The sequence below is a fragment of the Arachis hypogaea genome, chromosome 19 (genome assembly GCF_003086295.3).
Source record: "Arachis hypogaea cultivar Tifrunner chromosome 19, arahy.Tifrunner.gnm2.J5K5, whole genome shotgun sequence".
Lineage (NCBI taxonomy): Eukaryota > Viridiplantae > Streptophyta > Magnoliopsida > Fabales > Fabaceae > Arachis > Arachis hypogaea.
Genome location: NC_092054.1, coordinates 32,539,741 through 32,611,829, shown reverse-complemented (window position 1 = coordinate 32,611,829; position 72,089 = coordinate 32,539,741). Strand labels below are relative to the sequence as shown.

The 72,089-nt window shown below is 37.1% G+C and overlaps 5 protein-coding genes across 9 annotated transcripts; 2 read left to right on the top strand and 3 right to left on the bottom strand.

Annotated features, from left to right (window-relative positions):
* Positions 1-12,933: 12,933 nt before the first annotated feature.
* On the bottom strand, positions 12,934-21,763 carry LOC112775679 (protein SEMI-ROLLED LEAF 2). 2 transcript variants are annotated; one of them, XM_025819483.3, is made up of 20 exons: positions 21,600-21,763; positions 20,228-20,366; positions 19,909-19,983; positions 19,668-19,789; positions 19,335-19,449; positions 18,969-19,097; positions 18,786-18,833; positions 17,780-17,982; positions 17,469-17,665; positions 17,000-17,298; positions 16,747-16,893; positions 16,050-16,457; positions 15,808-15,957; positions 15,329-15,413; positions 15,104-15,228; positions 14,409-14,600; positions 14,187-14,321; positions 13,863-14,000; positions 13,475-13,684; positions 12,934-13,291 (listed from the first exon to the last, which is right to left on the bottom strand). In XM_025819483.3, exons 2-20 carry the CDS (start codon positions 20,360-20,362, stop codon positions 13,172-13,174), a joined length of 3,033 nt encoding a protein of 1,010 aa, XP_025675268.1. In that variant the 5' UTR covers positions 20,363-20,366; positions 21,600-21,763; the 3' UTR covers positions 12,934-13,171. The 2 variants fall into 2 exon arrangements, with proteins under 2 accessions (XP_025675268.1, XP_025675267.1); XM_025819482.3 differs by having other exon boundaries at positions 20,967-21,755.
* A 3,996-nt stretch (positions 21,764-25,759) lies between these two features.
* Positions 25,760-26,155, top strand: LOC114925943 (uncharacterized). Its single transcript, XM_029295732.1, has one exon. It carries the CDS (start codon positions 25,760-25,762, stop codon positions 26,153-26,155), a length of 396 nt encoding a protein of 131 aa, XP_029151565.1.
* A 1,509-nt stretch (positions 26,156-27,664) lies between these two features.
* On the bottom strand, positions 27,665-30,384 carry LOC140182233 (serine/threonine-protein phosphatase 7 long form homolog). The gene is made up of 4 exons (XM_072228373.1): positions 30,307-30,384; positions 28,379-29,094; positions 28,214-28,304; positions 27,665-28,126 (listed from the first exon to the last, which is right to left on the bottom strand). Exons 1-4 carry the CDS (start codon positions 30,382-30,384, stop codon positions 27,665-27,667), a joined length of 1,347 nt encoding a protein of 448 aa, XP_072084474.1.
* A 10,144-nt stretch (positions 30,385-40,528) lies between these two features.
* LOC140181998 (uncharacterized) lies at positions 40,529-47,052 on the bottom strand. Of its 4 annotated transcripts, none has more exons than XM_072227931.1 (8): positions 46,713-47,029; positions 43,541-44,317; positions 43,226-43,458; positions 42,737-42,862; positions 42,370-42,555; positions 42,016-42,153; positions 41,797-41,930; positions 40,529-40,807 (listed from the first exon to the last, which is right to left on the bottom strand). In XM_072227931.1, the coding sequence occupies exons 2-8, from the start codon at positions 44,232-44,234 to the stop codon at positions 40,786-40,788; spliced, it is 1,533 nt and encodes a 510-aa protein (XP_072084032.1). In that variant the 5' UTR covers positions 44,235-44,317; positions 46,713-47,029; the 3' UTR covers positions 40,529-40,785. The 4 variants fall into 4 exon arrangements, with proteins under 4 accessions (XP_072084032.1, XP_072084033.1, XP_072084030.1 ...); XM_072227932.1 differs by having other exon boundaries at positions 43,541-44,313; positions 46,713-47,003; XM_072227929.1 differs by lacking the exon at positions 40,529-40,807 and having other exon boundaries at positions 41,287-41,930; positions 46,713-47,052.
* Positions 47,053-57,742: 10,690 nt separating this feature from the next.
* LOC112778217 (uncharacterized) lies at positions 57,743-58,667 on the top strand. Its single transcript, XM_025822564.1, has 2 exons — positions 57,743-57,847; positions 57,969-58,667. Exons 1-2 carry the CDS (start codon positions 57,743-57,745, stop codon positions 58,665-58,667), a joined length of 804 nt encoding a protein of 267 aa, XP_025678349.1.
* The last annotated feature ends 13,422 nt before the right edge of the window (positions 58,668-72,089 follow it).

Genomic DNA, 72,089 nt, shown 5'->3' with positions numbered 1-72,089 from the left:
TTCTTAGCTTTTTACTGCCTTGAGGTGGGGTATTTAATGTTTTCCCACTTCTTAATTGAACTGCTTGGCATTCTTCTATTATTTGTCTTGACAGCTGCTGCTTTGTTTGCTTCAATTGTTCTTCCATATTTATATTAGCCATCCTTGTCTCTTGTAGTTTATCCTTGAATTCGGCTAACTGCTTTGTTAGAAAGTCCAATTGCTGATTGAATTCAGCATCTTATTTTACAAGGCTGAGTTCAGCAGTTACTGTTTTAACCTCTTCTTTCATGGAAGGGTCACTGCTTAGGTACAGATGCTGATTCCTGGCAACTGTATCAATGAGCTCTTGAGCCTCTTCAATTGTCTTTCTCATGTGGATAGATCCACCAGCTGAGTAATCTAGAGACATCTGAGCTCCATCTGCAAGCCCATAATAGAAGATGTCTAACTGAACCCACTCTGAAAACATTTCAGAGGGGCATTTTCGTAGCATCTCTCTATATCTCTCCCAGGCATCATAAAGAGATTCATTATCTCCTTGTTTGAAGCCTTGGATGTCCAGCCTTAGCTGTGTCATCCGTTTTGGGGGAAAGTATTGATTCAAGAATTTTTCTGTCAGCTGTTTCCATGTCCTTATGCTGGCCTTAGGTTGGTTATTTAACCACCTCTTAGCTTGATCTTTTACAGCAAACGGAAACAGTAATAGTCTGTAGACATCCTGATCTATTTTCTTATCATGTACTATGTCAGCAATTTGTAAAAATTGTGCCAGAAACTCTGTAGGTTCTTCCTGTGGAAGACCGGAATACTGGCAGCTTTGCTGCACCATGATAATGAGCTGAGGATTCAACTCAAAGCTACTGACTCCAATGGAGGGTATGCAGATACTACTCCCATATGAAGCAATAGAGGGGTTAGCATATGACCCCAGAGTCCTCCTAGACTGTTCATTTCCACTTATATCCATGATGGAGAAAGGGAGATGATGTCAAATAAAAAATTTATTTTTATTTATTTATTTATTTACTTATTTAGAAAATAAATAAAAAAAATAAAGAGAAAAAAAAGTAGGTGAATATTTTCAAAAAAATTGAGGAGAGAGAAAGTGGTTAGGAAGTTTTGAAAAAGGTATGATTTGGAAAAGATTTTAAATTTTGAAAAAAAAATCTGAATTTTTAGAAAATAATTTTCGAAAATTTGTTTTATAAATAGAGAGAACATATATTTTTGAATTTAGTAAGGAAAGAGAAAAATAATAAAATAGCACAAGATTTAAAATTTTTTTGATCTAATGCTCCTAGTTTTCGAAAATTTTGGAGAGAAAACACCAAGGAACACCAAACTTAAAATTTTTAGAAAACCAACTAAAATTTTCGAAAATCAAAGGGAAATCAACAAGAAAACACCAAACTTAAAGTTTGGCACAAAATTTAATAGAGAAAATATTATTTTTGAAAAAGATTTTAAAAAGAATGTACCAATCTGCCACGGACTTAGACCAACGCTCTAGCTAATTGGGCAGTAAATGTAACACTTGTTTTGAAGAAGGATATTTTTAACCAAGAACAATAATAAGAGACTCTAAACCAAAAAGAAAAATTTTCCTAATCTAAGCAACAAAATAAACCGTCAGTTGTTCAAACTCAAACAATCCCCGGCAACGGCGCCAGAAACTTGGTGCACGAATTGTGAATCACACTTTTCACAACTCGTACCACTAACCAGCAAGTGCACTGGGTCGTCCAAGTAATACCTTACGTGAGTAAGGGTCGAATCCCACAGAGATTGTTGGTTTAAAGCAATCTATGGTTATCTTGCAATTCTTAGTCAGGAAGTCAATTGTATTTATCAGTTGAATTGCGAATAAACAAGAGAGCATGGATTAAAGGTTACTTGTTATGCAGTAATGGAGAATATGTTGGAGTTTTGGAGATGTTTTGTCTTCTGAATCTCTGCTTTCCTCTGTCCTCTGATTCACGCACGCACGTCCTTCTATGGCAAGCTGTGTGTTGGGGCATCACCGTTGTCAATGGTTACATCCCCTTCTCTTGTGAAAATGGTCCAAATGCTCTGTCACAGCACGGCTAATCATCTGAGGTTCCCGATCATGATGGAATAGGATTCACCCTCCTTTTGCGTCTGTCACTACGCCCATCACTCGCGAGTTTGAAGCTCGTCACAGTCATTCAATCCCTGAATCCTACTCGGAATACCACAGACAAGGTTTAGACTTTCCGGATTCTCATGAATGCCGCCATCAGTCTAGCTTATACCACGAAGATTCTGATTAAGAAATCTAAGAGATATTCATTCAATCTAATGTAGAACGGAGGTGATTGTCAGACACACATTCATGGATTGAGGAAGGTGATGAGTGTCACTAATCATCACCTTCTCCATAGTTAGGCGCGAATGGATATCTTAGATAGGAACACGCATGTTTGAATGGAAAACAGAAATACTTGCATTAATTCATCGAGACACAGCAGAGCTCCTCACCCCCAACAATGGAGTTTAGAGACTCATGTCGTTTGAACCTCTGTAGCTAAAGTTATAGCCGTTTGAGTGCGAAGAGGTCAAGCTGGACAGCTTAGCAATTTCTCCAACTTCTTGCATTCCTTCCACTTTTGCATGCTTTCTTCCCATCCTCCAAGCCATTCCTGCCCTATAATCTCTGAAAGCACTTGACACACATATCAAGGCATTTAATGGTAATAAGAGATGATTAATAATAAGCAATTATAAGATCAAAGAAGCATGTTTTCAATCAAAACACATAATTAGGAAGGAAATATAAAACCATGCAAATAGTATGAATAAGTGGGTAAAGAGTTGATGAAATCCACTCAATTGAGCACAAGATAAACCATAAAATAGTGGTTTATCAGTCGCCAAGAAACAAACAATAACCAGAAGTGAAACGACGATCAGTGAGATCACTAGCCCAATCAGCATCTGAGTACGCCTAAAGGGATAAAGATGAATGGGTAGAAAAATAAAATCCATGAAATAGGGTGCCTTTGATGTAGCGAAGAATGCGAAGAACTACCGCATAGTGAGTAGTACGAGGAGCTGACATGAACTGGCTAAGAACATAAACTGGATAGGCGATGTCTGGTCAGGTCACAGTTAAGTAGACGAGTCCTCTAACTAACTGTCGATAAAGAGTAGGATTATCCAAAGCAGTGCCATCATAGGGGTAAATCGAACATTAGGCTCAAGGAGAGTTGACTCAATGTGACTATCTGTAATCCCGGCGCGAGCAAGAAGATCTGAAGCATACTTAGCCTGAGAGAGATAGATGTCGTCATCTGTGGATATGACATCTAAACCAAAAAAATAACTGAGAGAACCAAGATCTTTCATCTAAAAAATATGGTGAAGGGGGGCTTTGAGATTAGAGATACAATCAATATCTTCTCCAGAAATGATCATGTCATCAACATACAAAATTAGAAGAACAACTCCACGTTCACTTTTACGAGTAAAGAGAGCATTCTCATGAGAGCTGCAAGTGAAACTGAGATTGCACATAGTGGTGCTAAACTTGTCAAACCATTCATGAGGGGCTTGCTTAAGACCATAAAGTGCCTTGTGAAGGAGACAGACTTTGCCAAAAGGACAAGGATAACTCGGAGGTGGTTTCATATAGACCTTTTTTTTCAAATCCTCATTAAGGAAAGAATTCTTCACATCCATCTGACTGAGAGACCATTTTTTTACTGCAGTAATGGCAAGGAGAGCTTGAACAGATGTGAGACGAGAAACAGGAGAAAAAGTTTTTTCATAATCAATACTATACTCTTGCATACAACCTTGAGCAACCAATCGTCCCTTATAACGGTCAATAGAACCATCAGAGCGGGTCTCGATCTTGTATACCCATCTACTATCCACAACTTCCTCATCAAAAGGAGGATCAACCAAGTTCCAAGTATGTGCTTTTTCAACTGTCTGAATTTCTTCCTGTATTGCTTGCTGCCAACTTGGATTTGTGGAGGCTTCTCTGAATGACTTAGGTTTATGGTGATGAAGAATAGTAGAAAAACAGTGATAATTAAGAAGATGAGGTGGTGGATTTCTTACCCTAGAAATATGAGTGAAAGGAGGAGGCATGACAGTAGGAGCAGGATCATCGTTTGGTCTAGAATCATCGGGAGATGGAGAAGGCAGAAGACTAGGAGACTTGGTGCACGAATTGTGAATCACACTTTTCACAGCTCGTACCACTAACCAGCAAGTGCACTGGGTCGTCCAAGTAATACCTTACATGAGTAAGGGTCGAATCCTACGGAGATTGTTGGTTTGAAGCAATCTATGGTTATCTTGCAATTCTTAGACAGGAAGTCAATTGTATTTATCAGTTGAATTGCAAATAAACAAGAGAGCATGGGTTAAAGGTTACTTGTTATGCAGTAATGGAGAATATGTTGGAGTTTTGGAGATGCTTTGTCTTCTGAATCTCTGCTTTCCTCTGTCCTCTGATTCACGCACGCACGTCCTTCTATGGCAAGCTGTGTGTTGGGACATCACCGTTGTCAATGGTTACATCCCCTCCTCTTGTGAAAATGGTCCAAATGCTCTGTCACAGCACGGCTAATCATCTGAGGTTCCCGATCATGCTGGAATAGGATTCACCCTCCTTTTGCGTCTGTCACTACGCCCAGCACTCGCGAGTTTGAAGCTCGTCACAGTCATTCAATCCCTGAATCCTACTCGAAATACCACAGACAAGGTTTAGACTTTCCGGATTCTCATGAATGCCGCCATCATTCTAGCTTATACCACGGAGATTCTGATTAAGGAATCTAAGAGATATTCATTCAATCTGATGTAGAACGGAGGTGATTGTCAGACACACGTTCATGGATTGAGGAAGGTGATGAGTGTCACTGATCATCACATTCTCCATAGTTAGGCGCGAATGGATATCTTAGATAGGAACACGCATGTTTGAATGGAAAACAGAAATACTTGCATTAATTCATCGAGACACAGCAGAGCTCCTCACCCCCAACAATGGAGTTTAGAGACTCATGACGTCAAAGAGTACAAATTTCAGATCTAAAATGTCATGAGATACAAAATAAGTCTCTAAAAGTTGTTTAAATACTAAACTAGTAGCCTAGGTTTACAAAAAGTGAGTAGACTATAACAGATGGTGCTGAGATCCACTTCTGGGGCCCACTTGGTATGTGCTGGGGCTGAGATTTAAACATTTCACGTGTATAAGGCTGTTTTGGGCGTTCAACACCAGGTTTGGATCCATTTCTGGCGTTGAACTCCAACTTTTAATCCTTTTCTGGCGCTGGACGCCAGAATTGGGTAGAGAACTGGCGTTGAATGCCAGTTTACGTCATCTATCCTTAAGCAAAGTATGGACTATTATATATTGCTGGAAAGCCCTGGATGTCTACTTTCCAACTCAATTGGAAGCGCGCCATTTCGAGTTCTGTAGCTCCAGAAAATCCACTGAGTGCAGGGAGGTCAGAATCCAACAGCATCAGCAGTCCTTTTTCAACCTGAATCAGATTTTTGCTCAACTCCCTTAATTTCAGCCAGAAAAATACCTGAAATTACAGAAAAACACACAACTCATAGTAAAGTCCAGAAATATGAAGTTTTCCTAAAAACTAATGGAAATAAACTAAAAACTAACTAGAATATCCTAAAAACTATATGAAATTAACCCCAAAAAGCGTATAAAATATCCGCTCATCAAGACTATAGAGGTTGACTTGAGATAGAACCTGTAGAACCATCACTAGGAAAAAGATCAACATTGGGGTTAGTGAAAAATGGTGACTGAGTAGGAGGAATGGACTCAAATGAGGAGAACCTAGAAAACATGTGATGCTCCGAGAATATAACATGACGAGATATACAAATACATTTAGAGAGAGGATCCCAACAATGATAACCCTTGTGTTCAGTGCCATAACCAAGGAAACAACACATGCGAGCCCGAGGTTCAAGTTTACTATGTTCATGAGGCTGAAGAAGAACAAAGCAAACACAACCAAAAACTCGAAGAGAACTGTAATCTAGAGAAGCATGATAAAGACGCTCAAAAGGAGTAATGTTACCAAGGATAGAAGAAGGAAGTCTATTGATAACATGAACATCAGTAAGAACAGCTTCACCCCAAGTACGCTCAGGACACGAAAAGGAAATAAGCAATGCACGAACAGAGCCAAGAATGTGACAGTATTTGCGTTCAGCTCGGCCATTTTGTTAAGACGTACCGGGAAAAAAAACTCAGACAAAGTACCATATTCTGCAAGAAAATTTAAAAGTTTGAAGTCACGATATTCTATAGCATTATTGCGTCGAAAAACTTTAATGACCTTGGAAAACTGAGTTTTGATCATAGTGGCAAAATTAATATAAATCGAAGGTAGCTCATGGCGATTAGTCATCAAATAAACCCAAGTAAAACGGGAATAATTATCAATGAAAATGACAAAATACCAAGCCATTCCCATAGAAGTGGTGGGAGCGGGGCCCTAAACATCGAGTGGATAAGATCAAAAGGAGAGCAAGAGATGAATTATTGGAAAAGATAAAATAGGTTATTTGGCAATTTGACAAGAAATACAATAAAAAAAAGACTCATTATTAACCTGACCCAAAATACCCTGAGACACAAGAGGACACAATTTTTCTAAGGAGCTGTGGGCAAGACGGTGATGCCACAAGTGAAGGGTAGATAGAGAAGAAGCAGCACAGAGATTTGTCTCAAGAGGAATATGAAGATTCTCAAGTTCAAACAACCTTCCAACCTTACATCTAGTCCCGATGATTTGTCCCATCCGACGACCTATATACGACAACTAGAATTTGAAAAATTGACATCAAAATTGAGATCAACAAGTTGACCAACAAAAAGAAGATTAAAGTTCAATTTTGGAATATAATAAGTATTACGGAGAGTAAGAGTTGACTGAGAAATAGAACCCTTGTGTGTCGCGTGCAAGAGGGAAACATCAGCAGTATTAACAGGAGGTGCATTTGTAGTGGGAGACAAAGACGAGAAAAGATGACGCAAAGGAGACATTTGATTAAAATAACCATAATCGAAATACCATTTAGAATTACCTGGAAGAGTCGAAAAAGTAGTAGGAGTATTACCAGAAGAGGAGAAAAGATGCTGAAGAAGAGAGGCAATATCAGATAGAGAGACAGGAGACGAGTTGAGAGGAGCAGAGGTGGTAGATTCAGTATTAGCAGCAACAGTAGAAACATGCACAATTTTGGAGAAGTTGGGACGAGAATGATACTTGAGTTGATCAGGACGTGGCGGGTGAGTAGGACAGGTAGTAATCAAATGTCCTGAGAGCTTGCAATAGTGGCAGAACAGTTGTGGACAATTATAGCTAATGTGACCCTTCTGTTGGTATTTGCGACAGTCAATAGAAGGACAGTCTGAGAAGAAGTATCTAGAACGGTTAAAATTTTTTTATTAATTACTTTAGAAAATTTTTTTATTTTAATTAACGTATTGTGGAGATGTTTATTAATTAACTTAGTAATTATTAACGTAAAAAGTTTTATTTAAATAAATTCAGTTAGTATATATTTGTAAATTTCTGTTAAATAAATCTATATAATAGTTAAATCAATTTATTATGTCAATGCTCATTGGAAGTTTATTTTTTTAATTGGATCATTTATTTTTTGTTAGAGGCCTGGCCTACTTTTTTCTCGGTAAATGAGTCACACACTTCCACCATCGGACGTCATCGTCCCATATTTGAGGGAGGATGGCTTCAGCAATATGGTGCCTCTCAAGGACTTCGTCTTTGACAACTCCCTGATCACGACATTCGTGGAGCGCTGGCATCTGGAGACCCACACGTTCCACCTGCCATGGGTGAGTGCATCATCCCCCTGCAGGACGTTGCCTACCACCTCGGGCTACGTTTGTACAGAGATCCAGTAGAGGGGTGCTTCCGTAATTTCCACAAATGGTACGGCACCGAGACTCCAGGGACATCCAGCTGCAGCTTGAAGGCAATGCACATGGTACTTTAATCGTTCCGATTCGACCACTCGGTACTCAACACTTCTGCGAATGTTGTAGTTTTTCACACCTTACATTACTGCATTTCTGCTTTTGAATTTGTGGCCAACCCAAAACTCCACCCCACCATCTAGGTTGTAATCGTCTTCTCCGGTGTTGGAAAACAGAGCTTTCACATGCATCGTGTCCAGATCCAATGCATAATAGTGACTTGGTACATTTGATAGTGACGGAATCGGGTGGGGGAGGCAAAATATAGCGCACCGCTGCCTCGGCCGGCGTCTCTGGTACAAACTCCTCCTCCTCATCATCTTTAGAAAAATCACTATCGTTGCTATCCACAACATACTCCTTGTCGGAGTTTTCATCATCTACGTCCATGTTTTTCACTGGACTAGCAACATAAATCGGTGGTGGTGCGAGAGGTGGGTCATCCTGCACAAAAGCTGAGTGGATGGATCCACCGCTACCAACATCACCAATCTCCACGAAAAGCTCCATCACTTATTCCGCCATGATTCTCTCATGGATGTCAAACATGAGGCGTACATGCTCGTTGCCATGGAGTCGAAACAGACGAAACCGAAAAACTCCGTTTTCCAACGGTGCTAGCAACCCATACCCACCCTTTCAATCTCCTTTCTCCCTAAACCACCAAGATTACTCAATATTAGACTCTTCAACTCGAACAATAAACTTACTTGCCGAGTGCGCAACAATATCGGATTATCACATTCAAATATCACCCCATTGTCACTGTTTCTTATACGACAATTAGGATGCACACAGACAATTTATCAAAGGGGAAGAAGATATGAAATGTATGTGGAGAATATCAAGGGTTACACATCCCTTTATAAATGTTGAAAATTTGTCTTACGGTATCTCGTTTACACTGTAAACATTATAATTTTTCACGTATCTTATTTAGGGTGTAAACGAGATAAGTTTACATGTATCTCACGTGTTATTCGGTTTGTCTTATCTCGTTTAAAGTGTAAACGAAATACGTATAAATTTATCTCGTTTACACTATAAACGAGATAAGACATACTATATATTTTTGTAATTATTTTACAAATTATTTATTTTCATAAATAAAATATTTTTTAATTTATAAATAAAAAATTCGATCAAATTGTACCTGTTTAAAACTTAAAAATCGAATTGAACTTATCTCAAGGTAAAATTATTTTAAACAAAAAAATGGTGAAATTTGACCAAATTATATTTTGGATGCCCAAAATTTTAAGGATTATTACTATATTTTAAATTCTTTAAACATAAATCATGCAACAACTATATGAATATTTAAGTCAATAATTTGAATATTGGAGTATTATGAAAATTCATAATAGTCTAACAAAGGACGGATTTTAGTAATATATTATTATGGTGTCATTTTCATTAATCACTTGTAGAATGTAACCCCCAATAACTAATCATACACTTAATTGGCACGTGCGTGGCAGCCCACAAAAGACATAGTAGGAAGCTTGGAGTTGGAATTATGATAAACATGAAAGTAATCCCGGATCATGAACAGTAAACCCCCTAATAATGGAGATATTTGTACTTTATAAATTGTGGTCAATTATTAGGTCTAGGGTTGGCATCCCTTATGTACGCCTCATAGGGTCATAGGTGGCCTCCAGGCTCCACCACTAATAAAGGTCCTTTTTCTTAAAAAGATCGTAGTTGTTAATAATATTTGCCATTGTTCAAATAGCAATGCTTCTTTGAATTATATTAAACTAACCAGCTCGATTGGGTTAACCAAAAATTAATACAAATACGATCGCTTCATAATAAAAATTAGTTTTCAATGAATCCGTTAAAAAAAAAAACGATCAACAAATCAGTAAATTAGTTGAACCAGCCTAATTTTTAACAATTAATCAATTTAAAATTATAAAAAAAAATTTTAAAATTATATATATAATTAATATATAAAATATTATTTTATTATATCAAATTTGGATCAACTCTCGTTGAGTTTTGAATTTAGACTTTTAAACTATTAAACCTCTAACTTTATTGATTCGATATTGGATTGGGTTTTTAAAATCTTAGATAAAATACTGAGAAAGAGAAATGACTAATGAGAGTATTTTATAAACTGAAACAAGATTATTAATTCATTCATGCTACACGATGTCAGAACTTTAAGTAAACTTTAATTATGGCCAGCCAGAGAAAAAAATTTGGATGGGTGTGGGACAAGAAAAAAAATGCAAGTCAAACATTAGATGAAACAAGAAGAGTTATGGAGAAGATGAATTGGGATAAAAATTAAAATAAAATAAAAATGGTGCCTCTTTTATAATCAATTTTGTTAAGTAACTAATAAGAAATGTAGCTAATTTCAATCAACTCTTATTTGAACGGTATTTTAAGATTCATGGAAAAAAAACATTCACAATATATTAAAAAAAATTAAATTATATTAAAAAAATCTAAATTACATAAAAAAATTCAAATTATATCAAAAAAAAATTAAATCATATTAAATTTATTCTCAATACTGTAGATGTTTTTTTTTGTAATTATATATTTTTTTGTAAAAAAAATATTCACATCCTAAACTCCAATAAATTTCTTACTAAAGGCCGAAAAATATTCACAATATACCAAAAAGTCTAAATTATGTCAAAAATACATCCAAATTATATAAAAAAAAAATCCACTTTACATGAAGAAAATATCCACAATATACTAAAATAACATCCAAATTATACCGAAAAACATCCAAATTACTTGAAAAACATTCAAATCACATCGAAAAAAAATCTAAATCACAAAAAACCAATGGTGGTGGAGGACGCAACGACGGCGACGCGAGGGCAAGGGTACGAGCGTACGTTCGTGAGCGGCGGTGGGGGTGGCGGCTACTGGTTTTGTGACGGAGGAGGGGCCGACGAAGCGGCAATGCGACGATGAAGCGACGGCGCTGTAGTGTGTTGACTTGCGTCGCGAGGCGTGCAGCATGAGTGGAGGTTGCGACGGTATGCAACAGCAACGGAGTCGCGCGAACTCTTGTCGATGTTGCGGCAGGGCGGTGGAGACGCCACGATGAAACCGCGGTAGTGTAGGACATTGAAAAAAAAAATGTAATATTGATTATTGGGAGAGAGAAATTAGAGTTTGTAGTTTTGTATGGTGAGTAGGAATAAAATTGAAATTAGGGTAATTTGTGTATGAATTTTAAAAGAAAAAAAATTAAAATTATAAAAAAAAAAAATTGGCTTAGTTAGCTTATAACATAGTTGGCCCTCTACTTTCTCTTTTCCAATTGTTACAATAGCAAATACCCTTATTTTAATTTATATGTTCTTCATTTTGCTCATTAGTATATTCTCTTTGTATGACATGGTGCTTAATTAGGGTTAATGTTTTCTCGTCATTCTACTTTTTTTTTTCCTTTCCATCCTTTCTACAAATAAAGATCTCATTTTACTTTCTTAAAAACTTTTAACCAAAATTATATATAAACAACTCTTATCTATAATACTTTATCTATATGAAAAACTCATTAAACACCTTTCAGAATGTGGGGAAAAAAATAGCTAGTAGAAATGGTAACTTTTTTCGACGACACGACTATTTTGAGAAATTTAAATTTCATTCCGTGAGTATCTAATACCCATTAATGGGAATGGATCCTCTCCATTTTTCCTAATAATTGAAGGAGTAAAGTGTGATCTCTCACCATTAGTTTTATAAGTGAGACCAAAAATAAATATGAAAGAGAATAATAGAAGGTTAAAAATCACACTTTACTCTCTCAATTTTTTTTAACAATTAAAAAGATCCATTCCCTCATTAATATGCAATTACTAAAATATCACGCATATATAATTTGAAAACCCCTGATTTTTCTATACTCTCTCTTTTTCTCTCTTTCCCTTTCTCCCTCTCAAACAGAGTCTCACACACGTTCACTCAATCACTTTCAAGTTTCAAGTCTTACCGCCACCCTCACTCAGCTAGTACCTGTATTACATAACACAAGTGTAGACCCAGCCCATAAATTTTTACATGTCTTAGTCTTGTTCTTGGACTCAGTCTTTGCTCCCCATCCAAAATTTATTATTAATTTATCAATTATATCCTTAATTCATTGAATTACTGAATTAATACACTATTCTTTCTTTTTTTTTTTTTTTATTAAAGATATGAAGACTCAAACCCGCAACCTCTTATATGAATATGGAGAGATTATGCTATTTGAACTATTACTCATTGGCAATACACTATTCTTTCTTATTAATTAAGAATTGTTTATTAATATTCAAATTACACTCAATTTCACATTTATCAGTAACTGTTTTGCCAACCTTGTTTACTTAAATAAATCAATGCAAGTCTAAACACTTGATTATATTATGTATTGATTTCTGCTAACTCAATGGTATTTATTAGAAAAGGGGAAAAAATTAATGATGCCTTTTTTTCTCTTCGGAGTATGCAATTGTTTTGTTCAGCTTAGAAAAATGTTATTTAAACAACAAAAATCATTGTCATTTAAACAACCACCGCCTTGCCCATTAAATATGACGGTAAGAGTGGTAACCCTACTCTAACAATCATCACCATAATTAAAAACAGCTGTTTAAATGACACAATCCTTGATAGCAGATATGGTCTTATGGATCCGTACATGTGCCATGATATAGTGCTACTAATTGTAATTAATAATAGAAGAAACCAACCAAGTTGGGTTGGTCTAGTGGTTAGCTCACTAGTCCGCTTAAGCAAGTGTCGGGGGTTCGAATCCCGCCTTGTGCATGCAGCAACCCATTGGCCAGCGGCAAACCCTTAAATGGAGCTCAGTACCGCGACGGATTAGTCCTTGACCTGCCGGGTTGGGGGATACCGTGGGAAACCAAAAAAAAAAAAAAAAAAATAATAGAAGAAACCCTATCCAGTTGACTTCATAACAGGACGTGTCTTAGATAAAAATAAGAAAGAGTGACATATAAAACACTCTTTCCCCACCTAAACAGTACCATTCCATAGACAATAATGCAGTTAGAATTGATAATTGAGTAACCCTTACAAGGAGCATTCACCCTTCAATTCAATTCAAGTTTAGCGTGTTAGTTAGTGCCCTATACAAAATGTTAACACACTTAATGAGAAAGAAACAAGATTTAACATAATATGTTAACAGCCAGCGGCCTTGAGGAAATTGTCAAAGGGACTAGCAGGAGGCAGCTTCATTGCCAGCCATGGCTCCCTCGGCGATGCTGCCGCTACTTGCCTATTCTCTCCGCTCTTCACTTCCTGCACCCAATATACACTTTTAACAAATTATAATACAAACTTAAACTTTAGGTTAAAAAATAGTTTATAAGTACAACAACATTTCGAAACTCCATGATTATATGCAAAAGGTAATTATTTCATATCTGCAGTGATTTTATTAAATTGACAGTAGAACACATTAGAATTAGATACAGAACAAACCTTTTCAAGTGCTGATTTCCAGTTATCACATATTGGAGGAAGATATTTATCAGCAGCTGGACTGTAATGATGATTCTCAAAAGTCAGCCAATTCGAAAGCTTCTTCCTTGCATATGTCCCGAGCTTCTCGCACTGGCTGGCCATGGCGTTGTATGGAAGGGGTGAGGTCGAGACGGTCGACCCTGCCACTTGACCAGCTACCTCTAGTGCCTGAAAAGCAGTGGATGTGCTTATTTATTGAGCTTTTATAGGAACATTGGTGAGTCACATCGAAACAAATGCATCATTAAGAAAACTAAGTCCACTTATAAATAAATGCAAAACTAAGCGAGTTTACGTGTAGAAGGAGCTTCTTTCATGATAAATACACAAACATGAGAGAGAGTACCGATTCCATAAGCTGTCCAATGCTTATAACATGAGGCACAGAAGGGGATGGAGGCATCTTCGGAACAAATCGAGAAAGGTCTGAGACAGATGCTTCGCTTATTGTGTCATCCTCAACTCCTGAGCCAGAAGGAAAATCCTACCAAGAAAGGACAACTATCACCAACAGATTCATAACTGACTCAGTAGTGTAAAGACCCTAATACCCCTGTGCATCCCACTAAATATTCTCAAATACTGATCATAATCAGAATAACAATATCCACTATCTCTAGATTCTCCAAATTCTAGTGAACTTGATGCAAACAGAGATGAGAATACGTACCCCATCAAACGACAGTGAATCCTGGGGATGAAAATTCATCTTATTATGATCAAGAATTGACTGAGGACCATAAACAAATTCCTCATCCGGCTTAAATGTCTCCGAGAGTAGCGTTGTCAGGTTATCTCTATGCAGCTTGAAAAACAGAAACCAGAGAGATAAAGTAAATACAAAGGGTTATGATTCATGGACAAATAGTGTTTCAGGATAAAATAAGAGTACCTCTGTGATATTAGCTAAATTTTGAGCCAAGTGATTCTTTATGATCTCATCACATTTGCATATTCTGCTCCGTAGATCAGATAATACTGACATGGCCACCTGATTATCTGCAGCAGTACCATATTCTCTCAAATCCACATGGACCTTAACATATACTTGATGATCATCATTGATACCCAAAAATGGATCAACCTGATTATATAGAAGCAGGAAGTTATTAAGACATTCTTGAGATAACATGCATAAAGTTCGGTGTTTTATGGCCAATATCAATTAGGTTGTGCACTTGTGTTTGGTAAGTGTCCAAGACAAAAAATACAAACAAGACAAAAAAGTTGTCTCTGTACTTTGTCCCACTTTTTAGGCTTACAACAAATTGAGTAAATTTTGTTCCAGGACAGTAACATTGTCCATTGCGGTAACTGTATCTATTTCCTCTCCCAAACAAGTTTGTGGCTCAGTTTTCTCTAATTCTATCTTGAGATAGCTACCAAACAATGTGTATGACTGTGTTTGAAGACTATTTCAAGATAGGTATAAGAGACATCCGGACACACGCCTGTTTAGAAATGGAGACAAGTGCAGAAACAGGTCGAGCCAAAATATTTTACATGGTCCAGGATAACTACAAGACGAGCCAAACAAAACTATTAAGAGAACACTAGCAAAGTATCAAAATGAGATCAGCCACTCACTTCAGACATTGCTAACGATGTGAACACATCATTCAGATCATGAATCTGGTACACTTTACAGGCAGACATCAACATGCCAGTAGATAATACAAAAACGGACCTCTGATGTGATGGCGGCAACATTCCTGCCACAACATAAGTACATAAGTTTAAATTTTTCCTTGAAGTCAAAGATCCAGTTCCATTGAAATCGGATATGCATCATAAACACTCAATAGGTCACACCATTACTGGAGTCCAGCAACATAGTCCAGAGAGACAGAGGAAGCTGGAAGAAGCGGATCAACAGGTTGTCTTTGTCTTTCAGGTTCTGCAACAATAAATTTTAAAAGACTAAGGCAAAAAATAGAAATCATGAAGGTATATATCATGCACTCAAAATTGTTGATCCAGATTCATAACAAATTGAAGGATCAAAGCTTACAAAGTATGAAATCATATATTTGGTAAGCATGCTAGTCAATATGACTGTAACTAAGTCAAATGCAACCAGACCAAAGTCAAACAAAAAATAATTCTTAAGTGTAATTGATGAGATCAGCGAAGTTACATTTTCGCTTCATAGCTAAGCCTACTGTAGAATTTTAGGGAAAATTTCATTTATTTCAGTGAACTGTGGTGTCATGCTATTTTGAAGATTCAGTTCTATCAATTCAAAATGAATTAAATTGAAATAGCAGGCAGCATGAGACATACAAACCTACCTTTGCACGTAAAACAAGTAGTGTTGATATGAATGAGTGAGATATAGCCTCAAAATTTGCAGGTAAATTATCAGGAAGATTGGCTTGAATCCAAAAGGAAGAAAGCAACTGTCCTATTTGATCCTCATTTAACTTCATAATACCTAATTCCTGAAGGAAAGTTCAATACAAAAACTGGGTAAATAACAGTTTTTCATTGTTTTCTTGACTAAAAAGGCACCAAAATCAATTCAAGTACTTACAGTGTCAGTCAAACTCGGTGATCCCATTGCCCTATCAATGATGGAGCTGAGTTTGCAGAAGTTAGGAGAATTCTTTAAGCCATACCCTGGCTTGTAGTCTTCAGCAGTAATATCTTTTTCCTTGCAACCATCATGAATGGCACTTCCATGACCTTCAGTTTTAATGCCATCTTGATCTTTGCGGAGCTTTTCAAGTAAAGCCGTAATAGAGGCAGATGTAGATGCAGTCTGAAAACTCTTTTTACTGTGTCGATCCGTATATACAGACCGGATAGAGGAATCATCATGTGTTTGGAAGGAACTTGGGAAAAGAAGCCCAGAAAATATTACGTGTGCTCCAACGCGAGCCTCCAAATCTGGATGCAACATTACTTTTAGAAGTTGCACGAGAAGAACTTCAGGAAATCCCTGGGTGGAAGCGTAAAAAGAATTGTTAGATGTATCCTCTGAAATGATGGGTATCATTCACTCTTAATTACTGAAAAGAATGAAAAACAAAACATCACCACCAACAACAAAAACCACCACCAAGCCTTATCCTATTAGGTAAGGTTAACTACATGGATCAAACGACACCATAGTGCCTTGTCAAGATCACAAAAAGTAGTTTACTAATTGCATCACTTAATATTCTAGCTTCTGTTTGCAATATTCATCCTTTACTTTAGACAATGCTGGATGGAAACGTGCTCCTCACCTGCTGCGAATTTAAACGAGACAACGCTAGGGTGACCACACGAGCAAGGACTATCACTGATCCGATTGTTGCCCTAGCAAGAGGACCAGATGGTAAACTTTCCAGGGTTATTGCCATCAAGTCAAATAGCGGTTGGGTATCAGTGACCTGTAAATGAAGAAAAGGAATGCAGTAATTTAGTAACTAAATAGCTTGCAGCAACTTAGTTATTAGAAAACCATAATGCGGGGGAAGAATGAAAACACAAACCTACCCCGTTGGCGATTTCTAGTAAGCAGTCCTCAATAGAATTTTGGAGAGAGATATTCACATTGAACTCTTGCTCGCCGACAAATTCGCTGCCGGAGGATTGAAGGCTTTTCCTTAGATGCCTGCAGAGGTCACCAACAAAACCGATCTCTTTCAACCCTGCACCTGATCTAATTTGCATAGACAACGATGTGGCAACTTGAACAATATATGTCTTAAGTTTTGGATCATTCATAACATTTTTGTGATCCAAATGATGTACCACACAAGTTAGAATTAACTGTTGATTCCCTGTAGAAAAAGCTGAACAGGAAGGAAGACAATATTATGGGAAAAGAATAAAAATATTTACAGAAGCACCTAACATAGCATTGATCATAGCTGTTTAAAATCCTAAATTTATTACATATTTGAATAAAGAATGATTTATTTATGAAATTCATAGAACCGGAATGTGTCAGAGATAATAATACCAGAGTTCTCCATGAAATAGGCCATGCTGGATAAGACTTTTGCTGCTAGCCCTTGCTGAGGAGCCCAATGCTGCCTAGAATCAAAGTAAACAAACATCCGATCCATTACACGGCGCATAGTAGATCTTTCCTTTGCTAACTCAACCATTCTTTGAATGCATATCTGAGCCCATATTTCTGGTGTTTCACTTTCTTCTCTGTAACAATGATTAAAAATAAAAAGAAAATACAGTTTTAGAAGCAGCCAATATTAAAGGCAAATTCACCACAGATACAAAACATTCTTGTAAGTTGTTGAATATCAGGAATACCTGGTCAATCGAGAAGGATCCTTTTTTTCTGGTTCTGGCTGGATGATGGAGCAGCTAGAGTGAATGCCATCACTGACAACTGAACCACCGCGACCTTCACGTCGGACAACCTCATCCACCCAATTATGATGAGGCTCTGCCCTCACTCCACCATCTTCAATTGGTGTACCGCATTTGTAGTTATCTAAAACGGCATCAATGATCTGCATTTTGCTAATGTCAATTTAAAACCAGCTATTGATTAAAGAACATGACAGAATGATGGATGGAAATCAAAAGGGAGGTGTTCACTGTAAATTTGCTCCCTCTCGTTCACAATATTTGTTAAACTTTCTTGAGTTAGTTGTCTATCATTCTCACATTTTAATATAAAATAAAATTGATCAAGTATTTTCAACTTTTGCTCTCTACGTAATGTTAAGCACAATAAACAATGAAGCATTTACACAATAAAATAGTTCAAAACCCTGACCAACAAAAAACACTAACACCCTAAGCGCGTGTTACCACTCACTCTCACTCTCGTCATCAAAATGGTTACGCAAAAACTCTGAATCTCACTCTCGTATCCTCTCACTCAGTCTTAATCTTCCGATTTCTTCATGTTCTTCCTCATCACTCTCACTCTCATTCTCTCAATTTCTCTCTTGCTAAACATAGAATCCTTCCTAGTAATGAGTTGACTCTTAATATTCTTCTCCTTTCTATTTGAGTTTCTTGGTAGCAAAACCTGCTTGTTTAGCATAATCTATATAATTTTTCTATTTTGTCAAGTGTGTTGAAAGGCATCCCAGCCTTTAGAAAGAGAATTTGAAGATTGATAATGATGAATAAGAAGAATAAAATCCCACGACAAATTCTGGTTTCAAAAACTACTAGAATAATGGCATGCAAAAAACATAAGGATATTTTGGTAAAAATCCTTGATTTTGGGTTTCTCAATTGATATGGAAACAAAGGGAGTATTTCATTACAATGTCACTTCCAACAATGATGAATAACTTACCTCATCAAGATCCACGAATATGTGTGAAAATTCAGCCATGAACCAAATCTGCCAAGGAAATCAACACGCATATACCATGAAACTTTAAAAGAAAATAGTAGGAATGGAAATAAACCAACCTCCATGCACTGAAATACAACATAAAAATAGCACACACAGAATTGGATCGAACACTCTACTTACCATCGCGGAAAGGCATTGCAAGCTTGATGCCCTCAAGCAGCGCTTTTCAAGTGCTCCGACATGCTCCCGCGATAGCATGCATACTTTCCTCACCAACTTCTCCATGTTATGAGTATAAGTTGCATCAACCTGTTCTTTCATTGTGTCAATATATAAGGAGAGATAATCTAAAAGCAATAGCCAAGGCAAAACCTATAACTACAAAAAATAACTGCTTCAGATTATCACTACTATGTACTAGTAGTATTCATTAACTTTTTCCTGTTTCTTGATAGATACATCCAAGTAAATACTAATTGAATGAAATTACACTTATGCATAAGCAAACATCGAAAGTAGCTTCGGCCTTCTCGATTGCATTTTCACCTGAGAGTATATGAAAGTTGTTAAGACTTGGCAACCAAGTGTTTGGATGGTCTCATCCTTAGAACAACCCAAGAGCTCCGACATCACATCAAGCACATTAACCGCAAAGTATGCTCTGCAATAAAAAGGACACATCATTATTATCTAACTTTTAATTTGTATTTTAGAAAAATAGACTATCAAGATGAATCGTCAATCGTGCAAAACCATATGGCAGGTATCAATATCACAACAGAAAGAGCGCTGCGTGGTAGAGACGATTAATAGTTTGATATCGAACCGTCAACAGAATGTGGAAACAAAAGCTAACTATTAATCAGATAGGAAACTTACATCTGCACCTTACAAACAGAAATCAACTTATTGAAAGTTTCTGCGACGATCTTGACAGGTTTGATTTTGATGTGCTCAGATCTGAGCTCTTTGTAGCACCTTTCCTCAAGATGTTTCGCAATCTATCAGGGGAAGAAAAAGGATATCATCATGAACTTCGAAAATAGACTGTGTAAACCAAGCATGCCCAATTTTCTTTTACCAGCATTGCCAATAAACATGCAAGACAAAGAATAAATACCTTTGGAATCCGGAAAGGATTTCTTGCTGCATATTCACATAATTTGATAATCTTCCTTTCACTTGGAAACTCATCCTATTAAGTATTTAAAAAGAAAATAAGAGTCTGATAATCTTCCTTTCACATAGATAGCTGCATAATCATTCATATCTTAAGTCCTTTTTCTTAGTATACACAATAGTCACCACTAAAATTTGTCACAATGGTAAAATAAGGGGCATCACCTAAAACTAGCAACAATGTAGCTAAAAAAAATGAGATCAATGGGGTAACTAATCAAATTTTCAATGCAAAAGAGTTTGATATATAAGAGACTAACAGGGGATTTGGGGAAGATATCAGCAAGAAGCTTTCGGTAACGCTTGACCGGTTGTCGTGATCTCGACCTCAATGCAGGACAGCAAACACACATGCTTCCACATGCTGGAAAGATCTTCCTTGAAATGATTCCCATTTACCTGCATTTCCCAAAATCCAGAGAAATATTCAACAAAATTTAGAGCATACCTAGTTAAATTATAACACAACCATAATCTGAAAAGGAAAAAGAAACACAAGCAAAACCAAGACCAAAACACACAAAAAAGGCTTAACATTAACAAAACCAAAGAACTGAAGAAGGTTGAAAGAATGTCATGATCCAAAGAACATGAACAGATTTCGAAACAACTGAACAAATAGATAAAATGGGGAGGGGGGTAAGGTTGAATGTTAACACATTGAAACTGGAGGTTATCATAATTTACAAACAGTTACAAGTATGTCATGTTCATTGTTCAGTTTCAAACTGAAAAGCACCAAAAGATAAAAAAAAATATAAAAAGAAATAAAAGAGGGAAAACCAGCTACCCAGAAAAGAATATAAAAAGCAGAAACTACATAAAACGGTAAAAGTAGAAACTTGACAAGTAAGTATCGATCAACTACATCCCAAAACAAAATGTAAATCGTAACACCAACCAAAATTTAAAGAGGAAAAAGACCAAATGTTTGGATATTAGAGAAACCAATCCAAAAAACGAAAAAGAGGTTTTAAAAAAAAAGTGAGCTCACACTACCTAAGCTTGAGGAAGAAAAAGAAGAAGATCCGGGAGTGAAAAATTGAAGCCCTTGAGCTTCATACAAAGTAAACGCAAGCAACAACAACAGCAACAGCAACCTCCATTAGCATAATGCCATAATAACAGTGGAGAGAGGGAGAGAGAGAAGAAAAATGGCGCGTGGGCTAAAGGTACTGTTTGTTTTAAGACAGCACGAAACCAATGTCGTGAGTGGTAGATCACGTGATAGTGTCAGATAACCCAAATCCAGTTACCTTTCTCTAACTCTTTATTATTATTATTATTTAAATATTTGATATTATTTTGGGTGTGAAAGGAAAAGGTAAAGCTATGGGAGTAGTGTTTCAAACTTTGGTGTCAGGATTCAGAACGTTCAAGACACAACTCAGACTTTGATCGGTTATTTTCAAAGCTCGAGACAACCTCAATCGTTGTCACCAACTTGCACGCTTATTGTTATGGAAACCGATGCTGCAAAAATCCTTTATTTTGAAGTCAATATACCGTATATAGTAGGAGCAGAAAAGACAAGCTTTATTTAAAAATTTGAAAGGAAAAAAAAAAAGGTAATGACCGAAGAAAAAGCTTTAATTTTGAACTCTGGAGTTCAGGTTTAAGAACAGCGAATACCGCATGGTGTAGGAGCTTCTCGTATGTTCATTGTTCTTCAGTTACTAGATTTATTTCTAATCTACTTTATACATGAAGAGAAAAATTGACACAAGTTTAGTGCATAACAAGTGTATTAACTTGCGTCAAGCATGAAAAGTATAAATTTCAACAATTGATTGTATAAATAAATTAACGGAAATACTGAGGATAATATAGTTTATTATCAAGTATCATTCATTATTAGGCTAAAAAAAAATTAATATAGACTAGAATGTGTGAATTTCATAGATATTGGTGTTTTTGTATTTTTTTTTTTCCCCAAAATACGGAATCATATGACGAATTAAGTTGTTGGGTTCAATTTTCCATTTCCAATCATTTTTTATTTTTTGACAAAAAAAAAGTATTGGAGACGATTTTAAACTTTTTTTTACATTTTAAAAATAAAAATGGTTGGATCCGATCTGAATAAATTCAAAAATCACTGGCTGCAATTTGACTCGCCTTGAAATTGCTGGGGTGATTTTTTTGGCTGATTTTTTTGGTTATGAAAGAGGTGAAGGTGTTGTGCCGGGTTATGGAAGATGGGGGTGCTACACCAATTTGTAGGACAGCCTTTTGCTCAGATTTAGTGTGAAGAAATCGGACCCTCCGAATTCTTTGTTTTTAAAATTTTGTATACAAATCGGAGGGTCCGTTTTGCTTGGAGGATACAAAATTCACTTAAACAAAATCGGACCGTGTGATATCTCCGTGATCAAATCGGATGGTCCGTTTTCTCCGTTGATTTGTTTTTCGAATTTGGTTCTACTAGTCGCTGGGCCCGAGTTATGCATGAGGACTATTTTTTTTAATTTACAGTAAATGAAATCGGACGGTCCGTTTTCATTATTATATAGTATTTTTGAATTAGGTTAAACAACTCGGTTGGTCTGAGTTGTGTGTGTATATATATACTTGTGAAGGTGTGCGAACCGTAGACAGCCGACCAGATCCAAGTTTCTTCATCTTGTTCGACTTCTCTTCTTCTTTCTCTGGGTCTGGTGTTTGTTTACTTGGGTTGGAAAAAAAAAGTTGATGGTGAAGTTTCTGTTTTTGTTTAAGTGAGTGAAAGAAATGGATGAAAGAGTCCTTTTGAAAGTGTATTATTTTGGTCAGATTTTGTTGCAGACGCCTGAAGGAGTAAAATTTGTTTGTGAAGATCCGTTAGATATTGTTATTCCCTTCACAATTTCGTTTGAAGAGCTTAAAGGCGTGATTTGTGAGAAGATAGATTCGGATATGTCAAGAAAAATATCATGTATTTTATACAGATATCCTGTACCAGTATTTGGTGGATTCGTTCAATTTCAGACCAAATATATAACGGATGAGGCGAGCATGCAGGAGATGTTTTCAATGTATATTGAAAGTTGTGCTCAAATCTCGTTTATCGAGTTGTACATTGAATTCGAACAATCTGAGGCCGACCGAAATATTTTACAAAAAGACTACAATAGTGACAGTGAGGAAGAGTTCGAAAGCAATTACGAAGTTGTTGGTCCAGACAGAGATGAAGAGCAAGGTGACGACACTGTGGCTCCGAATGTGACAGACGTGGCAAATGCACTTGCGAACGAAGTGCCATTTGAGGAGCCATCTTTCATGCGAGTTTTGGATTTGGAATCCATGCATGCTCCAGAGTTTTCGGGCTATATGAGTACAGGTACTCAATCTATTATTTGTAAAAAAGTTTATTTAGTCAAGTTTAAGATAAAAATATTTTGAAATAATTAGTATTTATTAACTAGTATTTATTTAGTTAATTAGAATTTATTAATAAGTATTTATTATAGTATTATGAAGTTATTTAGGCAATTGGTATTTATTTTTAGTTATTTAATTAAATTGTATTTATTTAGTTATTTAGTTAATTAGGATTTATTAATAAGTATTTATTATAGTATTTATGAAATTATTTAGGGCGATTGGTATTTATTTTTAGTTATTTAGTTAGTTTGTATTTATTTAGTTATTTAGTTAATTAGGGTTTATTAATAAGTATTTATTATGGTATTTATGAAGTTATTTAGGGTATTGGTATTCATTTTGAGTTATTCAATTAAATTGTATTTATTTAGTTATTTAGTTAATTAGGATTTATTAATAAGTATTTGTTAAAGTATTTATTATAGTATTTATGAAATTATTTAGGCAATTGGTATTTATTTTTAGTTATTTAGTTAGTTTATATTTATTTAGTTATTTAGTTAATTAGGGTTTATTAATAAGTATTTATTATGGTATTTATGAAGTTATTTAGAGTGTTGGTATTTATTTTGAGTTATTCAGTTAAATTGTATTTATTTAGTTATTTAGTTATTTATTTAGTTAATTAGGATTTATTAATAAGTATTTATTATAGTATTTATGAAATTATTTAGGCGATTGGTATTTATTTTTAGTTATTTAGTTAGTTTGTATTTATTTAGTTCATTAGAATTTATTAATAAGTATTTATTATGGTATTTATGAAGTTCTTTAGGGTTTTGGTATTTATTTTTAGTTATTTAGTTAATTTATATTAATTTAGTTATTTAGTTAATTAGGGTTAATTCATTAGTATTTGTGATAGTATTTGTTTTTAGTTATTTAGGCGATTACTATTTATTTTTAGTGATTTAGTTAATTTGTATTTATTTAGTTATTTAGTTAATTAGAGTTTATTAATGAGTATTTGTTATAGTATTTATTTTTAGTTATTTAGGCGATTAGTATTTATTTTTAGTTATTTAGATCATTTGTATTAATTAACAGTATGTATTAATGTGTTTGTGTTTTTATTTTATTGAGATTGAGATAATAGCGTAATGTAAAGCTTATTTATATCATTATTGATGTTGTCAGTACTGATTTACTTTTAATTTTGGTCATTACATAATCATTTATTAAATACTTATGGTATGGCTGCTGTCCTGGCAGAAGTTTCTTTTGTCGCAGATGGTGAATTCGCCGTGGGAATGGAATTCAGTTCTAGGGAAGCTGTTATTAAGGCGATGAAAGAGTATACCCTCCGAAGAAGTGTAGACTACCGTGTGTACGAGTCGGAGCCGTTGACATTTTTATGCGAAATGTACACAGTAAGGGTCATGGTGTGATTGGCTTATCAGAGTTAGCATGATCAGCAGAAAGTACTGTTGGGTTATTAGGAGATACAACGGCAGTCACACTTGTACCAGAGCAACCATTTCTCAGGATCATTCGAAGCTGGATTCAAATACAATTGCAGAAGCCATAAAGCCGTTGGTTGAGGCTGACCCCTTGTTAAAGGTAAAATCAGTTATTGCTGAAGTACAGTCGAAGTTCAACTACACCGTCAGTTATCGGAAAGCTTGGTTGGCTAAGCAAAAGTCAGTTGAGAAAATATTTTGAGGTTGGGAAGCATCGTACGAAGCGTTGCCCATATGGTTCGAGGCCATGTGTCATAAGGAGCCATCAGCTGTCGTACATTTTGAGACTATGCCTGCATATCAAGGGGATGACTTGGTAACTGATATCCGGGTATTGCATCGAGTCTTCTGGAGCTATTATCCCTGCATTAAAGCATTCAGATATTGTAAGTCAGTTGTCCAGGTGGACGGGACTCACTTATACAGAAAGTATAAGGGTTGCTTGTTAGTGGCCGTTTCCTAGGATGGTAACAACAATATCGTCCTGATTGCATTTGCTATTATCGAGGGAGAGATTTCTGATGCGTGACACTTTTTTCTTAGTAACCTGCGTCAACATGTTGGGACTCGGGATTGTGTCGGACTTATACCGGACCGACATTAGTCCATAAATGCAGCTGTGGAACGCAGTAACGGAGCTTGGTCACTTCCTAGAGCTTTTCACATGTTTTGCATCAGGCATATAGAGTCAAACTTTCTGAGAAAATTCAAGGCACCGTACCTTCAAAAGCTTGTCGTCAATATAGGTAACATTAAGTTCTTCAAAGTTCGTTATTAACATACCTGCGATAAATATAAACTTCGTGAACCTTGTTTTTTGTCTGGTATTTGATATTGTGCAGGATATTCGAGGACGGTTCGCAAGTAAGTGCGGTACCAGCGTTTGCGAGAGCGGGGCGAGGTGTACACTAACTGGTTAGACCGTATACCCCATAAACAGTATGCGTTGGCATTCGATGGTGATTACCGATGGGTCACATGACGACTAATCTAGTGGAATGCATCAACTCAGTCTTGAAAGGTGCACGCAATCTCTCTATCACTGCACTTGTGAAAGCAACATTCTACAGACTTAATGAGTTGTTCATACAGAAAAGAGCCGAGGCGGAGGCTCAGATCAATGCTGGCCATGTTTTTTCTGAGCATGTGACCTCCAAAATTCATGCAAATCAACTTGCATCAGGAAACATTCAGGTTAATTGTTTCGACGGGCAGAATGAGGTCTTTGAAGTACGCGAGATGCCAAGTGGAGTGGAGTATGCTGTTGACCTCCGTCGTCAACGATGTGACTGTGGTGAGTTCCAGGTGGACCGGATTCCTTGCCGGCATGTGTTTGCATGTTGTGCAAATCAACAACTAGATTGACAGGTGTATGTGCATGATGTTTTTAAGATGGACCAAGTTAGACACGTTTATCGGGCTAGGTTTAGGCCACTCGGGAATCCAACTACGTGGCCTTCTTACAATGGTCCTCGATTCGTACAGAATCCGTATTTGAGACGCGTTTCCATAGGTCGCCCCAGGATGACGCGCTTCTTGAATGAGATGGACACACGGATGTTACGTCGTCCGAGGCGATGTAGGCAATGTGGGGCTGAGGGACACAGTCATAGTAGATGCCGTCAGGGAGGTGGTCCAAGTACTGACCATAAATGCGCAGTAGATTCATATGATATTTGAAAAACATGTTACTTATGTACATGTACTTTATGATAATTGAATCATTATAACCTTATGTACATGTACCTTATGATAATTGAATCATTGTAACCTGTGTTAATGTACTTTATGATAATTGAATCATTGTAACCTATGTCCAAGTAAAGATTCACATGCAAAGCCATCATACGTATAATTGTTTAATGAAATTTAGGAAATTCAACTGAAACATACAATACTTAGTTGGTACTTAGGAAAGTTTAGTCATACATAAGTAGTTAAAGTATACTTGACGAAAGATAACTGATACATAGAGAAAACTAACTACACCACAACTACTTCCTCGCTATCCACTTTCCAAAGTTCACAAGGTTCTTGCATTTCTTCGCGGCCTTTTTGAACACAGACAGCATGTATCGACTCACGCTACGACGCGGTGGATCAATCCTGAGATTGTAGCCTTTGCCTGTCTCAACTGGAGTACTTTTGTCACCTGTATATAATACAATCAGACCAAGTAAGTATATAGTATAATCAACCTTAACTAATATACCATACATGAATATAATATCATCAATTGACCAAATAAGCGTATAATTTAATCATTCCTACCCAACAAACCATACAATACTATGATAACATCAATTGACTGAAGAAGTAAAGCAATGTTGAACCTGCGTCATTATAGGATTCTTCATCCTGGTCCATGTCCTCATCTTCTTCCTCCTCCGTGTCCTCGTCCTCATCTCCCTCGTCTTCCTCGTCATTTAGCTCATCCACTAAGTACTCATCAGTCTCATGCTCAAATGTCTTAGCATTTTCTTCAATCAAAGTCATCGAAACACGGTTTGAGTTTTGACTATTCAGAACTCCTCGACCACCGTCACTCCTACTAGAATCACCAAATACAAACCCTCCAGAAGCACCCGAGTAGGTGAGAAATGGATACCTCGCGTCAAACGAATGCCTACCCACCATAAAGTCGGCCTGATGGCCATGTTGTGCTTGGCCGGCATCTGAGGCCATGAACCCAAGCAACTGGCTAAAAGAACCTCCGTCCCTTGAGTCAAATTGTGGCGTAACCCAATGCTGCTGATGTATCGGGAACAACGTAGTAAACTGTGTCTGAGGTACATATTGGCTTGTGGAATGACGTTGTTCTTCTGACGGTGGAGGTGGAGGTGGAGGTGGAGATGGCGGTGGAGGCAGCGGTGACTATGGCTCCTGCTCTTCATTTACATCATCCATAACCTGGTCACCCTCAACATCCTCTTGGACCACAAGATCCGACAAGTTCAAGTGATCGCCATACTTTGAACGGTACCAGTACATATAAGTATCTAATGGCTGCTGCGGAGCCATGGGTTCCTCAGTAAGAACATGATTATACCTGTTTGTCCACTGCATCACCCAAAATGAATGACTCGTGGCTGTGGCCCAGTTTAGATTCTTAGGACTAGTTAAGACTTCTCCGTGTGTCCGGTCTAGATTCCGTTCCTGATGAGGAACTCCCTGAATGAAACCGAACTGTCGTCTAAACCTGTCGGTAGCATGCCATTCAATACACTCAAAAGATACCAACGGAACCGTTGCACTCCAGATCACCGAGTGCATATAGATTTCTGCAGAAATTATGTCCGGATCAACACGATCAACAGAATATGCAACCCACAAAAACTGGTAACAATAAAGCAAACAAATAATTAAAATCCAAATAACTAAATCACTAGAATTGACCCAAATAGAACGTTAATGCAAACACACCTGGCTTTCCTGAAGATCATCCAAGGCCTTCCTAAAATGAGCAAGCTTGAGATATCTATAGACTCGGTCTCTACGCTTCCAGTTACGCCACCTAATATAACGCATCTCATTAACACAATTGGATTTTAAACATGAAGATACCAGGTAAATGTAAGATAATGTAACCTGTTTGCAAGCGAAAAATTACGAGGTTCCCTAGGAACCGGCACTAGATATGGTAGGCGCATCCATGCCCAACACAGTAGAAGTGTTAGCGGACCATCGATTTCCTTACAGTCAAAACGTGATGCCCTGCATAAACTCCTGTACAGGTGTGCTAGGCATGCTGATCCCCAACTATACTGTCCAATACTAGCAAAATCACTCAGCAGAGGTAGAAACTTCCAATGGACAGATGCCCCAGACTTGTCTCCAAACAAGATCGTACCGATCAACAACATGATGTGGCACTTAACGTACACCTGTATATTGTTTTCATCAGTCAACTGTAATCGTTCTTTTAAATCCCGTAGCCACGTCAGTTTTATGCCGCTTCCTCGACAATCCGACTTTTTCGGTGCAACCCCAAATTGGTGCAGACACTCCGCCTCTAAGGCTTCAAAACTACTCAAAGTCATCCCTGTCACTGGAAGGCCGTCGGTCGGAAGACCAAAGATCATAGCCACGTCTTCCAGTGTCACGGCACATTCACCAACCGGAAGGTGCAAGGTATGTGTGTCCGGGTGCCACCTTTCCACTAAAGCATTTACCAGTGCTTTCTGACATTGAACTACTCCAATCTGGGTGACATGGTAAAACCCAGTTGATCGTAAATGCTCCTCCACTCTCTCATTGTACCGATCCGGAGGGACAGGGTGATCACATGTCAACATCCGTAAACCCTACAAAAACATAGCACAAGCACGATTCAAATTACACAACTATCATACATAATTTTAAAAAATCTAATTAAAATATATAACTATATTGAATCTGATTTACTAAGTAATAACATTTTCATCTATAATTTTAATTAATGTACATAGAGCCTATATCTAACTTACTGCAGATAATAATCACTAATACATACTTTCACTTTCTATCTAACTAATAATGTTCCAATGTAATAATAATAAAACCTCAACTAAAATAACATACTTCTGTCCATTAAAAGGCTAACAGAAAACAAATAATTAGTACCAAAAATGCAAATACATTATACTACACAGATCCTAATTTACTATTTGAAATTATCAACATTATTCCAAAAAAAAATATACACCGAAAGTATCCTAAAATTATAATTTTTTTAATTAATTATAACAGTTAACTAATTAATTATTACTTCTAAAATTATTATAAAAAATTATAAACAAGTCATTTTTAATACCAATCTATTATATTGGAAAAAAGTCTAAACAAAAATTACTTATTTTTAAACACACATATTTCTAACTATTACTTAAACATATAACCATAAATTCTTAAAATTAAACATAACAGTTAACTACTTAACTCTAATTTCAAATATTATTAAAAAAATTTATTAACAACTGATTTTTAATACTGAACTATTCATATTCGAAAAAAAATAACTAAACAAGAATTAATTATATTTAAACCCCCTTATCTAACTATTATTTAAATACATATTTCTAAATTTTTAAATTTAATTAGAACAGTTAACCACTTAACTATAATTTCTAATATTATTACAAAAAATTCTAAACAACAATTTTTTTTACTTCTAATCTGTTATATTAAAAAAGAATCTAAATAATAATTAACTACATTTAAACATATATATTTCTAATTATTATTTAAACATATATTCCTAAACTTCTACAATTAACCATAACTTCTAATATTATTCCAAAAAATTCTAAAAACTAATTTTTTAATAATATATTATATTACAAACAACTCTAAACAAGAACCAACTACATTTACACCTTATTTAAACATTTATTTTTAAATTTTTATCAATAAAATCATACACTAACTCATATATATATTCTTCAGTTCAACTCCTAACAACTATAAATATAATTAAATTTCTAAAAATAAAAAATATAATTCTGAAAATATAAAAGGGATTTAACAAAAAAACTTACATAATCAGAATAGCTGAGATATTTTACAATGTGAAGTTTCGGACGATTAACATTTCTAGATTTTGATTTCTTTGACATTTTAGCTTTTTTTTCCTCAAACAGATGAAGCTGAAAACGTTGAGGGAGGAAGAAGATGAAGTTCTGTATGCTGGGTGGGGAAGGAAGGGAAAGTGAATTTCCTGGGTACGCATGCAATGACTCTTAAAGGAGCACCGTCTGTGGAGAGCACCACGCCAACGACACGTGGCCTAGGAAGAGCAAATCGGATGGTCCGCTTTTGGAGGAGGAAATCGGAGGGTCCAAGTTCTTCTAGGCAACTCACACGGTCCGATTAGTGTCTTCCTGACACCACAGCCTGATAAAGTTCCCCTGCTCTCCATATCCGCGTCCTACACTAATGTAGCCTGCATAAGAAAATTAATTTGCGGATTTTTCTTTCTCTTCCCAATCTGACAATGAGTGTATTACACTTCCTTATCTCGTGTGTATTTATTTCAACCAAGTCTTGCCCATATAAGTTATAAAAGAGTAATTTTGTTATTTTAAAAATTAATAATGTTATTCTTGTATTGTGTGTATTAAGAAAAAATTTCAAGTGTATCGATACATTAGTATTTCAGTGATTTTTAATCGTTAATTTTAATTTTAAAAAATATATATAATATATATAATTAAAATTTACTAAAATCCAATATACTTGTATACTTAAAAGCTATCCAATATATACTACAATGTGTTATAAAATAACTAAATAAATAAATAAGGAAGAGGTAACAAATATAAAATATAAAGAGAGGGAAAGAAGTATTGCAACATAAAAGAGAGAGAGAATTGTTTATTGCTTTTTGTGTGTATCTTTCTTTTGCCTCAGTACATGTATTTATAGGCACACAAGAGGTAGCATATTCAACTCTCATTAAACTCTCATTAAACTCATCTCTCTTGAGAATGTGAGCCGCTCATATTAAATGATGGTCATCCACCTCATTTGATCTTATCACAACACTCCCCCTTGGATGACCATTTAGGATTATTGTCTCGTTAAAACCTTACTAAAGAAAAACCCAGTGGGAAAAAACCTTAGTGAAGGAAAAAGAGTACAACATCCTTTAGTGATAGGGACTGCCTCATTAAAAACCTTGTCAAGAAAAACCCAATGGGAAAAAATATGACCAAGGAAAAAAGAGTACAGTCTCCCCCTCATGTCAACATCAGTTGATGTCTCGAAATCAGCGCATCCCAATCTCATGTACCAATCTTTTAAAGGAGGATTCTGGGAGTGACTTTGTAAATAAATCTGCCAGATTGTCACTTGAGCGGATCTGTTGGATATCAATTATCCCTTGATTTGAAGATCATGAGTGAAGATGAATTTGGGAGAAATATGCTTTATTCTATCACCTTTGATGTATCCACTTTTAAGCTGAGCAATGCATGCTGTATTATCTTCAAACAGGACAGTTGGAGCTATCTTATGATCAATCAGTCCACATGATGACAGAATATATTGAATCAGACTCCTCAGCCAAAAACACTCGCAACTAGCTTCATGAATCATCAGTATTTCAACATGATTAGAGGAGGTTGCTGCTATCGTCTGTTTCGTGGACCTCCATGATATAGCTGTACCACCATATGTAAATAGGTATCCTGTTTGGGATCTCCCTTTATGTGGATCAGACAAGTGTCCTGCATCTGCATAGCCAACTAGGTTTGACTTGGATCCATAGGGATAAAACAATCCCGTATCAACCGTTCCATGAAGATATCGAAAAATTTGTTTGATTCCACTCCAATGTCTTCTGGTTGGAGAGGAACTATATCTTGCTAGTAAATTCACCGCGAATGATATGTCAGGTCGCGTATTATTAGCAAGATACATTAGCGCTCCAATGGAACTAAGATATGGTACTTCAGGACCAAGGATATCTTCATTCTCTTCTTTAGGACGGAATTGATTCTTTTCCACATCCAAAGATCTTACGATCATTGGGGTACTTAATGGATGTGACTTATCCATATAAAATCTTTTCAAGATCTTTTCTGTGTATGTTGTTTGATGAATAAAGATCCCACTTTTTATATGCTCGATCTGCAGGCCGAGACAAAATTTAGTTCTTCCAAGATCTTTCATCTCAAACTCTTCTTTTAGAGTTTTTATAATTGTTGGAATCTTTTCATGAGTCCCAATGATATTTAAATCATCAACGTACACAGCAATTATAATGAATCCAGAAGCAGTTTTTTTTATGAAAACACACGGGCATATATCATCATTCTTGAAACCGTTTTTGGCCAAATACTCAGTAAGACGATTATACCACGTTCATCCAGATTGCTTTAGACCATATAAAGATCTTTGCAATTTGACTGAGTATAACCCTTGCGAATATTCATTGGATGGTTTAGATATCTTTAGTCCTTCAGGGACTTTCATATAGATATCCCGATCTAATGAGCCGTATAAATAGGCTGTTACCACATCCATTAAATGCATATGCAGTTTATGATATGCAGATAAATTGACCAAATAACGCAACGTTATCGCATCCACTACAGGGGAATACGTTTCTTCATAATCTATACCGGGCCTCTGTGAAAAACCTTGTGCCACAAGTCAGGCTTTATAGCGCACAACTTCATTTTTCTCATTTCGTTTTCTCACAAATACCCACTTATATCCAACAAGTTTTACATCTTCGGGTGTACGGACTACAGGTCCAAAGACTTCACGCTTTACAAGTGAGTCTAATTCAGCCTTCATGGCTTCTTCCCATTTTGACCAATCATTCCTTTGTCGACATTCTTCGACTGATCTTGGCTCAAGATCCTTATTTTCATGCATGATATTCAATGCCACATTATATGCAAATATTTCATTGACAATTGTCTTATTTCGGTCCCATTTCTCTCCTGTAAAGACATAATTTATTGAGATCTCATCATTTTCACAATTTTCAGGTACCTGAACGTCTTCTGGCGTTAACACTATATCAGAATTTTGGACAACTGCAGGTGTCTTTACTATGTCTTTTTCAACAGAAATCATATTTACCTCTTTTCTCTTTCGAGGATTTTTATCTTTGGAACCGACAGGCCTGCCACGCTTCTGGCGTGTATTTGCTTCCGTGACTATTTGTCCTACTGGGACATCAATTCGAATTGGGACATTTTCTGCTGGTATATAAGATTTGGTTATCCTCTTTGTATCAGAAAATGCATCAGGCAATTCATTTGCTATTCTTTGCAAATGTATAATCTTTGGAACTTCCAGTTCACATTGCCCTGATCGAGGATCCAAATGTATCAACGATGATGCATTCCAATTAAGTTCCTTTTCAGGAAGCTAATTCTCTCCCCCTAATGTTGGAAATTTTGATTCATCAAAATGACAATCAGCAAACCGGGCTTTAAATACATCTCTAGTTTGTATCTCAAGATACCTCACTATAGAGGGAGAATCATATCCAACATATATCCCCAATTTTCTTTGGAGTCCCATTTTGGTACGATTAGGTGGTGCAATGGGAAAATATATCACACACCTAAATATTCTTAAATGGGAGACATTTGGCTGCTGGCCAAAAGCTAATTGCATAGGAGAGAACCGATGGTAACTCGTTGGCCTCAAACGAATACGTGCTGCGGCATGTAAAATAGCATGCCCCCAAACCAAAGTTGGGAGATTTGTTCTCATAAGTAAGGGTCTAGCAATCAATTGGAGGCGTTTAATAAGTGATTCTGCTAACCCATTTTGTGTGTGAACATAAGCTACTGGATGTTCAACACTTATTCCATTAGCCATACAATAAGCATCAAAAGCTTGGGAAGTAAATTCACTAGCATTATCAAGACGAATTACTTTGATTGGATTTTCTGGAAATTGTGCTTTTAATCGAATAATTTGAGCCAGTAATCTCGCAAACACCATGTTGCGAGAAGATAATAAACACAAATGTGACCATCTCGAAGATGCGTCTATAAGGACCATAAAATATTTAAAAGATCCACATGGTGGATGAATAGGTCCACATATATCACCTTGAATCCTTTTTAGGAATTCAGGGGACTCAAATCCAATCTTTATTGGTGATTGCCTTAAAATTAACTTCCCTTGAGAACATGCAGCACAACAAAATTCACTAGATTTAAGAATCTTCTGGTTCTTTAGTGAATGTCCATGAGAGTTTTCAATAATTCTCCTCATCATGGTTGTTCCCGGATGACCCAATCTATCATGCCAAGTTATAAATTCATTTGGGCTAGTAAACTTCTGGTTTACAATGGCATGTGATTCAATTGCACTAATCTTGGTATAATACAATCCAGATGAAACTGAGGGTAATTTTTCTAATATAACTTTCTTATTTGAATCATGAGTTGTAATACATAAATACTCATGATTTTCCTCATTCATTGTCTCAATATGATATCCATTTCGGCGAATATCTTTGAAACTCAACAAGTTCCTCAGAGACTTGGTAGATAATAGTGCATTATTTATTATAAATTTTGTTCCTCCAGGAAACAAAATTATAGCTCTTCTGGAGCCTTCTATCACATTGCCTGAGCCAATAATAGTATTAACATATTCTTCTTTTGGCACAAGATGGGTAAAATATATATCACTTTTAAGAATAGTGTGCGAACTTGCACTATTCGCAAGACAAATATCTTCAGAATATATCCTTGCCATTTTTCTTTAAACACAAATGATAATAATAATAAAATGAGTAGAAGTACATACAAAGTAAAATTATTCACATGAATAGTTAGCAAACACACATATTAAACTATTCCATCATTGATCAAATAGCCAATATTTCCTTTAGAATCCTTAAAGAAATTAGATACATCATAATGAGTGGTGAAATTTTCATTATTTGAAACAAAAATTATTTCCTTTCCTTTGTCATCCCTTTTCAAGGATGCTTGATAAAGATCAACTAGTTGCCTTGGGCTACGACAGGTACGAGACCAATGGCCCATTCCACCACAACAGAAGCATTTATCCTCAATTGATTTACTTTGCCCATTATTTCTTTCTTTATCCCACTTCTGGTGAGATCCTTTCTTGTGAACATAATTTCTTTTCCTTCCATAATTTTTCTTGTTATTAAAAGCTTGCCATTTACCTCTTCTGGGGTAATTTGCCGCATTTACTTCAGGAAATGGAGCGGCACCAGTTGGGCGCGCTTCATGATTTCTTAAAAGTAATTCATTGTTGCATTCAATAACAAGAAGGCAAGAAATTAATTCAAAATACTTTTTAAATCCTTTTTCTCGATTGCTACTGCAGGAGCACAATCGAGGTATGGAAGGTCGAAAAAATTTTCTCTAACATATCGGGCTTGAGGAAGTATCACCGTCTTTTGATGATTGTATCTTTCTTCAAGGCCTTTCCACAGATCTACAGGATCTTTTAATGTGGGATATTCATTTTTCAATCATATGTCAACATGACGACAAAGAAAAATCATGGCTTTGGCTTTATCCTTCTGGGATGCATTATTTTCAGCCTTAATGGTATCTTCATGATCCATTGAATCAAGATGGATTTCAGCATCTAATATTCATGATAAATAATTGTTTCCAGATATATCAAGAGTATTAAATTCAAGATGAGAGAGTTTCGACATAATGAAAATTTGTTACCTGAGTCTTCCTAAAAATTTGATCAGAGTCTTGTGCTGATAACGTGTTATAAAATAACTAAATAAATAAATAAGGAAGAGGTAACAAATATAAAATATAAAGAGAGGGAAAGAAGTATTGCAACATAAAAGAGAGAGAGAATTGTTTATTGCTTTTTGTGTGTATCTTTCTTTTGCCTCAGTACATGTATTTATAGGCACACAAGAGGTAGCATATTCAACTCTTATTAAACTCTCATTAAACTCATCTCTCTTGAGAATGTGAGCCGCTCATATTAAATGATGGTCATCCACCTCATTTGATCTTATCACAACACAATGCTATACATATTGCAAAAGATTTATTTATTCATTTGATCTCAACTTTTATTACGATTTAATGATAATCCTTAAAGAGCATTTCTAACGATACTATAGAGAGTGCCAATTGGCTGTTTTGTCAAAAGTAAATGAATCTTTTTTTTTTTATTAGAACAACATCATGGAGCATGGTAACTCCCTCACTATCTATAGTCAAAAGCTGTTTCAACTCTAATGGTAGCATATCTAAAAGTAAATGGAATTTATCCGTTGAAAAAGAGGGCAATTGGACAGGAGCATCCTCAGAGGGACTTGGTAAAGGTGGCCAATATATGCTTGTCATATATCATGAAATTTGGAGAAAAAATTAAAAATAAATGTGAATCGGATATAGTAAGCATTGGAGCAATCACATGATATTATACTAATTACACGTCTCACAATTTCTTCCAGTCTTTTCTAATATTTTTCAAATTTCTCCAACAAAAATTTTTCTAATATTTTTGTTCAAAAATAATCCAAAAACACTACCCAACAATATCATCATCAAAATATAATTCATTATTCATGTAATATAAATATATACACAATGTGGCATTTTTTTTTCGGTAAAATATTTTTTTGGTCTTTGAAATTTGGCAAAAATTTTAAAAATACCCGTAAATTTTATTGTTTCAATTTTGTCCTAAAAGTTTTCGATTTGCATCAAATATATCTCCGACAGCTAAATTTTCAAAAAATTTAAAACCAATCCAACAACAATGCATGACAATTATGTTCGATTTACTTGTGTTGAAAGTTGTTCTTATAAAATTGTTTGGTCCTAAATTTTTTGAAAAATTAGCTGCCAAGATATATTTGATACAAATCGAAAACTTGTGGGACAAAATTGAAACAAAATAAAACTTAAGGATATTTTTAAAATTCTTGCCAAGCTTTAAGGACAAAAAGTATATTCTACCTTTTTTTGGGGTTACCCAAGTTAAATAAATTAAAAAAAAAAGAGAGAGAGAAAATAAAAAACAGACAAGCAAAAAGAAAAGAGAGCCTAACTGCCCAAGCAAGACCATCCAAGGCTCCAACTGCAGCAGAGAGTGCAGCTCAGAAGGGAGAGTAACTACTAATTATAGCATTACATGTTAAATAACTCTACATTCTTACCGCAATGTTGAAATTTTTTGGAGAATGAGGTGTTGCTACCATCCTTCTCTTCAAAGTCAAAATTGTCATAATTGAAGTGTTTGAATGTATTGTATTATCAAATGTACAGGGAATCAGCCTCTTTATAGAGGAATTACAGAAATAGAAATAACTAGAAAATAGGAAAGAAAGGAAAAATACTAGCCTAAAATAAAGGAAAGATTTCTAATCATAAAATCCCTAAAATTAAGCTAAACCCAAAAAGGAAAAGATTTATAATTAATTCTATTTACATAAAAGATTCAGGAAAGGAATTAGGAATCTGATTTTGATTTGATTTAGTCAACACTCCCCCTCAAACTGGCTTGAAGATATCATTTATTGACAGCTTGCTTATTATGCTATCAAAAGTCTTCTTGGGTAATCCTTTAGTTAGAATATCTGCTAATTGTTCCGTGGTTGGAATATATGAAATGCAAATCTGTCCTCTCTCAATCTTTTTCCTGATAAAATGCTTGTCAACTTCAACATGTTTAGTTCTATCATGCAACACTGGATTATGGGAAATGGAAATTGCATATTTGTTGTCACAATACAACCTCATTGGTGGAGAAATGGAAACTTTTAGTTCTTGTAGGATTTTCTCTACCCATATTGCTTCACATATTCCATGAGCCACTGCTCTAAACTCAGCTTCTGCACTACTTCGTGCCACAACACTCTGTTTTTTACTCCTCCAACTAACCAGGTTTCCGCCAACAAAAGTACAATACCCAGATGTTGACCTTCTATCCATGACATTCCCAACCCAATCTGCATCTGTATAAACTTCTACTTGAAGATGTCCATGCTTTTTATAGAGTAACCCTTTCCCAGGCGACCCTTTTAAGTACCTTAGGATTCTAAAGACAGCATCCATGTGTTCTTGACCAGGTGAATGCATAAACTGGCTTACCATGCTCACAGCAAAGGCTATATCCGGGCGTGTATGGGATAAATAGATTAGCCTCCCTACCAATCGCTGATATCTCCCTTTGTCCATTACATTTTCTGGTTCAGCTGGCTTCAATTTTAAGTTAAGCTCTATAGGTGTTTCAGCAGCTTTACAACCAAGTAATCCCGTCTCTTTTAAAAGATCTAGGATGTACTTTCGTTGGTTCATAAAAATGCCTTCCTTAGACCTTGCAAATTCAATTCCAAGGAAGTATTTTAATGAGCCAAGTTCTTTGATTTCAAATGCTTTGGCAAGCTTCTCCTTCAAGTCTTTTAGCTCCAAAAAATCATCACCTGTCAGAATAATGTCATCCACATATACAATTAAGATGACAGTTTTATTAGCTGCTGAATGCTTATAGAAAAGTGTATGGTCAGCTTGGCTTTGAGTATAACCAAGTCCCTTCACCACCATTCCAAGTCGTTCAAACCAAGCTCTTGGGGATTGTTTCAATCCATAGAGAGATTTCTTTAGTTTGCACACTTTATTCCTCCCTAGTTCAGCTTCAAATCCAGGTGGAAGTTTCATGAACACCTCTTCCTCTAGTCCCCATTCAGGAAAGCATTCTTTATATCCAATTGGTGTAAAGGCCAATTGTAATTCGCAACAAGAGATAAGAGAATCCCGCACAGAACTGAGTTTGGCAACTGGAGAAAAAGTCTCTCGATAGTCTACTCCATAGGTTTGTGTATATCCCCTAGCTACTAACCTAGCCTTATACCTCTCTATGCTTCCATCAGCATTGTACTTGATGGTAAAAACCCACCTGCAGCCAACCAATTTTGTATTCTGTGGCAGATCGACAATCTCCCAAGTTTCATTTTTCTTGAGTGCATGCCACTCTTCCATCACTGCTAATTTCCAGTTGGGATCATCTAGTGCTTCTTCTATGTTCCTAGGCTCAAACAGATTTGTAATTTTAGAAGTAAAAGCTCGATGTTTTTTAGAGAGATTTTGGTAAGAGACATAATTGGAAATAGGATGGTTGGTGTTGGTTTTAAGTACTTTTTTGGTGCAGGTTTTGGTTTCTTTCCTAAGGGCTATTGGCAAATTATTATTAGAAGTGACAATTTCAGATTTACCTCGAAGTTCCTGAAGTACTACAGTTGGGCCGTCTTCCGGGTTTTCAGATTGGGTTGGTACAGAGATGATGGGCTGGTCTCTAGTCTTCTTGGGATATTTCCGAACATAACACCGAAGCTCATTTTCTTGTGGTATTTCTTTTCCTGTTTGGATTCCAACTAATTCTGGCACAATTTCAGAATTGGTTTTCACATCTTGTTTTGCAATTGTTTCAGAATTTACTTGATTAGTGAAAGTTGTATCCTCAATATGTAAGATAGGAGTGGGTAAAGGTTCATGCAAAAAAATTTCTTTCCTTAGACTCTCCCCCTGAAGAGAATTTTTTTGAAAAAAGGTTTCATGTTCCAAAAAAGTAACATCCATACTTACATGAATTTTCTTGGTGTGTGGATTGAAACATTTATAACCCTTTTGACTTGGGGAATAGCCAATAAAAATACATTTTTCTGCCCTTGGATCAAGTTTACTTCGATATGAAGGTGTATGTAAAAACACAGTGCAACCAAATACTTTTAAAGGTAAGTCAGAATGCAACCTGCATGCTGGAAAATTCTTTTTGAAAGTATCCAACGGTGTGCAGTAATTTAACACACGTGTGGGCATTCGATTTATGAGATAAGCTGCTGTTAGAACAGCATCTCCCCATAAATACTTTGGAATATTACCCTCAAACATAATGGCACGTGCTACTTCAAGAAGGTGTTTATTCTTCCTTTCAGCAATGCCATTTTGTTGGGGTGTATTGGAGCATGTAGATTGATGTTGAATACCTTTCTTTTGAAGAAATTCACCAAGATTTTTATTAAAGTATTCAGTGCCATTATCACTTCTTAATATTGAAATTTTTGTGTCAAATTGTGTTTCTACCATTGTTGAAAAATACTGAAAAATTTTAGAAACCTTAGATTTTTCATGCATGAGATAGATCCAACATAGTCGTGTGTGGTCATCAATAAAAGTTACAAACCATTTTTTTTTCAAATTGAGTTATTTTTGATGGACCCCATACATCACTATGAATCAAGTGGAAGGGTTTAGATGCATGATAAGGTTGAGAGTAATAAGGAGCTCTATGGCTCTTTGAACGAATACAACTTTCACATTTAAGTAAGGAAGAATCAATATTTTTAAACAAACTTGGAAACAAGTGTTTGAGATATGGAAAACTAGGGTGTCCTAGTCTATTGTGCCAGAGAATTATTTGGTCCTTTATAGGCATAGAACTTATACCACTAAATCCTTGAACTATTTTATCCTCCGAAATATCCTCAAAGTGATAAAGCCCATCCATCATCTTAGCACTGCCAATCATCTTTCCCGAAGTCCGGTCCTGAAAAATACCATGAGTATCAAAGAATGTCACAGCACAATTGGAATCCTTGCAGATTTTACTAATAGAGAGAAGATTACAAGAAAGCTTTGGTACATGTAGGACATTTCTTAGGTCAATGTTTTTGGACAGTTTAATTGTACCTTTTCCAGCAATAGATGAAAAACTACCATCAGCAACTCTAATTTTTTCATTTTCAAAGCAAGGAAAATAAGTTTTAAATAAAGGGGAGAGACTGGTCATATGGTCAGATGCACCTGAATCAATAATCCATGGTGCATTCAAGTTTGAGGTACAGTTAAGGGACATAGGAATACTAAAATTACCTGTTTGAGCCAAAGAACCACTAGGAGTACTAGACACAGAACTGGAATTTAACAACCTTATGAGCTGCTCAACCTATTCCTTACTCAATGATGATTTTTCAGCCTTATGAGCAATTGGAGTAGGAGTGGTGTTCTCCTTCTGTTCAGGATTAATGACTGAGGAACTGTCAACCATAGCTATAAATCAGAGGCACAGTGCAGAGATCCTGCTCTGATACCAAATTGAAGTGTTTGAATGTATTGTATTATCAAATGTACAGGGAATCAGCCTCTTTATAAAGGAATTACAGAAATAGAAATAACTAGAAAATAGGAAAGAAAGGAAAAATACTAGCCTAAAATAAAGGAAAGATTTCTAATCATAAAATCTCTAAAATTAAGCTAAACCCAAAAAGAAAAAGATTTATAATTAATTCTATTTACATAAAAGATTCAGGAAAGGAATTAGGAATCTGATTTTGATTTGATTTAGTCAACAGTCATTCAACTGAGACGCTTCTCTTGTCAGACACCACCCTTTCAGCTCTAGAAACCGGATGACTACTCTTGCTACTACTACTACTACTACTACCAGTTGCATCTTTCTTAGCGACGGAACGTTGCATGATTCTTATGGTAATTCCACCCAAATCGAAATCTTCCTTCAAGGATTTTGTTAAGAACCTGATGTCTGTGTCTGAGAGCTGAGTCTTCCCACGCACAAATGCAACAAACGTAGGTGGCCGAGCCTTGACCTGAGTGAAATACTTTATCTTTGGCTGTGCTGCCTGGTCTTTCCATGAATGCCGGCTCATAACCTGATCAACAAATGAGAGAGGAGAACCAAAGTAAGAAAAAGAAAATTACTGCCAGATTCAAGTGATTTTAGATGAAGTTTATTGCCTTTTGCAACCAACGGTTAAGGCGAGCGGTTGGTAATCTTGAACACCATTTTTCGTATGTATCAATGACCCGGTTCAAGACAGCAGTCCGGCCCCTTCCCTCCAGAGCTGAAATGAATACGACTGGGATTCCTGTTATCTGTTGACAGTTGCCAAAAATCAATGCTGAATCACAGAACAGACGACAAGTCTTGTTTATTGTTCAGTGTTCATCCTCAATTTTCTTCTGTTTGGAAATCATTGCTAATTATAGCATCATGTCCAAATACCTAATTCTGACATCTAGAACACTTCAAAGCCTGATGTCAAACACAACAATCTAGAATTAATGTCAAGCTTTGTCAAAAAGACAAACCTGGGGTATAACTGTTTGAATTTCTTGAAGAACAGCCTCCATAACCTTCTCATAGGATGATGTTTTGTCTTTGCCTCTCAGAAGGTCCATCTTGTTCACAATCACAACCAAGCCGCGCCCCTCTTCCACTGCCCTTCGGGCTATAACCACTTCAGCATGCGTCATACTTCGCCTAGCATTTACAATCTGATATACAGACATGAGACAACTAAGAAAAATAACACTCCCTAGTTCTCAATCACAAAAATGTCTTTTTAGCTTAAACTTCTGGTTTGTGAACACTGAACAGAAGCAAATGAAGTAAATTACAACAATAGGGCTTATGAAAAAATGCAGTTGTTCAAAATGTGCAATATGTACACCATACCTCTTCTGCATCTAGCACCAAAGCAATTATATGAGCTCGGAGTAGACTCTTTCTTGATTGCATAATGCTCAAGGATGCTGCTCCTTTCTCCTGTTTTGTCCTGTGCAACCACCCAGCAGTATCAACCTGAATGGCAGGACAAAATTCAAAAATTTTAACAATACTAGATGTTCACTTAGGAGCTATTTATTACCCCTAACGCAAACCATGTCAGCCTGACTATCAACCACCTTTTATCAAAATATAGGTTCCAATGCTGACAATTTATACTCATTCCAGCTTACAGATTCTGTTATGTTCAATGATTAAACATATAACTGATGTACCAAGAAAATATATGAAAAGAAAATTGAAATTATTGCAAGTTGGGAATGACTTTATCATGAAGACCAGGCAATATATTACAACCAACATCCTGCTTTTCTCTGTTATTGATCTTCAACTCTATTGATAGTCCTAAGTCCATAACAAAATATCTAGGGAACGTACCAGATAAATTGTTCTTCCTTGAAATTCAAACTCTGTCCTGATTGAGTCTCTTGTGAGACCAGCTTCAGGACCCACAAGAACACGATCTTCTTGTAACAACGTATTGAGTAAGGTTGATTTCCCAACATTTGGGCGCCCTACAATTGCCAACTGCAATGGAAGCTTACTTTCTTCAATCTCAGGGGTGCTACCATCCCCAATGCAGCTATTGTCGTGATCACCGTCATCTAGGTCTATATTAACAAGCATGAATGCAAAATTAGATGGCAACAAACAATGATGGAATGCAATGCAGCGAGATTAGAATTGAGTTACCATTGAGGAGACGAAGCATATGTTGGTGGAGCAGAGGTCTAAGACAGTGATAAAGGTCCGGCATACCAAGGCCAGTCTCGGCAGATATAGCAATAGGATCCCCGAATCCTAACCGGTACAATTCATTGGCAGCAGAGGCTAGCGAGCCATCAGAATCAAAGAGTGATTCGGATTTATTCATGGCAACGATGGGTTTGATTTGAGGACCATGCCTGCGGAGCCACTTGGCAACCTCCAGATCAAGAGGATGAAGTCCAGCTCTTGCATCAGTGACAAAGAGAGCCAAGTGAGAGTTGTGTAAGACATTAGCAGTAATGGAAGCAGTTCGGTGGAGGATGGTGCCGGAACATGCTTGGGCTTCAAGGCCTGCAGAGTCCAACACTCTGAAGCGAAGGTCACCCAACTTGGCAAGTCCCTCTCGGATGTCACGTGTGACATGGTCCTCCGGGGTATTGTATACCAGAGCCTCCCTCCTCCGAATCAAACGGTTAAACAATGCAGACTTTCCTACGTTGGGACGTCCTATAATCAGCACCCTTGGGAGGTGCTGCACTTCAATTCGAGTAAAATCCAGAGAAGACTTCTTTTCATGGGTGCAGAAGCACCTGGGAATCACATGAAGGGAGGTGAAGGAAGGTGTAAGGTTGCGGCTGCGAGTGCCAGTCCTAATTCTCAGAAGCACTAGGCGAAGCATTCTATCAACCAGGTGGTGCGCGTCACCTAAATAACTCTATCATTCATATATCCATTCTGAGAGCATATGGCAATACTATCTTCCTATCACACAGCCAAAAACATAAATTAGCAAATAATCTTTCAATCTTATACTAAAATATTCAAATTTCAATGATAAACCTAAATTAGTTTAAAGCTTCAATCAGACCAAAACCATAATCGGCAAAATTTATCTTCATTTTTATAGATGGATTCAGTTTCAATCCCAAGGAAGCACATATTATAAAGAGAGCCATAAATAAACAAATAAATAATGTAATAAACTTACAAAGTTAATAAACAGAGTCACAGTATAAATAGATGTAATAAACAGTAGTGGCAGCGAAAGCATAGCGGCGAGGGAGATGAGAACAAAGAGCACGCAAGTAATGGGATAGGGAGAAAAGGAGAGAAAGGCATTGGGGGAAATTGCGTGGGAAGAACAGAGGCAGTGAAGGTGAGAGCAGAGCAGTGGCAGCGACAGCACACCAGCGGCGACGAGACTAGCTGGCGTGGGTGCTGACGCGGACAGTGGGTGTTAGAGATAGAAACTTATAAAGTGAGTGAGGCTTATGAGCAAGGTTCTGAAAACCAAATCGGTCATCGAACCGTTCTAGCTATTGATGATTTATTGGTTTAATCGTAATTCAACCGAAATAATCATTTTATAATAAAATAATAATAAAATATATAAATAAATCCAATAAACATAATCATAATCTATTGTAAACCTTAAAATGTCATCTAAATTAAAAAGTATTACATCAAACAAAATGTTATAAACTCATTCAAGTACAAATTCAAAAGTCAAATAACGAAATTATAACAAATGTTTTTTAATTGATACTATCGTTTATAACTAAAACAAATATAAGTTATCAATCAGACACAAATTATACAACGACAAGAACAATTATAAGTTTATAACACAGCAACCCAACAAGTTAACAAATTATAGCAAATTATAAGACACAAACAATTAAAAAGTTATAGCAAATTATAATAAAACAAGAACACGAACATGAACTAAAAATCACAATAACAACAAGAACAATTAAAACACAGTAACATCACAACACCACCAATAGGAACAACTAAAACACAGCAACAAAGTGAGAATAACTTGATACGTGTATGCTCAAAGAATCAAAGGCTAAGCTTCCATACACATAGTGGTAGCTACTATCACTGGGAAAGTGAAGAACACCCAAACGAAGGAACCTTCAATCACAGCTTAAAACAAATTCACAATTCCCTCAAATTGAAGCAGCAAGCAACTTGAAAAGGAAAGCACCAAAAACCAACTTCCAAGTAAAAGATTCACATCACCCGTCCCAACCAGAAATAAAACCAAATCTCAAGAACAAAGAGATCTAAAACAGTGATCATTGAAGGGAAAAACCAAGGTTCTGAGAACTGGATCGGTCATCGAGCCGTTCTAGTCACTGGTTGACTGATCCAACCGGTTCAACCGTGGTTCAACAAAAAAAATCGTTTTATAATAAAATAATAAATAAATTATAAACACAACCCTAAAAAGGAAATGCAATGTGATCAACTTTACTCTCGTCATGTTTGCATCACTTTTATCTACTCTTTAGCTGATATATCATGTAAAACTTGCAAATTTTCCTAATCATATCACCATTCCTTACAAGTAGAAAAGTTGCTACAACTATTTTTGTTATAACACACTTCAAGAAAAACCTGGAATACAGTTTAGCAGTCAACTCTTATGTTTTCCATTTGAACACAAGTCCCATGTTCAAGTAGCATTAAACCAGAGCTATACAGCCATAACCAAGAGCCCTTTAATCTGGAAATTTAGAATTGATTTCCATGAAGATCTATCTATTAATGACTTGCATCTAAAGAGGCTTGAAATTGGGAAGAACACAATTGAGGTAATCCATAACTGAAATCAATAATTCGTCAAGACAATCACAATCTAAACACAATTAAGTCACCAAAACAGTTAAACACAACACAGCAGCAGATCGCTACGCAAAAAAATCACAATATACAGAACAGCCAGCACATCATACGCAAACAAATCACGACATACAGAACACCAACACAGCCAGAGCTAATCAATAATCAAATAATCATTCAATAAAAAGTTAAACGCAGAAAACATTCAATGATCATCCAAATTTCAATAATCACAATCTAAGTACAATTAAATTTAAATCACAAAACAAAACAGTAAAACACAACACACAAAATCAGTAAAGAACCAGAGCTAATCACGAATCAGTAAAGAACCAATAATCAGTGAAGAACCAGAGCTAATCACAAGACATTCACTAATCAATAAAATCACAACACACAAAACCGGAGGTAATCAGAGACCAGAGCCAATTACAGACCAGAGCTAATAACAGAAACAGAGCATAAAAAAGAAAAAAAAAAAGAACAACTGAACAAGTGAAGAACAAGCGAGCACTGAGCCACTGACCTTCGAAGACGACGCCGACAGACCGTTGATTGACGGACGACGCCAACCAGACGACGGCGAGAAGATGAAGACGAGGGCTGGGCCGAGCTCGCGGAAGAAGAGAGCAGGGGTTGCTCCTCATGGGACCAGTGGCTACACAGACGGACGGCGGCCGAGCCCGACGGACGGATGGCGGCAGTAGCTCGACGGACGGGCGGCGGCAGTGGCTTCAAGAGAGGCTAGGGTTGGAGAAGGGGGAATGACTGTGATTCAGAGTTCTGCTCGAGGTTGAGAGGAGAGAGGAGTGAGAAGTGAAGTGAGAGTGAGAGGCATGGTTCAGTATTTCTGCCAAAACGACGCCGTTTCTTTCAAACCAACCGGTTCCCGGTCCATTCTAACCTGTCAGGACTGGCCAGTTTAGCGATTCTCCATCGGTATCTAACTGGATTAGGGCTGGCAATTCATACCCTACCCGCGAGTACTCAACCCGGTCCAACCCGTTCGGGTAGGGTAGGATACGGTCTGGGTATGCCTGCGGGTAGGGTAGGGTACGAGTTTAGGGTGTACTCTACCCTACCCTACCCGCACCTCAAATATAACACATATTTTATAAAAATTAGGTATATAGTGAAGAAAGTGAGAGTTAAACTCACAACCTCTCTTATGTAATGACTTACAATAAGTGAACAACCACTAAACTAGTTAGTTAATTTAGTGATTTAGAGCATTAGTTTGTTATTTTTTATGTCATTAATATGTAAAATTTGAAATTATTGAATTTTATATTTACTTTTAAAAAATTTGATATTTCTACGAGTAGGGTAGGGTAGGGTAGGGTTTAGAACTTTAGGGTGCGGGTAGGGTTAGGATTGAGAGATTCTCAACCCGCGGGTAGGGTAGGGTAGAGTTTTAATAGAATTTTAAACCCGCGGGTAAACCTACCCTACCCTAACCATTGCCAGCCCTAAACTGGATTGTTAATATCATCGGTTCGCGATTAGATCAGTTCGACCGGTTGGTCCGGTCTGACTTTTAAAACCATAAAAAAACCTCAAAAATCACCTTTTGTTGTAAAATAAATAAATAAGGAAGATATAAATATAAGATAGAGAGATATAAAATTCTAGTATTAATGTTCACCAATATAATTATCTTGATATAATAAAAGTGATTTATATATATTACTAATATAAGTAGTATCGTATGTAAAGAGAGAAGAGTATAAAGAGAGAGAATATTGTTATTGCTGTGTGTACTGTGTTGTTTCAATCGTTGCTTCTACTATTTATACAGGTGACAAGCTTTTGATTTCAACCTTCATTAATTTTAAACTTGCCTTGAAAAGTTATTCCTTCAGCATAGGAAAGATTAGCCGCCCAATTTCATAAATGGGCATTCAATACGTTCTTATCACAACTAGGGCTGTCCATGGATCGGATCATATCCGTAGATCTGCGGTATTTATCCGCATCCGATCCGATAATTGCGGATATGATCCGATCCGTAAACTGATCGGATAGGATAGGATCCGATCCGCACATATTAAGGATCGGATTGCAGATTTCTGTGCTGTATCCGCGTATCCGATCCGCGGATCCGCACAAAATAATTAAAAGATAAAAAAATAAAAAATATATATACGTTAGTTACTTTGTGTTGCAGCCACCTAACCTAACCCTAATCTCATTTTCACATTTTGCACTTCACGTCTTCACCCTTCGTCCCTTCCCTTCCAGCCTTCCTTGTTCCTTCCTTCACGGCGCTGAAATGTGAAAGCCTGAAACAAAGTGAAACCCAAATCTCCAGACCCCAATCTCACCCATTCACCCCAATTTCTGAAACCGCTCACCCCGCCGTTCACCCCCTGACACCCAATCTCTCAGACTCTCACCTATTCTGCCGTTCACCCCACCGTTCACCCCGCCGTTCACCCCCTGACCCCCAATCTCTCAGACTCTCACCTATTCTGCCATTCACCCCGCCGTTCACCCCCGCCGTTCCTGCCTGCGCTGGTCGGTTTTCTCGTCAACGTTGACGACGATGTTCAGATCCTTGAGCAGGCTGTTATGGCGTTGAATCTTGGATCTGGATCTGGATAACATCGAAGACGGCGAGCTCTGGTGGAAAACCTTGATGCTCAAGAACCAGAGCAACACTAGCAGCAGCTGCTTAGATTCTCTGGTGGAAAAACCCCCAATCTCTCACCCCTAGGCCCTAATCTCTTCACCGTGTTCAGGACTTCAGGTAATTTTCATGAGTAACCTGCTGAATTGAAATGCTCTATTTCTCTGTTCTGTATTTGAACTCAATTTTTTGACTTATTTTCAATACATAATAGTAACCTGTTGTAATTACCCTTACTGTTATTGTGTTTTTTAAAGAATTCTGCTCATGTTATTGTTTATATGAATTATGTGAGATGCTGGTGTTCTATTCTATGTTTGTATGATTTATGTAATTATGTGAGATGTTTCTTGTAGGATTGTGTTGCTTGAAATGGCTGATAAGCAAGCAGTTACAAACAATACAAGTGGATCTAAAGTAGGGAGCATTCCTACTCCACCAAATGTTGCTGCATCGACACCTTCTGAGTCAGCAAGGAGAGGGGAATCAGTGACTAATCTAGCCTCAAGTGATGCTCCTACTGCTGGAACAGAGACACAGACAGGCCAGCCAGGTAAACGAAAGGCTAACAGGCTCCCTTCTATTGTTTGGGATCACTTTAAAAAAAATACGGAAGAAACTAAAGCTCAATATAAACATTGCTTGAAATGGTTACAATGTCATAGTCGTAGGGATGGCACCTCTAATCTAAAAAAAAATACATTGGAACTTGTGCGAAGAACCCAAATAATCATGTTGATAAAAAACAAAAAACCCTTGTGTTCACAAATTCTAATTTAGATGAGCCACCAACATTGAAGGCAGTAGACTTTAACCAGGAGCGGTGTAGGCTTTCACTTTGTAAGATGATAATAATTGATGAACTCCCATTTAAGTTTGTAGAAAATACTGGATTTAGAGACTTTTGTGGTGAGATGCAACCTCAATTTAAAATCCCGAGTCGTCAGACAGTTGCTAGAGATTGTATGCAATTGTATATAGAGGAAAAGACCAAACTTAAATCCCTCTTGGAGTTGAACCATCAGATGATTTCTCTAACCACTGACACTTAGATATCTGTTCGAAACATGAACTATATGTGTGTAACTGCTCATTACATTGATGATGGATGGACGTTGAATAAGAAAATATTGTCTTTTAACTTGATTGCTGATCATACTGTGTTACCATAGGAAAAGCGTTAGAGAAGTGCCTAAAAGATTGGGGTATTCGGAAGCTTTGTACTGTAACTGTAGATAATGCTAGTCCAACTTTGTTGCTGTGAATACTTTGGTTAAAATTATGCGAGAATGGAATGGTTGTACTATGTTGGGTGGGGAATTTGTCCATCTGAGATGTGCTGCCCATATTTTGAACTTAATTGTTTGTGATGGTTTAAAAGATTTAAACTCTTCTATTGCTAGGATAAGAACTTCTTGTAAGTTTGTGAAGTCCTCTCCATCTAGATTAGCAACCTTTAGGAGGTGCGCACTTGAGGCAAACATTACTAGTCGTCAAATGATTATTCTTGATGTGCCAACTAGGTGGAATTCTACTTATATGATGTTGGAAGTGGCTAAAAAGTTCGAAAAGGCATTTGCTCGTCTTGCGAGAGAAGATGCTCATTTTGAGAGATATGTTGATGATGAGGGGGGCTCCTAGTGATGAAGATTGGAGTAGAGCTCGTATTTTCATGCGGTTTTTGCAAATTTTCTATCATGCAACTCTTTCATTCTCTAGTTCTTTGAATGTAACTTCAAATACTTTTTTCCATGTATTGTGTAAGATATTATGCACTTTAAATAAATGGATTGTAAGTGATGATTTGGTGTTGCGTGAGATGGCATCAGCTATGAAAGCTAAGTTTGATAAGTATTAGGATGATTCTGATCACCGTTACTCTTCTTCTTCTTCTTTCACTTCAAGTGACAAAGCCAATAAACCATCTTTAAATTATCTAGTGCTTGTTGCTGTGTTCCTTGATCCCCATTATAAGTTGGAATATATTCAGTTCACTTTGTCTGAGATGTATGGTGAAGGTGAAAAGTCTTCAAGGATCTTCAAAAAATTAAAGGATATTATTACTAAATTGTTTGAGCAATATACCATATGGAATCCTCGCCCCCCTCAAGATACTCAAGATACTAGCTTTTCTTCCAATACTACACCAAATCCGAGTTTAGACACGAGTGACATTGATAGCATTATGATTGAAGACCCTATGAGCAAGTGGAAACAAACACAAAGGATAAAGTTAAGTGAGCTCAAGAAGAATGAGATGGATAGGTATTTGGAAGATGAAGTGGCAGAAGATTTTAGTGAATTTGATATATTGAGATGGTGGAGAGGAAAGACTTTGAGGCATCGAATTCTGTCTTGCATGGCTAGAGATATATTAGCCATCCCTGTTTCTACTGTGACGTCTGAGTCAGTTTTTAGCACCGGAGGTCGTGTCCTTGACCCTTATCGTAGTGCTTTGAGTCCCACCACTGTAGAGGCTTTAATTTGTACTCAAAATTGGTTAAAACCTGCTAAGATTTTGGTTGAGCTTGATGAAGGAGATGCTGCGGTTGATTCAGGTATATAATGAATTGGTTCATTTATTTTTCGTCATTATTTATTCTTTATTCTTTATTTTATCCCATTGGCTTCGACATATTTGGTTGTTTAATTGAATAGAATTTTCTGGAGTTACTAGTGCTGGAGATCCTGAAGTTCAAAGTCAATTACATCCTCTTGAACCATCTTAGGTATTATAAGTTTATAACTAAGTACTTGTATTAGTGTATAATAACTTAGACTGTTTTTTTGTTCAATTTATTCTAACATGTTTCACTAATTTTTCAATATGTATTATTTTAATAGGAATACACGATTCATGATTGCTGCTGATGTCTGCTGCCTGCTGATTTAAGAAAGGATGGATCAAGTTGTTTTATTTTTAAGTAGCAAGAAACTTCATTCTCAATGTTCTTTCAACAATCTTAGATTTTAGTGTGTTATAATCTTGGATCAAGTTGTTTTATTTCTGCTGATGGTTGATAAGCATTTGCAGATTGTTTAGATTTTAGTGTGTTATAATGTTGCTGTTTTATTTTAAATGAGGCTTTTAGTATTTTAGTGCTTGTTGTTTTTACTTATTGGAAGTGTTTGTTGGAATGTTTGTTATTATATTTACTTATTTGTTAGTTTGTATGTTTTAGTTAGTAGTTGTTAAACTTGTTATTTATGTATTGTATTATTTTATTTTTGTTATTTAGAAAAAAATTGATTAAAATTATTTTAGGAACAAATAGATTTAAAAGTGTGAAAGCAACATTTTTTATTGAATTTTTTACTTAAAAAAATAATAAAAAAATGAGCTTAATCATGCGGATATATCCGCAATCCAATCCGATCCGATCCGTAAATGTGCGGATCGGATCCGACACTCAAAAACGCGGATATTGTATCCGATCCGATCTGATAGGAACTGTGCGGATCGGATCGAATTTTCGGCCATATCCGATCCGATCCGATCCATGGACAGCCCTAATCACAACACTCCCCTTTGGATGCCCATTTAGGATTATTGTCTCGTTAAAATCTTACTAAAGAAAAATTCAATGGGAAAAAACTTTAGTGAAGGAAAAAGAGTACAATATCCTTGGAGACTACCTCATTAAAAACTTTGTCAAGAAAAACCCAATGAGAAAAAATCTGACCAAGGAAAAAAGAGTACAGTCTCCCCCTCTTGTCGACATCATTTAATGTCTCGAAATCGGCGCATCCCAATCTCTTGTACCAATCTCTCAAAGGAGGATTTTGGGAGTGACTTTGTGAATAAATCTGCCAGATTGTCATTTGAGCGGATCTGTTGGACATCAATTGTCCCTTGATTTTGAAGATCATGAGTGAAGAAGAATTTGGGAGAAATATGCTTTGTTTTATCGCCTTTGATGTATCCGCCTTTAAGTTGAGCAATGTATGCTGTATTATCTTCAAACAGGACAGTTGGAGCTATCTTATGATCAATCAGTCCACATGATGACAGGATATATTGGATCAAACTCCTGAGCCAAAAACACTCGTGACTTGCTTCATGAATCGCAAGTATTTCGGCATGATTAGAGGATGTTGCAGCAATCGTCTGTTTCGTGGACCTCCATGACATAGTTGTTCCACCATATGTAAATAGATATCCTGTTTGAGATCTCCCTTTGTGTGGATCAGACAAGTATCCAGCATCTGTATAGCCAACTAGTTGTGACTTGGATCCATAGGGATAAAACAATCCCATATCAACCGTTCCATGAAGATATCGAAAGATTTGTTTGATTCCATTCCAATGTCTTCTGGTTGAAGAGGAACTATATCTTGCTAGTAAATTCATAGCAAATGATATATCGGGTCTTGTATTATTAGCAAGATACATTAGCGCTCCAATGGCACTGAGATATGGTACTTCAGGACCAATGATATCTTCATTTTCTTCTTTAGGACGGAATTGATCCTTTTCCACATCCAAAGATCTTACGATCATTGGCGTACTCAAAGGATGTGACTTATCCATATAAAATCTTTTCAAGATCTTCTCTGTGTATGTTGTTTGATGAATAAAGATTCCATTCTTTATATGCTCGATCTGCAGGCCGAGACAAAATTTAGTCCTTCTAAGATCTTTCATCTCAAACTCTTCTTTTAGAGTTTTTATAATTGTTGGAATCTCTTCATGAGTCCCAATGATATTTAAATCATTAACGTACACAACAATTATAATAAATCCAGATGCAGATTTCTTTATGAAAACACATGGACAGATATCATCATTCTTGAATCCATTTTTGGCCAGATACTCAGTAAGACGATTATACCACATTTGTTCAGATTGCTTTAGACCATATAAAGATCTTTACAATTTGACTGAGTATAACCCGTGCGAATATTCATTGGATGGTTTAGATATTTTTAGTCCTTCAGGGACTTTCATATAGATATCCCGATCTAATGAGCCGTATAAATAGGCTGTTACCTCATCCATTAAATGCATATGCAGTTTATGATATGCAGATAAACTGACCAAATAACGCAATGTTATCGCATCCACTACAGGGGAATACGTTTCTTCATAATCTATACCGGGTCTCTGTGAAAAACCTTGTGCTACAAGTCGAGCTTTGTAGCGTACAACTTCATTTTTTTCATTTCGTTTTCTCACAAATACCCATCGGTATCCAACAGATTTTACATCTTCTGGTGTACGGACTACAGGTCCAAAGACATCACGTTTTGCAAGTGAGTCTAACTCAGCCTTCATGGCTTCTTTCCATTTTGGCTAATCATTCCTTTGTTGACATTCTTCGACTGATCTTGCCTCAAGATCCTTACTTTCATGCATGATATTTAATGCCATATTTTATGCAAATATTTCATCGACAATTGTCTTATTTCGGTCCCATTTCTCTCCTGTAAAGACATAATTTATTGAGATCTCGTTATTTTCACAATTTTCAGGTACCTGAACGTCTTCTTGCGTTAAAACCATATCAGAATTTTGGATAACCGCAGGTGTCTTTACTATGTCTTTTTCAACAGGAATAGTATTTACCTCTTTTTTCTATCGAGGATTTTTGTCTTTGGAACTGACAGGCCTGCCACGCTTCTGGCGTGTATTTGCTTCGGTGGCAATTTGTCCAACTGGGACATCAATTTGAATTGGAGAATTTTCCGCTGGTATATAAGATTTGGTTATCCTCTTTGTATTTGAAAATGCATCAGGCAATTCATTTGCTATTCTTTGCAGATGTATAATCTTTTGAACTTCTAGTTCACATTGCCCTGATCGAGGATCTAAATGCATCAACGATGATGAATTCCAATTAAGTTCCTTTTCAAGAAGCTTATTCTCTCCCCCTAATGTTGGAAATTTTGATTCATCAAAATAACAATCCGCAAATCTGGATTTAAATACATCTCTATTTTGTATCTCAAGATACCTCACTATAGAGGGAGAATCATATCCAACACATATCCCTAATTTTCTTTGGGGTCCCATTTTGGTGCGAGAAGGTGGTACATTGGGAACATATATCGCACACCCAAATATTCTTAAATGGGAAACATTTGGCTGCTGGCCAAAAGCTAATTGCATAGGAGAGAACTGATGGTAACTCGTTGGCCTCAAACGAATAAGTGCTGCGGCATGTAAAATAGCATGCCTCCAAACCGAGGTTGGAAGATTTATTCTCATAAGTAAGGGTCTAGCAATTAATTGGAGGCGCTTAATAAGTGATTTTGCTAACCCATTTTGTGTGTGAACATGAGTTACGGATGTTCAACACTTATTCCATTAGCCATACAATAAGCTTCAAAAGCTTGGGAAGTAAATTCACCAGCATTATCAAGACGAATTACTTTGATTGGATTTTTTGGAAATTGTACTTTTAATCGAATAATTTGAGCCAGTAATCTCGCAAACGGCAGGTTGCGAGAAGACAGTAAGCACACATGTGACCATCTCGAAGATGCGTCTATCAGGACCATAAAATATCTAAAAGATCCACATGGTGGATGAATAGGTCCACATATATCACCTTGAATCCTTTCTAGGAATTCAGGGGACTCAAATCCAATCTTTACTGGTGATGGCCTTAAAATTAACTTCCCTTGAAAACATGCAGCACAACAAAGTTCACTAGATTTAAGAATCTTCTGGTTCTTTAGTGAATGTCCTTGGGAGTTTTCAATAATTCTCCGCATCATGGTTGTTCCCGGATGACCCAATCGGTCGTGCCAAGTTATGAATTCATTTGGGTTAGTAAGCTTCTGGTTTATAGTGGCATGTGATTCAATTGCACTAATTTTGGCATAATATAACCCAGATGAAAGTGTGGGCAACTTTTCTAATATAAACTTTTTATTTGAATCATGAGTTGTTATACATAAGTACTCATGACTTCCCTCATTCATAGTCTTAATATGATATCCATTTCGGCGAATATCTTTAAAGGAGTTAAACCCCAAAGTGGTCCCTGAGATTCACGGTTTGCACCAATTTAGTCCCTGACTTACCAATTGCACCATTTATGTCCCTGACTTTATTAAAATTGCACCAAGGTCATCCCTAGCCACATCTCCGGGCAAATTAACTGCCGCCGGCAGTGACCTGGCACTGAGAAGCCACGCTGGGTGCCACGCTGGAGTGCAATCTTGGCGCTAAAAATGTGGACGGATGAAACGGCGTCGTTTCATGTATATTTAGAAACAAAACCCAAATAACCCAAGTTCTATGATCACTTCATCTTCCTCTTCATCTTCTGAAAACCAAAACAATGCACCATGAAATCCTGAGTGCTGGCCATTGTATAGGGTTTGAAGGTTGAAAACGTTTGGCTCCATGGAGTTCGCTGCCACTGTGATAGTGTTGTGTGGTTGTTGTTGGTGAAGGAAGGAGAAGCAGTTCATCGCGATCACACGAAGGTACGTTTGAACTCGAAAAAAATAATGCTTTTCAACAAAAAGAATAGCATCAATGTCTGTGTTTGTTGAAAATTTGATTTTGGTTGATGAAAGTTAAAAGTTTTTGATTATCTATTAGGGTTTTTGTGTGTAGTGGTGAAATTTTTTCCATGCTCTGTTTTGAATGCAATCTTAGTTGGGTTGGTTGATGGGTGTTTCTGGTGTTTTATAAGTGGTTGAATGTCAATGTTTATTTTTGCATGTGTGAATCTGATTGTTTGGTTCCTCAATTTGGTTTTCTGCATAATGCAGATGGAGACTTTGATGGATATCATGTTCCATCATGGGGGAATATTTAAAAAAAATGATGATAGAATACTAGTGTACTCACCAGATAACAGAACTTGCTTAGGAGATTTAGATGAGGACACGTTGGATGTGTTCTTCGTAAGGAACTATTACAAGGAGCTTGGGTATGACAACATACTTCAGTGTTGGTGGCTGCCTCCTGGGAGGAGCTTAGATTGTGGACTGAGGGCTCTTACATCTGATGGTGAATTAAGAGAGATGTGTTTTGCTGCACAGAATAATGATGGAGTTGTTGATGTGTACTTTGAGCATGGGGTGTCCACACCAGAGGTGATTGCAGGGAAGGAGGTTGTAGTATGGGTTGATGATACTTGTGAGGGAGACTTGGTGAGCAAGAAGAACACAAGTGAGGGTCCCGAAGCTGATGGTAACACCTCGAACCCAACTACAGAACCGAATCCTATCCCAAATGCAAACCCAATCCCCATAAATAATCCTATTCCAACCCCCCTGAAACCAACCCTGTCACTATTCCAAACCCCATTGATGATAACACAATCCCAAATCCAATGCCTGCTAAGGCTCATGAGAAACCCAATCTGAAATCCAATTCTAATCTAAAGCCTAAGCCTAAGTCAAAGCCCAACTCAACATCCAACTTCAGGCCCAAATTGACTAAAAAGCCCAATCAGAAGCCCAACCCAAGCCTGAAAACCAAGCTGAGAGAGACTACCAAGGCATGCTCCACAGCCAAAGATAAAGACAAAGCAAAAATGAAGTCCAAACCTCAGTTTTTACCTAGGAGAATTACAAGATCTCAGGCTGTTAGAACATATAGAAGGTCTGCTAATAAGGGCAAGGGAGCTCTTCATGTTGACTTAACTATAAATGATGATTTCAGTGATGATGATAGTTCAGAGGATAGTTCCTTTAAGCCAATACAAGAAGATAGCTCTAGCAGTGAAGATAATGCAAGTATGTCCAAACCAAGAAATAAGAAAGTAAAGGACATCAAGAGAGCTACATATGCTGCTGCTAAGACAAGAGAGAACATAATGCAACCAGATGATGCATTGGTTGAAGATGTGTCAGATGGAGAGGTGGACTTGGGGTTTATGGGAACTCCAGGGATTGTTGATGTGTATGAAGCACTTGACCCAGGTGCAGAATCTGATGGTGCTAATTCTTAGCACTCAGAGGAGATGAAGACTCCTCCTAATTCTGAAGATGAGCTACAATCTGATGAGGAGTCAGACGGATTTCCAATATTTAAAAATGGGACAAGATTCAGTGAGCTACATCTACAAGTAGGTATGAAATTCAACACCAAGTATGAGTTCAGAGAAGCTATAAGAGAGTATACTATCCAAGAGGGGAGGAAAATTAAGTTAAAAAAATGACAATATTAGATGCAGGGCTGTGTGTAAGGTGAAAGAGTGTGCCTGGGTTGTGTATGCCTCAAGGGACTGTGATGACTCATGTTGGCAAATCAAGACTTTCAACGACAACCATACTTGTGCGAGGGAGAACACCAACAGGGCTACTAATAGGGCTTGGGTTGCTAGTAAATTAGTGAAAAAGGTAAGGAAATACCCCAATTTCAAGCAATGCGAGGCTGCTGTGTACTTCAGGACAAAGTGTGACCTTATTCTGAATAGAAATTCCATTGCAAGGGCACTGAAAGATGCAAGGAATGTAGTATACGGGGATGAGAAGGCACAATATGCGAAACTAAGGGACTATGCTGAAACTTTACTGAAGACGAATCCTAGATCTACGATACAGATATGTGTCAAACCTCAACCAAATGGAGACGTCATATTTGATAAGATGTATGTTTGTTTGCATGGTTGCAAAATGGGATTCAAGGCAGGTTGTCGCCCCTTGATTGGGCTTGATAGGGCATTTCTGAAGACACAATTTGGAGGTCAAATCTTAAATGCTGTGGCACAAGATGCCAATCATCACATTTACGTAATTGCATGGGCTATAGTTGAAATAGAGAATACAGACACTTGGAGATGGTTCCTGGAGCTGCTTCATGCTGATCTTGGAGACTACAAAACTAACGGATGGTGCTTTATTTCTGATATGCAGAAGGTAATGTTAACTTTCATGTGCTTTTAACAATATTTGATTCTCTGGATGTAAGTGGTTTGGATGGGAATAATGGTTGTAAAATTTGTATGTTATATATGTCCTATGAATTTTGTATACATGATGTTGGTTGTTGATATGCACTCTTAGTTTAGTTAGATCCGAATAGCACAAGGGACCAATCGTGCATTTTACACCTAACTGAAAGGACTAAATTGTATTAAAATACGAAAGTCAGGGACTATACTTAATTCGATGGAATTGTTTGATCTTAAAGAGGACCCTCTATAATTTCGCACGTGAGGAGTTATTTCTTGGTTTCGTCCATTCGGGACAGCTATTCGAAATCTTAGTGAAAGACTGGATTTATTATCTCATGTTTGCTTTTCGTGAAAAAATACCAATTGAAGATATTATTTCTTGGAATGAGGTTTATTCGTTTTTAAGTAAGCATGTAATTCAAGGAGAAATTTCCTTACCTGTCCAATTTCTAATGAAGTGATTGTGTACACTGACCATGCTGCTCTCAAATATCTACTTACAAAGCAGGATTCAAAACCCAGGCTCATAAGATGGGTGTTGCTTCTGCAAGAGTTTGATATAGAAATAAGAGACAGAAAAGGGACAGAGAATCAAGTAGCAGATCACCTGTCCCGGGTAGAACCAGTAGAAGGGATGTCTCTATCCCTCACTGAGATCTCTGAAACCTTTCCGGATGAGCAACTCTTTGCCATTCAGGAGGTGGCATGGTTTGCAGACATCGCAAACTATAAAGCTGCAAGGTTCATTCCCAAGGAGTTCAGCAGGCAGCAAAAGAAAAAACTACTTTCTGATGCAAAGTACTACTTGTGGGATGAACCATATCTCTTCAAGAGATGCGCAGACGGACTAATCCGTAGGTGCGTGCCTAGAGAAAAGGCGCAGAAGATCCTATGGCATTGCCATGGATCACAATATGGAGGACATTTCGGAGGTGAGTGAACAACCACCAAAGTCCTCCAATGTGGCTTCTATTGGCCTACAATCTATAGAGACTCCCGAGAGTTTGTACATAACTGTGACAGTTGCCAGCGAGCTGATAATCTGCCTCATGGTTACGCCATGCCTCAACAAGGGATCCTAGAGATTGAGTTATTTGATGTATGGGATAGTGACTTCATGGGTCCTTTCCCACCATCATACTCAAACACTTACATTCTGGTGGCAGTGGACTATGTATCTAAATGGGTGGAGGCAATTGCAAAACCCACTAACGATACTAAGACAGTACTGAAGTTCCTCCAAAAACATATCTTTAGCAGATTTGGTATCCCTAGAGCACTGATCAGTGATGGAGACACTCATTTCTGCAATAAACAGCTTTATACTGCCATGGTTCGATATGGAATTAGCCACAAGGTGGCAACTCCATATCATCCACAGACCAATGGACAAGCTGAAGTCTCTAATAGAGAACTAAAAAGAATCCTGGAACGGACTGTAATTGTCCGTAGAAAGGATTGGGCGAAGAGCTTGGATGATGCTCTATGGGCATACAGAACATCATTCAAGACTCCTATAGGGACCTCTCCATACCAGCTTGAATATGGGAAGGCCTGTCACCTGCCTGTGGAACTGGAGCATAGAGCCTACTAGGCAACCAGATTCCTAAACCTTGATGCCAAGTTAGCTGGAGAGAAAAGGTTGCTCCAGCTGAATGAGCTAGAGGAATTCAGACTCAATGCTTTTGAAAATGCCAAAATTTACAAGGAGAAAGCAAAGAGATGGCATGATAAGAACCTGTCATCCAGAGTCTTTGAGCCAGGACAAAAGGTTCTGCTGTTTAACTCTAGGCTCAGGCTATTCCCTGGAAAACTAAAATCCCGGTGAAGAGGACCATATGATTACAGGCATGTCACCATATGGATATGTAGAGCTTCAGGATATTGATTCTGACAAAAAGTTCATTGTTAATAGACAGAGAGTCAAACATTATCTTGAAAGCAATTTTGAGCAAGAATGCTCAAAACTGAGACTAGATTAAAGCTTAGTAAGGTCTAGCTAAAGACGATAAAGAAGCGCTTGCTGGGAGGCAACACAGCCATTACTGTAGTTTATTTGCTATTTAAATAATAATTATAGGAGTTTAATAAGTTATCATCAGAACTAATTCTCATTTACAGGAGTTCACAGAGCTACAGAAGGATTCAGAGCAGAGAAAAGAAGCTCACTGGCATAAAAACGCCAGTAAGAGGCACTTTCTGGCGTTTAACGCCAGCCAGGGTACCTGGCTGGGCGTTTAACGCCAGCCAGGTACCTGGCTGGGCGTTAAACGCCCAAAACAAGCAACTTCTGGGCGTTAAATGCTATAATGGGTGCCATTCTGGGCGTTTAACGCCAGAACTACAGCATCCTGGGCGTTTAGAAAAACGCCCAGTGATAAAGACTTTCTGGTGTTTAACGCCAGCCAGGGTACCTGGCTGGGCGTTAAACGGCCAAAACAAGCAGTGTTTGGGCGTTTAACGCCAGGAATGTGGAGGGAAGGTAATTTTTGTTTTCCAACCCAAAATTTTTTAATTTTTATGTTTTCATCAATAATTTCTTGCATAAACATATTTCAAATCCTCATCTTTTCAATTTCAAATTTCAAAAAAAAAAAATATAACTCTTAATCCTAAAATTCTTTCCTTATTTTCAAACTTTTTTCAAAATTCATATATCTTTTTAATTTCTCTTCAAATCTTTTTCAAAATATATTCATCTATATATCTTGTTAATATCTTTTCAAATTTAGATTTATCTTTTTCAAAACTATCTCCTATCTTTTCAATTTTAAAATTACATCTTTTGCATATCATAATTATCTTTTTACAAATCATATCTTCTATCATATCTTTTTCAAAAATTTTCGAACCCACCCCTCCCTTTTTAAATTGCCATTCGGCCACCCCTTCTCCTCCACAATTCGAATTTGGCTCTCCTCCTTCTCCTCTCTTTTCCTTTCTTTTGCTTGAAGACAAGCAAACCTCTAAGTTTGGTGTGTTTTGCGTGATCACTGAGCTAAGACTCACTAAGATCATGGCTCCTGAGGGAAAATAAACCACTTCAAGAGGCAAGAAAGAGAATAATCCAAGACCACTTTGGAATCAAGAGAGGTTCTTAACCAAAGAACATTCGGACCACTACCATAAAATAATGGGTCTAAGGTCAGTGATCCCGGAAGTAAAATTCGATCTGAAAGAAGACGAATATCCGGAGATCCAAGAGCAAATTCGAAACAGAGGCTGGGAAATTCTAGCTAATCCTGTGACAAAAGTGGGTAGAAACATGGTTCAGGAATTCTACTCAAATCTGTGGCAAACAGAGAGGCAGAGAATGACTGGAACCACTTTCTATACCTTTCGAACCATGGTCAGAGGGAAGATGATTCACTTCCACCTTGACAGAATAAGAGAGGTCTTCAAGCTACCTCAACTACAAGATGATCCAGAATCCTTTAATAGGAGAATGGTATGTGATGATAAGCGCTTGGACCAAATTCTAGAGGACATATGCATCCCTGGAACCAAGTGGACAACCAGCACAAAAGGTGTTCCAAATCAACTCAAGAGAGGAGATCTCAAACCAATTGCTAGAGGCTGGCTGGATTTCATTGGGTGTTCCATACTGCCTACCAGCAACCGCTCCGAAGTCACTATCAAGAGAGCAGTGATGATCCACTGTATTATGCAAGGAAATGAAGTGGAGGTTCATCAACTGATTTCTTGTGAGCTCTACACAATTGCAAATAAGAACTCCAAGTACGCCAAGTTGGCTTACCCAAACTTGATTTCTCTGCTATGTAAAGAGGCTGGGGTGAAGATGGGAGTAGATGAGTTCATCCCAGTCAAACATCCAATCACCAAGAAGTCAATGGAGGGACAACAAGTACAAGAAAACTCCATCAAAAGGAGAGCGCAGGAGTTCCTCCCAGAAATCCCTCAGATTGACTACTGGACCCGCCTAGAAGCATCTGTGACCAAGTTGCAAGAAACTATGGATCAACTCAAGGAAGAACAGTAGAATCAAAATTTTATGATCTGCAAACTGCTTAAGGAACAGGAGAAGCAAGGGCATAAATTACAGGAGCTGAAGCGCCAGAAGCTTTCTCTTGAAGGTCCAGGCAACCCACAAATTGAAGGAGCATCCATCTCCCAAAATAAAGGTTGTTCAGTCCTAATCTTAATTCTGTGATAACTTCTGCTATTAGAAATCTATCTTAGGAGTCATATGAGTAGTAGTAATTAGTATTCTTGTTTTTTATTTTTATCATCTCCAAGTAAGCTATAATTTATTTTTCTCATCATCATTAAACATGAATAAAATAGCAGATATTTTTAGAATAAGGAGGCAATTTTTTTCGAGTTCTTAATAAGAAAAATTCAAATTATTTATATGTGGTGGCAACACTTTTTGTCTTCTGAATGAATGCTTAAACAGTGCATATTTTTTATCTTGTTGTTTATGAATGTTAAAACTGTTGGCTCTTGAAAGAATGATGAAAAAGAGAAATGTTATTGATAATCTGAAAAATCATAAAATTGATTATTGAAGCAAGAAAAAGCAGTGAAAAAAAAAGGAGAGAGGAAAGAGAAAAAGAAAAAGAAAAAGCCAATAGCCCTTAAAACCAAAAGGCAAGGGTAAAAAGGATCCAAGGTTTTGAGCATCAATGGATAGGAGGGCCTAACGGACTAAAATCCTGGCCTAAGCGGCTGAACCCAGCTGTCCCTAACCATGTGCTTGTGGCATGCAGGTCCAAGTGAAAAGCTTGAGACTGAGTGGTTAAAGTCGTGATCCAAAAGAGTGTGCTTAAGAACTCTGGACACCTATAATTGGGGACTTTAGCAAAGCTGAGTCACAATCTGAAAAGGTTCACCCAGTTATGTGTCTGTGACATTTTTGTGTCCGGTGGTAATACTGGAAGACAAAGTGCTTAGGGCCACGACCAAGACTCATAAAGTAGCTGTGTTCAAGAATCAACATACTAAACTAGGAGAATCAATAACACTATCTGAATTCTGAGTTCCTATGGATGCCAATCATTCTAAACTTCAAGGGATGAAGTGAGATGCCAAAACTGTTCAGGAGCAAAAAGCTACCAGCCCCGCTCATCTAATTAGAATTGAGCTTCATGTAAAACTCTGAGATTGCCTCTTGATTTTCGTGCTATCCTATTTTATTTATCTAGTTTCTTGGGGACAAGCAACATTTTAAGTTTGGTGTTGTGATGAGCAGATACTTTATACGCTTTTTGGGGTGTTTTAATATAGTTTTTAGTAGGATTTAGTTACTTTTTAGTATATTTTTATTAGTTTTTAAGCAAAATTCATATTTCTGGACTTTACTATGAGTTTGTGTGTTTTTCTGTGATTTCAGGAATTTTCTGACTGAAATTGAGGGACCTGAGCAAAAATCTGATTTAGAGGCTGACAAAGGACTGCTGATGCTGTTGGATCATGACCTCCCTGCACTCGAAATGGAATTTTTGGAGCTACAAGAGTCCAAATGGCGCGCTCTCAATTTCTTTGTAAATTAGACATCCAGGGCTTTCCAGCAATATATAATAGTCCATACTTTGCCCAAGTTTAGACGATGCAAACCGGCATTTAACGCCAGCTTTCTGCCCTATTCTGGCGTTAAACGCCAGAAACAAGTTGCAAAGCAGAGTTAAACGCCAGAAATAGGTTACAAACTGGCGTTTAACTCTAAGAATGACCTATGCACGTAAAAGCTTCAATGCTCAGCCCCAACACACACCAAGTGGGTCCCAGAAGTGGACTTCTGCACTATCTATCTTAGTTTACTCATTTTCTGTAAACCTAGGTTACTAGTTGAGTATATAAACTACTTTTAGAGATTTATTTTGGACATCATGACATTTTTACATCTGAAATTGTACCTTTGACGGCATGAGTCTCTAAACCCCATGGTTGGGGGTGAGGAGTTCTGCAGCGTCTCGATGAATTAATACAAGTATTTCTGTTTTCTATTCAATCTTGCTTGTCTCTATTCTAAGATATTCGTTCGTACCTCAACAGGATGAGTGTGATGATCCGTGACAAGCATCACCATTCTCAATCCATGAACGCGTTCCTGACAACCACTTCCGTTCTACCTTAGATTGAACGTTTATCTCTTGGGTTTCTGGCTAACGAGTTTGACTGTCTCTCCTGACAACAGAGCGTTCAATTCGTGAGTCCAGAGTCTTTGTGGTATAAGCTAGAACTAATTGGCAGTATTCCTGAGATCCGGAAAGTCTAAACCTTGTCTGTGGTATTCCGAGTAGGATCTGGAAGGGGATGTCTGTGACAAGCTTCAAACTCACAAACGTTGGGCGTAGTGACAGACGCAAAAGGATCACTGGATCCTATTCCAACACAAGTGAGAACAAACAGATGAATAGCCATGTATATGGACCCTTTTTACTGAGAGGACGGTTGGTAGACATTGACAACGGTGATCCACCAACACACAGCTTGCCATGGAAGGAGACATGCGTGTGTGAAGAAGAAGACAGTAGGAAAGCAGAAATTCAAAGGACAAAGCATCTCCAAACTCCAACCCATTCTCCATTACTGCGTAACAAATATTCATTTCATGCTCTTTCACTTTTTACAATTAAAACTAAAGAACCCTATTGATATCCTGACTAAAAATAATAAGATAACCATAGCTTACTTCAAGCCGGCAATCTCCGTGGGATCGATCCTTACTCATGTAAGGTATTACTTGGATGACCCAGTGCACTTGCTGGTTAGTTGTGCGGAATTACATAGTGTGAGTGTAATTTTCGTGCACCACTTCCCTGGTTGAGTGGGCATTGAATGCTCAGTGAGGGGCTTCTCACTGCCGTTCAGTTCCAGAAAGCCTACCTGGTTGGGTGTTGAACGCCCAGTGAGGGGTTCCTCACTAGCATTCAGCGCTAAGAAGCCTAGGTGTTTGGGCGTTGACCGCCCAGCCAGTGCTCCCTGGCTGGCGTTCAACGCCAGCTCTGCTGCTAGGATGGGCGTTGAACACCCAATGAGGGGTTCTTCACTGGTGTTCAGCACCAGGTTTGCTGCCATTGTGGGCGTTGAACGCCTAGTGAAGGCTTCTTCACTAATGTTCAATGCCACCCCATTCTCCTCAGGCTCGGCCTTAACCTCCATGGTTATGGCCTTGCACTCTCCTTTTGGATTCACCTCAGTGTTACTGGGAAGAGTGTCAGGAGGAGTCTAAGGGATCCTCTTGCTCAGTTGACCAACCTGTACCTCCAAGTTTCTAATGGAGGACCTTATTTCATTTATGAAACTATGAGTGGTCTTAGAGAGGCTGGAATCCAGAATAACTAAGTCAGAAAGGCTCTGCTTAGAGGTTTCTATGTTCCCTTGAGAAGATGGGAATGGTGTTCTATTGTTGAACCTATTCTGGTTCCTACCACCTTGATTGTTATTGAAACCTTGCTGAGGTTTCTGTTGATCCTTCCATGAGAGGTTAGGATGGTTCCTCCATGAATGGTTGTAGGTGTTTCCATAGGGTTCTCCCATATAATTTACCTCCTCCATGGTGGATTGATCAGGATCATAAGCTTCTGTTTCATAAGAAGCTTCCGGAGTACTGCCAGCTGCAGTTTGTATTCCAGTCAGATGCTGGAAGATCATGTTGACCTGTTGGGTCAAGATCTTATTCTGAGCCAGTATGGCATTCAGAGTTTCAACTTCATGAACTCCTTTTTTTTAGAGGTCCCATGGTTTATAGGATTTCTTTCAGAAGTGCACATGAACTGGTTGTTAGCAACTATCTCAATGAGTTCTCTTGCTTCTACAGTTGTTTTCTTCAAGTGGAGAGATCCACCTGCAGAGCTATCCAATGAAATCTTGGATATCTCAGACAAGCCATCATAGAACATGCCTTTGATGGACCACTCTAAGAGCATGTCAGGAGGACATCTCTTGATCAGTTACTTGTATCTTTCCCAAGCTTCATAGAGGGATTCACCTTCTCTTTGTCTGAAGGTTTGAACTTCCACTCTAATCTTGCTCATCCTTTGTGGAGAAAAGAATTTAGCCAGAAAAGCATTAACCAGTTTTTTCCAAGAGTCAAGACTCTCTCTTGGTTGGGCATCTAACCATAGCTTAGCTCTGTCTCTCACTACAAAGGGAAAGAGCATAAGCTTGTAGACTTCAAGATCTACTCCATTAGTCTTTATAGTATCACAAATCTGTAAGAAACTTAGCTAAAAACTGATGTAGATCTTCCATTGGATGTCCATGGAATTTGCAGTTTTGCTGCAAAAGAGAGACTAACTGAGGCTTAAGCTCAAAATTGTTAGCTCCAATGGCAGGTACAGAGATACTTCTGCCATAAAAGTCAGACGTAGGCATGGTGAAGTTACCAAGGACCTTTCTTGGCTCCTCTTGAGGTTTGGCCATGTCCTCTCTTTCTTGTTCAAAACTTTCTGAAAGGTCTCTTCTGGAGTGTTGTGCTTTATCTTGTTGTAAATGCCTCCTTAGAGTGTTCTTAGGTTCAAGATCAGGAGTTAAGAGGGGTTCTTTATCCCTATTCCTGGTCATAAACAAAAAGAAAAGAAAAAGAAGAAAAAGAAAGCACAAGAAAGCTTTTTGTGCCAATTAGCAAGAAGCGCCTCCTTAAAGTGAGATGTGAAGAAAGAAGAGAGAAATAGAAGTGAAGATGGAAGAAGAGAGAGAGGGATAGAAGTCGAATGATATGAGTGGAGATGAGAAGAAGTATAAATAAGAAAAGTAAATAAGAATTAAAATATTTTTGTTTTTATTTATTAATTAATTAATTTTGAAAATTAAATTAATTAATTTAAAAAGAATTGAAAATTAGTTAGTGTATTTTCAAAAAAGAGAAGAGAGAAGAGAGGAGGGAGTTTTCGAAAATTAAGAAGATATGAGAGTTAGTTAGGAGGTTTTGAAAAAAGAAGAGAGAGAAGATAAGATATTAATTAAGAAAAGGTTTGAATTTAAAATAAGATAGAAGATAGGATAGGAAAAGATTTGAAATTAAAATTTAAAATTAGAAAAGAAATAACAAAAGATAAGATGAGAAATTAAAAAGATTTGAAAAATATTTTCAAAAGATAAGATTTTGAAATTTGATTTTGAAAAAGATTTAATTTTTAAATTTTAAAATTTGGAAAAGGTTAGATAAGATTTTTAAATTTTGGAAAATGTATGATAAGATTTTGAAAATCACAAGATTTTTGAAAAATATGATTTTTATTTTTGAAAAGATTTGATTTTTGTAAACTTGAAAACTAAGATATGATAAGATAAAAATTTTGAAATTAAAATCTGAATTTTTATTTTAAAATTTTCGAAAATTAATGAAAAAAAATAAAAAAAATTTTGCATTTAATGATGAGAGAGAAAAACAAATAAAAGACACAAGACTTAAAATTTTTAGATCTAATACCCCTATTTTCGAAAATTTGGAGGAAAAACATAATGGGACACCAAATTTAAAAATTTTAAGATCAAAACACAAAAAAGACTCAAGAACACTTTGAAGACTAACAAGAACACAAAGAACAAAATTTAAAGATTCAAAGAACTCAAGAACACAAAAAGAACACCAAACTTAAAATTTTTAGAAGACCAAAATATAATTTTCAAAAATTAAAAGAAAAGGAACAAAAAAACACCAAACTTAAATACTTGACACAAGATTTAACCAAAGAAAATATTTTTGAAAAATTTTTAGAAAGAAAGATCCAAGGAAAACGTGAAACTCAATAAGAACAAACACAAAAAGACTCAAAACAAGAACAAAGATTAAACAAATAAAATAAAAATTTTTAAAATTTTTTTTTATTTTTTTTGAAAATTTGAAGAAGAAGAAAATAAAATAAAAGACTCAACAAGAATACAAACAAAGACTCTCAAACAGAAAGCTAAGGATGCTTGGAAATAAACTTTTTGAAAAAGGTTTTTGGAAAAAGTTTTAAAATTTTCAGAAAAAATAAGGAGGAAGAAAACAAAAATTAAAAGACTCAATTAGGAATGATAAAGAAAAGAAAATGAAAATTACCTGATCTAGGGAGCAAGACCATCCTTCAGTTTGTCTAAACTCAATAATCCTCGGCAACGGCGCCAAAAACTTGGTAGCACAAATCCCCACACTTTCGTACTGTTGTACCAACAAGTGCACTGGATCGTCCAAGTAATACCTGAGCGAGTAAGGGTCGATCCCACGAGGATAGAGTTGAGAGTTGGAGTTGCTTTGTCTTTCTGAATTAACTCTGATACTACTGTCTTCTTTCATTGTGAATGATCTTCTTCTATGGCAGGCTGTATGTGATCAAAGCCATTGCCCGTGGTCATTGATCTCCTCTGCTCCAGATCAAACGCCATTGCCCGTGGTCATTCAATCTGACGGAGGGTGAAGCTCTAGCAGTTCATTCTCTTGGCGATCCTACTCAAAACGCCACAGACAAGGTCGAATCCTACGAATCAGAGAATGCTGCTTCTGTAGATTCTAGCCTATACCACAAAGACCCTAATCTCCCTGGAAATTGGCTGAACTGGTGTCTCAAGAAGTCTCCAACAAAGTCGTAGATTAGCCGTCTGAGAGATGTATAAACCTAGCTGTTGCCTCGTGCTTTCCGGCCACGTATTCACACGAACCCAAGAAGACGTTGGTGTTTGTCAGGCACATTCGTCTTAATGTGATTAACAGAGCTGATTGTCTAATCATCCTATTCATCATGATGAAGATTGAATATACATCTTAGAAGTAAATCAAACATAGATCGAAGAAGAAACAGTAATACTTTTATTAATTCATAGGACTCAACAGGGATCCTCACCTCAACCTAGGAGGTTTAGAAACTCATACTGAAAGTAAAATACAAAGTAAACGTGTATACTATGCGAAAATGATGATTGAAGGTCTGAATAACATAAATTTAATCCTTTAAATATTAAACAAAATTACTAATAAGGGTAAAATAGTCTATTTAGTACTAAAATCCACTTCTGGGGCTAACTTGGTGAGTATTTAGGCTGAGATTTGATGAGATCCACGTGATATGAGGTCTCTTGGGCGTGGAATGCCAGATAGGGGCCCTTATTGGGCGTTTGGACGCTGGTCTCTGCTTTTGGATGCTGGATGCCAGGAAGGGGACAGGAAGCTGGCGTTGGACGCCAGTTTTGGGCCTTCTAATCCGAAGCAAAGTATAAACTATTATATATTTCTGGAAAGCTATGGAAGTCAGATTTCCATAGCCGTTGAGAGCGCTCTATTTGGACCTTTGTAGCTCCAGAAAAGCTCTTCCGAGTGCAGATAGGTCAAATCCGGATAGCATCTGCAGTGCTTTCTCTGTCTCTGAATCAGACTTCTGCTCTAGCTCCTTAATTTCAGCTAGAAAATACCTGAAATTGTACAAAAGCACAAAAACTCATAGTAGAATCCAAAAATGTGAATTTAACACTAAAACCTATAAAAACTTAATAAAAAATAAATAAAACACATTAAAAATTATATGAAAATATTGTAAAAAAACGTATAAAATATCCACTCATCAGATTGCCACCTTCAGCTGGTGGATCAATCGGCTACCGCATGCCCTTTCTCCCGCTTCCCTTGTTGCTTATGATAAATCATTCATGAAAAAAGAGGAAATAACACCGTAAGACGAGTAAATGCAAAAACAAGGAAGCATAGATTGTTGGAATGAGGTAAGAATCACTAAAATGAGTGAGTGAATAAGTTTATGACATAAAGGGAACAAGTGTGTGTATTCTAAGTTATGCGGTTTAGAACACACACACTAGCATAGAAAGTTATGTCACAATTACACAAAGGAACATGCACTTCACTCATTCTAGTGTGCTTGAAATACTTTTAAAGAAAACTTGTAGGATAAGATAAACAAACAAGTAAGGAAGAAGCATAAGAGTATTCAAGCAGGAATTGAGAAATTGTGAAATGGATGATAGAAGAAAGTTTGTTTGCAATACCTAATTGACATGAAGTGGAACACATGGCAAGCATAGTCTACAAAGCTTAAAAAGCTCAAAAAATGTCACTAGGTGAGCCTATGATCCAATTTTACAATTCCTTAATTTTAATGCATCAACTAGATGACTTAAATAAGAATCAATCATAACAAGCATCACTTAACAAAAAATGCATCAACTAAAAACAAAGTGCCTAACTATAGATAATGAAATCAAATTACATGGTGGCCAAAACATGCAACTTAGAACTCCAACAAGATTCATGAAGGCAATGTCATAAGTACTTGGTATGCGCAAAATTAAACATGAATAACCCAATACCAAGCAACAAAGTGTGACCTCAATGAAGCTATCAAACAATAAATAGCAATAACAATATCAATAATTTAGCAGCAATATCTAAACAGAATCCATAGATCAACTCAATCATCCAACACTTAGCACCAAAACAGTAAATTAAACTAACTAATGCAATAACTAACTAACTAACTAACTAAACACTAACTAACAAAGTAACCAAAGGGGAGTATGGTGGGTGGCGAATGATAGTGGTGGATGATGGTTGGAGAAGAGAAAGAAGAGAGGGAAAGAGAAAAGAAGAAAGGAAATCGAGATAAGAGAAGAAAAAAAGTAGGGTGGTGTGAAAACAGGGTTGTGCGCGTGCACACAGAGCCGTGCGTACGCACAGAAATTGAAAGAAGGGAGTGTGCGCACGCACCAGAGTGTGCGAGCACTTTGGGCAGAAGGTGGAATCGATGTGTGCGAGCGCACAGATGTGTGCGTATGCACACTAGGATTTTTTTTTAAGAAAAAGGTGATGTGTGCGTGCGCACAAAGATGTGCTTACGCACAAATGGAAAAAAAAGGGTAGGGTGCACTCGCACAGCTAGTGCGAGTGCTCTGAACAGAATGGGTGATAAGGGGTGTGCGTGCGCACGCACAGAGAGCCTTTTTTTTTTTTTCGAGAAAATGGAATGTCAAAAAAATGATATCTGTGCGTATGCACACAGGTCCGTGCGTACGCACAAGGGGCAAAAAAGAAGGGGGATGCGAACGCCTGATGCGTGAGCATCTTTCCTATCTTTTCCTAGTGAATTTGCATCTAATTTGTTGAGTTTAATCAAGAATTAATTATATTTTAGCCACTATGGATGCTATTTTGAGTTTTGTGCAATACTGTTTATTTTAGGTAGCATTCGGCTAGATTTGATGGAGTTTTTGCAGCACAAGAATCAAAGGAGATGGCTGCGAGGAGCGACGCGCACGCGTGCCTGACGCGTGCGCGTGATTTGGAAGTATCCATGGCGATGCGTGAGCGTGACTAACGCGTACACGTGAATTGAAGATTTGCTCAGCAACGCGTCCGTGTGACCGACGCGTCCGCGTGACTTGCGAAGAAGACCAGCGATGCGTACACGTGACTGACGCGTACAATTGACATTCGCCACGTGCAGAAAACGCAGAAAAA

Bases quoted from the DNA above. Each gene is read 5' to 3' on its own strand.
- LOC112778217 (XM_025822564.1), top strand. From the start codon at position 57,743: ATGAAGACTCCTCCTAATTCTGAAGATGAGCTACAATCTGATGAGGAG. The intron at 57,848-57,968 runs GTAGGTATGAAA...GCTGTGTGTAAG, and splicing joins TCAGTGAGCTACATCTACAA to GTGAAAGAGTGTGCCTGGGT.
- LOC112775679 (XM_025819483.3), bottom strand. From the start codon at position 20,362: ATGGGAATCATTTCAAGGAAGATCTTTCCAGCATGTGGAAGCATGTGT. The intron at 15,229-15,328 runs GTGTGACCTATT...ATGTTGTGGCAG, and splicing joins GTTGCTGGACTCCAGTAATG to GAATGTTGCCGCCATCACAT. The intron at 13,292-13,474 runs GTTTGTTCTGTA...TATTGGGTGCAG, and splicing joins GGAAATCAGCACTTGAAAAG to GAAGTGAAGAGCGGAGAGAA.
- LOC140182233 (XM_072228373.1), bottom strand. From the start codon at position 30,384: ATGTCAAAGAAATCAAAATCTAGAAATGTTAATCGTCCGAAACTTCAC. The intron at 29,095-30,306 runs GTAAGTTTTTTT...ATGTTTTTGTAG, and splicing joins ATCTCAGCTATTCTGATTAT to GGTTTACGGATGTTGACATG. The intron at 28,127-28,213 runs GTGTGTTTGCAT...TATTGTTACCAG, and splicing joins ATGATCTTCAGGAAAGCCAG to TTTTTGTGGGTTGCATATTC.
- LOC114925943 (XM_029295732.1), top strand. From the start codon at position 25,760: ATGGGTCACATGACGACTAATCTAGTGGAATGCATCAACTCAGTCTTG.
- LOC140181998 (XM_072227929.1), bottom strand. From the start codon at position 44,234: ATGCTTCGCCTAGTGCTTCTGAGAATTAGGACTGGCACTCGCAGCCGC. The intron at 42,556-42,736 runs GTATGGTGTACA...TCTGTATATCAG, and splicing joins TGGTGCTAGATGCAGAAGAG to ATTGTAAATGCTAGGCGAAG. The intron at 42,154-42,369 runs GTTTGTCTTTTT...AACTGTCAACAG, and splicing joins TTCAAACAGTTATACCCCAG to ATAACAGGAATCCCAGTCGT.